This window comes from Acomys minous (genome assembly GCF_964271855.1).
Source record: "Acomys minous genome assembly, chromosome: 13".
Lineage (NCBI taxonomy): Eukaryota > Metazoa > Chordata > Mammalia > Rodentia > Muridae > Acomys > Acomys minous.
Window position 1 is genome coordinate 39,939,522 of NC_140495.1, and position 72,089 is coordinate 40,011,610.

The 72,089-nt window shown below is 39.4% G+C and overlaps 1 long non-coding RNA gene across 1 annotated transcript; it reads right to left on the bottom strand.

Moving 5' to 3' along the window:
• Positions 1-36,702: 36,702 nt before the first annotated feature.
• LOC311581267 lies at positions 36,703-56,705 on the bottom strand. The gene is made up of 3 exons (XR_014773721.1): positions 56,643-56,705; positions 50,497-50,530; positions 36,703-37,011 (listed from the first exon to the last, which is right to left on the bottom strand). It is a non-coding gene; the product is annotated as an uncharacterized lncRNA (long non-coding RNA).
• Between the last annotated feature and the right edge of the window lie 15,384 nt (positions 56,706-72,089).

Genomic DNA, 72,089 nt, shown 5'->3' on the forward strand with positions numbered 1-72,089 from the left:
CTTGCAAAAAGTAAGAAAGAAAGCCAAAACAAAAGAAAGAGGGAGGGAGGGAGAAAGGGAGGAAGGAAAGGAGGAAGTGACGAGAAGAAAGTTAAACACTGAGAGAAAGGGAGAGATAAAAATTGTTACCCATCGTGAGAGAAAAGCTGAAAGTGATGCTGAGACTACTTAGGAGAGAGAGAGAGAGAGAGAGAGAGAGAGAGAGAGAGAGAGAGAGAGAGAGAGAGAGAGAGAGAGAGAGAGAACTAGCAATCACTGCTGGCTACCTGTTTATTACTGACCACCACATACAATCATCATAAAACTCTGTGGTACTTATTATAATAGCTGCTTTTGCCGAATAACATCTTTAAGAACAGAGAATTACAATAGCTCACCAAAGAGCACATAGCCACAAGGGCTGAACCCCAGATTCACACCCTGCACTCTATGACTACAGTTTTGGAGCTCTGTCTGTTTTCCAGTCCTGGGTCTATAGATGATAGCACAAGTTTCAGAGGAAAATGGGTTTGGCAGACTCTGTAACAATAACTACATGACAACACTGTTGATAAGGCAGCAAACGTAGGTAGTGTTAATCATGTGCATATGTGACTCTAAGGACTTTTATGTATGTTACTTCAGTTAATCATTCTAACAAATGTGTATAAAAATGCTAGTAATGCTACCTGAATAAGGAGAACGTTGATAGTATGGGTTCCTGTTCTGTGGGTTTCCTTCTCCATTGTTTCCATGGATAATCTGAACTGAATGGACTAAGAACACTAAAGAGATTCTACATGTCAGGAAAGATCATATTAAGGAGAGATGAAGACATTTCAAAAGAATAGTAAATATCCAGGAATAAAACATCCTTTTGCTCATATCTCCTTTTCCAGAGTATTGTACAAGCAACATAGTTGTGGTACAGGCACAATTTGAATTTGCAAGAGTATATTTCCAAGCAGCCATTGTTATCCCACTTAGAGTAGTTAGGCAGACACAGAGGCACACACAAGCAGTCACACACTGCCCAGGAGTACATAGGAATGTTTCCTTTCAAATTCATAAATAGGCTTTATGACATGTGCTTTAAAAATAGTAGTAGCATATGATTTAATTTAAATAAAATTATTTTGTCTAACCTGTTTTAGTTGGAAAATTTAATTTATGCATAAAGTTAAATCTATGTGATATTTGCATATTAATGAAAGAAAGCACTCTTGCTTCTGCAAAGTCATCTCAGAGTTCTACTTTCCATCATGTCTTTATCACCCTTTAAAGATGTTCAGAGTCCTGGCACAGCAAGAGTTCTGCTTTAAGACCTCAGCACACTGGGCTCATCAGCCTAGACAAATCTCCCTATGTCTCTACTAAACACAGCAGATGATCGCAGTGGCAGACTACATACTAGAAATTGTCCAGCCAGTTTCTATTGGGGGGCTGTTCTGTTCCCCCCAAACAAGCTTATGCCACTTACACACTAATTAGAACATGACTTGCATAAATGCAAGTGCTAAATGTAGCTGTTCTTATGAGAACTAAATTGAATTCTTCAGAAAAATTAATAAAGATGAGTCACTAAAATAGAATTGTCATGAGATTAGATATAGGAGTACATAAAAATTAAGGAGGAATGTCAAAATTCCGAAAAGGTTGTGAACTCCAGTTACTTTCCAGATGCCTCCAAAGCTCTCATTTTAGTACCATAAATACATTTGAATTTATAAAGATATTGCCATTGAGGGTACAAAGGCTTACCGATTTCCTAGACACGTTGCAAGAGCTATAGAGGTGTGAGGAAGTCTGCCTGTTCCTATGACCCAGAGATGTACACCTGCAATCCCAGTACCAAGAAGGCTGAGGCAAGAGGATGATTGCAAGCTCAAAAACAGCCTGACTACAAAGTGTGTTCAAGAACCTAGGCTGTCAGTCATGAAAAGCTGCCTTGAAATGAACAGGCAAACAGCAAACAAGCAAAGGGGGGCAGAAAGAAAAGGAAAAAACTCAAAGGCACGAGGCTAAGGGACTAGCTCAGTCATTACTTGTCATTGCAGGTATAATGACCTGATGTCAAACTAGATGACACACAAAGAAGTTTGATATGGGTAAATGAACATATGATCCTAGTGCTGAGGAGGCAGACACACCCCAGTTAGCAAATTCCAGGGTGGTTTTCTGACCTCTTGCCTCTACATGTACATACACTCATATGCACCCATACATAAAGACACACACACATACAGAAACACAATGTACATATACACCCACAATTGAGTAGCACCTGGAACTTAGAAATAATATATTAATAAGAAGTTATTTAAAATATTTGAAAGGTATTTTTCAGATTTATAAAAGTCAACATTGTCATTACTTATTAGGAAGCATAAAATTATAATATGCCATTCTTTTTGATGGCAGAACTAATCATTCACATAGGGTGGTTAATATATACATAAATTATCATACTGTAGTGGCTCTGGGATTGTTTTCACATCTGAATATTTATGAAATGTTCAAGGATCTTACTAACATTAATATTTATAAAGTGTTTCTTTCCTTTTCATTCAATAATGATTTGTAATAGAGATAATGCCAGTTAGTTCTAGTAAAATTCACCACTAAAAGCATCCTTGAGGTATATACTTACTAAATGAAGAAAAATTACTCTGTTGGAGTGTAAAGTTACAATGTAAAAATATCTAATTGTTAGCTATGAAGTGAAAGCCAGTAAGTTTGAGTTTTCTCCTGTGAAGTTATAAAGTGTATACTAATAAAGTTTTGCAAAGTTTTCTCCCAAGCTAAAGTCAGTAGTGAATGATCCTAAATCAGAACGTGTAAGGTTCAGAATGTGAAATGGAGCAATTGAGACGTGCCCTGGAGCTTTACCCTCTCTTGGCCTGAGCTTCTGTACTGTTTTGGTTGCACCATCTCCCCTTCTACAGCATTTCAGTCCAAACACACAGAAACAATTGGTCAGCTAGCATTTGGTGGGATTCTTAGTGAGCATCCATATGTAACTGTCTCTAATCAAAGAGAGACTGCTTTTTAATGTTTATCATCAAAACTCTGAGACTTAATAGATGCATTTTGGTCTGAGAATGGTAACCATAGGAGGTTATAGTACACCACTAGCTGACTATGCAAAGCAGACTAGTTGTTTAAGAGCTAAAGTGTTTGGAACCAAGAATTGGCCCATTTCCAAGCCTGGTCAAGTACCAATCAGGCAGTGGTACAAGGAGCAGAAGAATTAGAGTTCTCTAGAAAGCAGAAATACTGTCTAATTTCAAAACAGAAGGGTTCTTCGCACAGCTTTATGGGACGCAGTTAAATTCTTGGCTCATTTGAAATAGCCATGTAACTCTTTTCCACTCTGAGACGGCAGCCATTACTCTCCAGTGAGGCTAAACTGTCTCTGGGCTGAGGACAGGAGCTATGAGCTAAGACAGAAAAGAAGTTCTAGTACCAGCAGTGGGGAGATTGAGGAAAAGATGACGGATGAAAGTGGAGAGCCCCTGGGGCTCCTGGAGATCTGCTTTATATCTCGAGGTGTGAGATTAATGCTGTCCTCTTGGGAGAAGCAGACTATGAGGAAAGGTCAGATGGTGTCGGCTGCTGCAGAGCCTGTAATGAGACGGTTTCTCCCCAACTCATCAGAAAAGCCTGGATACAGCACCCCTTGCTCTTGCCAGACAGTATGCAGCCAGAATGTCTTGCTTCCCTCGACAACATGAAATGACAGCTATGAATCGCCTGACAGCTGAGAAAAGCCTGTGCCATGAAATCTAGATTTTTAAAGCAAAGTAGTCAGTCTAGTCAGTCAGGACTAACATTAGAAGCAAAATACACTTCCGAGCACACTGTACCTAGCATCTTTACTTAATGCATATTTATGCTTAAGATAAACTTTTATATATGCATATATTTCTGTATGCACACAGATGGCTATATACACATCTATTATATATTAAATGTAATCTTAAAAACATAATAATTAATATCTATTTTATCAACTTCAAGTGGATGTTATTTTAAAAGAAGCAACCAGAAAATAACAGTTGCTAGGTTTTAAAGATATTATTGTGGAATCTAGTTTGAAACGCTTGTAAAAAAATCTCTCAAAAATGCTTTTCTTTTTTCTTTTTTTTTTTTTTTTTTTTTTTTTTTTTTTGTAGCTAACTGTGGACGTGTTTATTTATATACTTATACATATTGTTTTCTCAGTTCCATGTTTTTTCCTTTTTTTCTTTTTTATTAATTTATTCTTGTTACATCTCAATGGCTATCCCATCCCTTGTATCCTCCCATTCTTCCCTCCCTCCTATTTTCCTCTTATTCCCCTCCCCTATGACCGTTCCTGAGGGGGATTTCCTCCCCCTGTATATGCTCATAGGGTATCAAGTCTCTTCTTGGTAACCTGCTGTCCTTCCTCTGAGTGCCACCAGGTCTCCCCCTCCAGGGGACATGGTCAAAGGTGAGGCACCAGAGTATGTGAGAAAGTAATATCCCACTCTCCACTCTACTGTGGAGAATGTTCTGACCATTGGCTAGATCTGGGTAGGGGTTTAAGGTTTACCGCCTGTATTGTCCTTGGCTGGTGCCTTAGTTTGAGCGGGACCCCTGTGCTCAAATCTGCCTATCATAATGTTCTACTTGTAGGTTTCTAGGACCCTCTGGATCCTTCTACTTTACCATTCTCCCATGCTTCTCTCATCTAGTGTCCCAATAGAATGTTCTCCCCTCTGTCTCAGTTTCCTGGTAAGTGAAGGCTTTCATGGGACATGCCCTTGGGTTAATATGCAGATATAAGTGAGTATATACCATTTGAGTCTTTCTGCTTCTGGGTTAACTCACTCATTATGATCATTTCTAGCTCAATCCATTTATCCACAAATTTCGGGAATTTCTTGTTTTTAATAGCTGAATAGTATTCCATAATCAGAAAAAAAAATAAAGTCAAGGAGAGAAGAAAATGGATGGTGCTTAGTTTTCAAGTAAGAATTCTAGCCTGTGAAAAGAGAATTATCAGCATAAACACTGAAATACATCATACAAACAGGTTTTCAAATCCTGTATATGAACATACATATTGATAAAAACTGCCAGGTAAATCACTACCACAGAACAGCATCAGAAAGTGAAAGTTCAGGGAGGAGGGATGCTTTTAAAAGCAGTGAGGAAGCCTGACCTGGTGGCACACATTTAATCCCAGCACTTAGGAGCCAGAGGAAGGCAGGTCTCTGTGAGCTCAAGGCCACCCTGGTTAACAACTTGAGTGTAGTCAAGGCCACCCAGAAAAACCCTGTCTTGAAAAACCAACCCAAACCAAACAAACAAACGAAGAGAAAAAGTAATGAGAAAGCATAAATACTGAGACACAGACACCAAAATTTGTCAGATTGTCCATAGGAGCTTGGGAACGCGAGACTCTAAATTAAGATGAACTCCAGACCAGAATTGGATACTCACCCAGATTGTCAGTTAAGGTTGAGAAAAAGACGAAGGCAAAATCTCAAAACCCCAGTCCACCATATTCTGATTCAATTACCTCCTGAGAATACAAGGCTCAGTGAAGCTGTGAGTAGGCAAAATAAATAGGCAAGGAGGAAAATTCTAGAAAAGCACCTCTGTTCTCTTTCTACAGCTAGCTCCTGTTAGGGTCCAACAGCAGAAGCAGGAGGAGGAGGAGGGCCACCTCCAGAAAAGAATGAAGTGGTTATAAGAGACTTTGGATGTATTAGACAATTTATAATCACATTTGAAAGCTTTAACCTGAACTATTAGAAAGTTTATTAAGGTAAACGAATTTTGAAACAATGTGAAACTTTATTTCAGACACTCAAGTAAGGAAAATACTTTCAGCTAAATGTTATTAATATAGCTATTACAACATAAGTACCATATGTTTACCCAAGACTTTAGAAAAAAAATCTCAAAATGTGTAGGGGACACAGGTGACTGGGAGAAAGAGGATATAAAAAGTAATGAAAATCTATGATAAAGCAAAATGTTATAGAGCATCAGCAGAGGCATGCTCCTGTTAAGATAAGGAGATGAATAGAGGAAGGATTCTTGCCTCTTGGAAAGGAGCTGTGGTACCAGTGGGGAGGGACCATACTGAAGGAGACTCAGCCTATTGTAAATCTTGCTGATTGAGTTTTTTAAAAATGTGTTTAATTTTGATTCAAAAAATTTTATTTAAGAACTGAAGAGAGCTGGGAAAAATGGTTAAGTGTATAAAGTGCTTGATGTACAAGTATGAAGACATGAGTTGACATCTCCAGTGCCCACATAAAAGCCAGACATAGCCTTGCGCATATGTAAGTCTAGTAATGAGGGCGATGGCAGAGACAGGGGGATCACTAGACTAGCAAGTCTAGTCTAAACGGAGGGTCAGTGAGAGACAATTCCTGAGAAAGTACAGTATAGCGGCAAAACTGAGGGGCAGCCACATGGGGAATTAAAGCGTACACCTAAGTATATACATACACGTAGGAGTAGAGTTCTTCTATAGCAATAGGAACCCAAGTTCTCACCACAGTAGCTTCTTTTTATTTATTTATTTATTTATTTATTTATTTATTTATTTATTTATACAGTGCTCTGCCTGCATGTACACCAGTAGGCCAGAAGAGGGCATCAGATCACCTTATAGATGGTTGTGAGCCACCATGTGGTTGCTGGGAATTGAACTCAGGGCCTCTGGAAGAGCAGACAGTGCTCTTAACCTCTGAGCCATCTCTCCGGGCCCCACAGCAGCTTCTTAATTGGCTCCTTACACCTGTTTTAGACCAGGCTGTGCCTCCTCTGACTCTCGTATTGTAGTTATACTCACTCTCAACTTTTCTCTGTATATTTAATCTAAATACCTATCCATGATGTCTCCATTATTGAAAACTTTGGTTCTCACCTGACATCCTCACTTACAGTGAAGCAGGAAAGGTGCATATGAGTAAGGTAAAAGCTTCAAACTGAGAAAATCTATCATAAGTGGCTTCAAGGACAAGCTAAACATGAATCAAAGTGACACTATCCAGGGACATAAGGATAGCTATTTGGTCATAGTGGCACTGAATTGCAAAGTCATTAAATTTATATTGTGCAATTATGGGAATTTTGTACATTTATAGTACTTCCTTATGATAGAATTGGTAAAAAAAAAAAATCTGTAAAGAGAGCTTCAGTAAGACAAGTTCTCCAGGGAAGAACGGTATGAAGATACAGAAAAATGACCAGCTGTCCAATTAGAGAACTACACATCTAATGAATACGGCTAAAAGAATATCAGCTTTCCCATTCACACATGCACACACACACACAAACACACATGTAGAAAGAAGCAGCTCTCAAACCAATCAGTAAGACATGAACAGCTCAGCCACCAAAACTTAAAATCAAGGTTGATGTAAATAGGGCAATCTCAGAATGCCTTGGCAATGAGTATATTGTCAGGCTAGTGTAGCTCCCAGACGGGGATCCTCCCCAGTTCTATCTCAGGATGGCTCTAAAGGGAGATAGACAAGCATTTTGTGTCAGCATGCAGATGGGAATTATAAAACATTGTAAAGCATGGAGTTTACTCTGCAGCAAATGTGCGAGTGCATGCGCACGCGCACATGCACACACACGCACACACAGAGTAATGGTGTCTACTCCATTACTTGTAGGATTGACTGACCTGCCCCTCTCTAGCCAATTACAGATGCCTTACCTTATGTCCCCAAATAACTCAGTAGTAGGACATGTGATAAACCACTATGATGTGACAAAACTCAAAGGTATATCAAATATACAAGTAACTTGATTCTGTTTTATTTTCACAATATTAAACTTTTTTTTACTTTTTATTGAGATTATAATATAATTACATGACTCCCCCTTCTCTTTCCTCTTTCCAAGCCCTCCAATAAAACCCTCCCTTGTTCTCATTAACATTCATGTTCTCTTTTCTCATTAAGTGTGTGCGTGCATGTGTATGTGTGCGTGTGTGTGTGTGTGTGTGTGTGTGTGAACAAAGACCAGAATATAGATGCTAACATGAACAGAAGAGAAAGGTCACCATGAGGCTTCGACCTCACATAAAGAACTACAGGCAACTAGGGTATGTTGAGAGCAGGATAAACAAGTCTTCCCCAAGGAAGACCACAGCAACTGGTTATCCAATACCAAATGATCATCCCTGAAAATATATACAGATGACATTAAAAATTTAATGTTGCATCAAAATAAACACTAAGAACAGAGCAACATAGTCTGTCATCTACTGAAAAGACAGATCAGTGTCCTTTTAGGTTGGTGCTCAACCAATCATTTTAGTCACATGACTGCATGAACTTTTTGGTACCACCCTAGAACACAGGAGGTTCAAACTCCACAGACCACTAATAGCACAATCAGTGATGTCATAAAAACCATGCATGCAGCATGCAGAGAAAGCTTTTTGCAGGGATGGAGAGCAAGCCTTTTGCAAAGCACCTTGGAAAGAAGCAGACACTCCTTGGTAATGCTGTGTGAAAAGCCAACTAAAAGCCAAGCCGAGGCACAGGCAGGCAGCACCTAAAATGCCTACCCAGACTATGGTTTCAGGAAAAGAGCCTGGACCAGGAGGAGAGAAGATGAATGGACAGTGGAACAACCAAGCCAGGTCAGAAGATGGCCAGCAAGACCTGGAAGGAAATGATAAGAGTAACAGGCCATTCTCACATTCACATTCCACCCCATCCACCACCATTTCGACAACTTCCACTTCAAAAAATAATGAAAGCACATGAAAAAAACATCCTGCCAAGAATTATACTTGTAGAATTATACTCTATAGAATTATAAGCTAATTATGTAATACAACTTAAACCAGTTCACACCCAGGTTCACTACATACAGTTCATGTCACATAGAAAGAATAAAAGATACTCTTTTATTATGCTATAAAATATTAACTTTATTTCATCAAAGATCTGATTCTCAGAAGGGACAAAAAAGATAACGGAGTACAACTGGCTTTTTAACAAGGCTTTTTCTCTAGGCAGAAGAAGAGTCATTTCAAGATATATAAAAATTTCACTAACGTGGGAGTTATGGCTATAGGATATAAGTGGTAGGGTGCTTATCTGGCATCTGCGGGGGTCTAGATTCAAGAGACCCCTAGTATCTTTAAAAAGTTACATTAAAATATTTTTGTGTAGATAAATATGCCCAATATCAGATTGTCAATGTTCTTCTCAATTCAGATCTTTGTACAAAGAAAGCAAGAATCATTGCACACAGCATGACACGAATCCTGGAAAGGAGGCAACAGGTTGGTATATGTAGAAAATGCTGCAGAAGGACTCACCAGCCTATGGGTTATGATTTGGCAATGTGCTGGTGCTTCACTTAAACTAAACTGTCTCTTTCATACAGTAACTCAAGTCCAAACATATACCTGAAATAAATAATCAGAACGTAACCAGATCCTTTGGTGACAATTTTTACTTTTTTAAAGAAATCACTTTTTCTAATAAACATTCAACTAAAAACATTATACAGTTTAAGGAGGTAATTCAAATTTATTTCACTGCTGAAATGTGTGTGTGTGTGTGTGTGAGAGAGAGAGAGAGAGAGAGAAAGAGAGAGAGAGAGAGAGAGAGAGAGAGAGAGAGAGAGAGAGAGAGAGAGAGAGGAGTTATAGTACAAGTAATGCTATGAGACAAGTAATTTATACTCAACTTTTAAATGAGATAGGAGATATAGAGGAATTTCAATTCAGAATATGGCTTCTCTGTAAGAGATCACATCCAATGATCTTCTAGGTCTTTATTATCTGACTAGAATACAGACATGCCTTTAATACCAGGAGACAAAAGCAAGCAGATCACTGAGTTCAAGGCCAGCCTGGTATAGAGCAAGTTTTAGGTAAAGAAAAGCTTAGGTCCAGGCAGGGTGGTACATGCCTTTCATCCCAGCACTAAGAAGACAGAGGCACGCAGATCTCTGAGTTCTAGTCAGTTCTGTTCATTCAGTTCGGTTGATGGTGAGTCGAGGGGCAGTGCAGAGGAGTTGAGTTTGTGGCAGTTCAGAGGCACTTCCTGGGAGAGGTTTACAAAGACAAGTTGAAGGGAGAACAAGCTAGACACAGGTGAAGACAGAACAAGCCAGAGAATGAGAAGGAGCCAGAAAACTAGAACATAGTGCCAAAGTTAGTATGAAACCAGGCACAGCAATTCAGTCAGTTGCTGAGAGAGAAGCCAAATTAAATTAGTCAGCTAGAAGAGGAGTTTGAGCCAGAACAGCTCAGCTGAATCCAGCTAGCAAGAGTTCAGAAAGATCTAGAAAGGATGAGCTTTTTCAGCAGTATGTCTCAGAGGCTGAAAACATTCTAGGCCTGGGTTAGATTTTACAGAGGCTAGAAGCTTCCAGGACAAGACCTAGGTTAGCAGACAGAAGCAATAAGCCTCTGAGATGGCAATTAAACGAGCATATTAAAGTTACTTTAACAGGAGAAATGATACAGAATCAATCCTCTGGATTAACTTACCTGACTGTATATCAATCAGAAGCGTCAGTCATCAGGACCCCCAAGCAAGTCTGATCACATTTGTTCAGTTCACAAAGTTACTCTGACTTAGTGATATTTTTGTTCTGGGCATATCTACAATAAACCCAGTTAGTCATTATGACATTGCTGACTGCCCAGTGCAGGTTTGTTTGCTCCTTGAGTTCCAGGCCACCAAACTGCCCTATGGAAAAAAAGGCCCAAGGAGACTAGAAATACCACACTGCTGGTTCCTGCTGTTTCTTGCACATTAAGCAATGAACTTCCCTTGCTCTCGCTCACTGAATGAATACTCTGCTTTCACTTCTAACATACAGTTAAGGTTTTTGTATGACTGGTTTCTTACTGTTCACCACCCAGGACTACGTTGCTTCATTTCATTGGGCTCTGGTTTATTCTTTTTTTTTTTTAATAAGAGTTACATTATTGCATGTCCATTAAAGGTGTTTTAAGGACCAAGATTACATAAAAGCACTTGCAACCATTTCTGGCATTAAAAAGACTGGTCCAATACTTTTTAGTAATCGTTATCATTTTGTCAGCATCCATGTTGCAATGAAACCCTATTTAGTGCAGGTAAATGTCCTTATTGGTGCTAAGGAACAAGTTATAAAATACTACACACAATAAGGAGAATGTAAGAAATTACTGAATCTGACAAGAAAAAATATTAGATTTCACCACACCAACTGTATAAATTAAGCTTTAAATTTTATTCACATAAAATTTTACCTAAAAACAAGAGTTTAATTAATACCTATCTGAACTGATTATATATATATATATATACATATGTATATACATATATACATATATATATATATATATATATATATATATATATATATATATATATACTACCTTAGGATGGGAATACAAATATGGAGTGTCATGTACACCCATAGATACAGTTGGAAAACATAGGCTATCTCATTCTGATAATTCATTTTTATTAGGACCTTTACTGGATTAATAAATACCCATGTCCCTATTAGAGCATACCTTTGGATATGTCTATAAGGGTTCCAGACAGAATTAGCTTAAAGGGGAGGAACTTCACTGAATGTGGGTGTCAGTAGCCCATGGGTTATATCCTGGGCTGATAAGAGTAAAATGAGAAAGCCAGCTAAATGTCAGCATTCTCCTTTTTTTTCCTGCTTCCTAAAATACAAAAATGTGAGCAAGCATCCTTACAACCACAGCTTCAGGTTGTGTCTGCAACCACACCTGCCCCACCATGACAGAATATGTCCCTAAAACTGTAGCCCAGTATGTAAGCTGTCGTTTTGTTCTGTTGACAATGTCCTTTGCCTTACAGAAGCTTTTCAGTTTCATGATGTCCCATTTACTAACGGTTGGTCCTAGAGCCTGAGCTGTTGGTGTTCTGTTTAGGAAGTTGTTTACTGTGCCAATAAGCTGAAGGCTCTTCCCTACTTTTTCTTCTAACAGATTTAGTGTGTCTGGTTTTATGTTGAGATCTTTAATCCATTGGACTTTAGTTTTGTACAGGGTGATAAGTGTGGATTTATTTGCATTTTTCTACATGTAGACATCCAGTTAGTCCAGCACCATTTATTGAAGATGTTATGTTTATTCCATTGTATGGATTTGGCTTTTTTTAATAAAAAAATCAAGTGTCCATAGGTGTGTGGGTTTATTTCCAGGTCTTCAGTTTGATTCCATTGGTCAACCAGTCCATTTCTATGTCAGTACCATGGTGTTTTTATTACTGTTGCTTTATAGTACAGCTTGAGATCAGGAATAAAGATTTCTTCAGAAGATCTTTTATTGTACAGGATTGTTTTCAACAGACTGGGAAAAGATCTTCACCAACCCTACATCCAACAAACGGCTAGTATCCAAAATATATAAAGAACTCAAGAAATTAAACAACACCAAGCCAAATAATCCAGTTAAAATTAGAGTACAGAACAAAACAGAGAATTCTCAACAGAAATATCAAATGGTTGAGAAGCACTTAAAGAAATGCTCAACATCCTTAGTCATCAGGGAAATGCAAATCAAAATGACTCTGAGGTTCTACCTTACACCCATCAGAATGGCTAAGATTAAAAACTCAAGTGACAGCACATGCTAGTGAGGATGTGGAAAAGGGGGAGCACTCCTCTGGTTGCTGGTGGAAGTGTGAACTTGTGCAACAACTTTGGAAATCAATCTGGCGCTTTCTCAGAAAACTGGAAATAGTACTACCTCAGGATCCAGCGATATCACTCCTGGGCATATGTCCAAAAGCTGCTTTAGCATACAACAAGGATATATGCTCAGCTATGTAAATAGCAGCTTTATTCCTAATAACCTAAATCTGGAAACAACATAGATGTCCTTCAGCTGAAGAATGGATAAAGAAACTGGTACATTTAAACCATGAAATACTATTCAGCAATCAAAAACAAGAAAATCTTGAAATTTGCAGGCAAATGGGTGGAACTAGAAATGATCATCCTGAGTGAGGTAACCCAGACCCAGAAAGACATGCATGGTGTACACTCACTTATGACTGGATATTAACCCAACATAGAAGTCCTCTGAGAAACTCCACCAAACAGAGATTCAGGACAGATATACTGGGACTTGCAGTCTGAACTTGGGAAGAGAGCTGGGAGTTGTATGGAAGAATGTGGGCATGGTGTAGGGGTCGGGGAAGTAGAAGGACCAGGAGGGGTCAGGAGCTCCACAGGGAGACCATCAAAGCCAGGACATAGGGGACCTGCACAAACTGATGCACCAGCCAAGGACAATGCACACAGAGTACCTAGACTCTCTGTTCAGATGTAGTAGATCATGCTCCATATCTATGGTGAGGGGGAAGAGAGGGGACTGCCTCTGATGTGAACTCTGGTGCCTGCAATTTGATCACTGCCGCTTTGGCAGTGCAGCCTTGGAGACACACAGAGGAAGGGAAATGCAGGCTACCCTGATGAGACCTGATAGGCTGAGATCATATGGTGGGGGAGGAGCCATGCCCCCATCAGAGGTCTAGGGGAGGGGAATACAGCAGAAAAGGAGGGAAGTGTGGGAACTAGAAGATAAGAGCTAAGGAGTAATAATCAGGATATAAGATGAACAAGTTATAATACAAAATTCCAAAAGCTAAAGCAAACAAACAAAAAACTGTGGCCCAAAGCAAATTCTTCTTCCATAATTTGGAAATTTGATCAACATAACCAAAGACTCCATCAGTAAAGAGAAGCCACATATAATAATGTGAATTGGGCCAACTCTCTGTTATTGTATCTTACTATATTGTCCAGTATCTTAAGAAGATGTAAATTAGGGTTAAAGCAAAAGCCCAGACAGTTCCAGTACATAATTATGAACTCTGCACGAAGCCTGAAGATGCCCTCTTGTAACCCCAGCTCTGGTGAGGCCAAAGCAGGGGAACTGCAAATAGGAGGCCAGACAAGACTATACAGTGAACCCAGGCCATCCTTAGCTACAAATCAAGACCCTATTATCAAACAATAAAGTGGTATCAATGGTACGAGAATCCATTTCATATGAAATGTTTTGCAAAATAATTGCTTCAAATTTTAAATTCATTATTGTGTCTTGATATTTAAGTGAACAAATCAAATGATTTTTAAATAATATTTATTATACAGGGAATTTTAAAAAGTTGATACTTAGAAATTCATGAAATTGAAGACAGGAGAGATATGTCACTATCCACAAAGTGTTAAGTTCCAAGGAAGCTTGGCTGTAGATAAGAAACTGAACCTTGAGCCTTGAGTCATCCACCAAGCAGCCCTGAGATGAAATCAATGGTGGGACTTCATTTGATCATAAGAAGGCATGTTCAAATTGCATGAGGCAGATTTAAATTTGAAAAATAAGTCAACAAAATGATTCCTAATCAGAGATGCGTCATCTAACAACTTACAGGAGCAGATGCAAAGAAGCACAGCCAAACATTAGGCAGAGCCACGGGAACTCCAAGGAGGAAAGGGAGAAAGGATTGTGGGAGCCAGAAGGGCCATGGGGGTGGACTTGAGAAGAGGGGTCTGAGGAGTGGATCTAGAGAAGAGGGGGGATGGGAGATCGACTGGAAAGAGAGGAGGGAAGAGAAACTGGAATAAGAATGTAATATGTGGGAAATAAACAAACAAACAAACAAATAAATAAATAACCACACTGATCAGGGGAGAAACTAGCTTAAGGAGCCAGCCAGCCTGAATAAGCTAAAATACAGGGGTGTCTTCTTACAAACAAAGGGTGAAAAAAAGAATTCTCAGCAGAGAGGGGGAAAATAAAACCAGAGTTGGCAGAATCTCTGAAAGTTTAGCTTCCAGAAGGAGCATATTACTTGGTTGGGGTTTCTGCTTCACAGAAAATATCTTCAAGGGCTCCCTGAAGTGGGAGAATAACATCTTTCATGAGGACTTTTCCAAAAGTTTGTTTGTATTCTTCAAGTGAGAAAGCTGATAAAAATTAATGTCATGCTTGCAAGCAGTGAGGAGCTCACCAATATTCAATATTCATGTTTCTGCAGAAAAACTCATATTTGCCAGTAAGCAATAAAAAGCCCATTTTAACATATGTGTTGAACACTTTTGACTCTTGGAACACTTTCCATGCCCACCTCTCTCTCTGTTGCTGCTGCTGCTGCTGCTAGACCTAGTAGCTGGATAAATATTAGCAGAATTTCAGAAAGCAAACTTGTTCCTAAGGGGGAAAAATATCAACACAAAAGTAATTCTGATTACTAAAAAAGAAGGCTCCATGCACACAGCAACAAACAATAGTACAAGCATTTTCTTTTCTTTGGATCATTGAAGAAATAAGTATTGGGTCAGAGAAGAAGAGATCAGCTTTTGACTCGAAGGCAATGCTATCACAATTCAGAATGTCAAGAGCAGAGCCATAAGGGACACATAAATGACAACTCCCCTTACAGGTATCCAGGTAGATGATTCCCAGATGGAATCCCCACCTCTGCAGCTCAGGACAAGGAAATGCTCACATTAAGTTCTGTGCAGACACACACAGATTAGTGATCATCTGCCCAAGCAACTCTTCTCCAGGATAAAGTCCATATACTATGGTATGTAAGACTTCCTGGGGAAACATAACACAAACATCTACCCATTGGTACATGGATGATCAACAATGGCCTAATGTTATGATTCTGATACTATCAAAGTCCAACCTTGCAAACCAATGAGTTTATTTTTGTTATGGGAGGAGGTCTGGGTGGCTCAAAGGCAACTCCATCACAGAGAAAACTCACGCCTGCCTAGGTAACATCTCACCATTGCAGGTGAAAGCTGCCATGCTAGAAACCTCTCTGCAGACCCTGCAGGCAGCTCAATAGTTTTGAAGTCCCCGCTCATAGCAGCTGTTTGCTATGTCTATGACTTTGGGCAAAGGCTGTGTAATCTAATAAATTTCAGCTCTCCAAGATTTGTAAGATTGTTTACTTCCTAAATCTCATGAGCCTCCCTCCTCCTTCCTGGAGGGGATGTCTCAATTTGGAAGAAATCTCCACACAGCAGACTGGAAGGCCAGCTTCTGGTCTTGGCTCCCTTTTGCAGAAGTCTCCCAGGATGTATCTCTCTCCTTACACCCACTGACCAGGGTTTTACACAATACCTAGTCCTAAAGCAATCACTTCAAAAAGCAGAGGAATCATTTGGCTTGCCTGGACTAAAGGGTATTCAACTCTGGGGTTGAGAGTAATGGGTAATATGGAAATTCTGGTTATGAATGAAAAGAGAAATCATTGTGGATATGCAGTCAACAGTATGTGCCCTTCTGCTGTGTGCACTTCCAGAGAATACAAGCTAGAATCCAAGACCCTTGCTTTTTGTTCTTCTTCTGAGTCTTTCCCTGATCTGTTTCCAAATTCATCATTCAAAAACTAAAGACAGGACCCTCTCATACTACACTACATTTCTCATCATTTCTCTCAATCCGAAGTATTTTTATATTCTAAAACCTTTTCCAAACGTTTTATAACTCTTCCTCTCTCTAGTTAGCCATGGTTTGGATTTTCCCTCCTTGGCACTTAAAATTTCATTTCAGTCCATCAATGCTGAAGCATGATTTTTGGAAACTGGAAATGATGTCATATTCATCTTTTACATGATTCCAATGGTTAAGGGGCAAAGGACATTAATAAAAATATGAGAAATTCACCTAAAAGACACTTAAAGAAAAGTGAACATATACACCAAGACTAGTCATGTTCAAACACATCATAAGACTTTATTGTTATATGTATTCCATACTTTGACTGCAGGGCAGAGAGAAATAACCCTCAAACCTATAAGGAAACTTCTATCTCTCTGGATAGCTTCCACCAGTACCAGAAGACACTGTACATGCATCTGGGGAAGAAACACATCAGTGCTTGACCTGCCTGTATAAATATCTCTCTGCCAGGGCTAGAGAGATGGCTCAGAGGTTAAGAGCACTGGCTGCTCTTCCAAAGGTCCTAAGTTCAATTCCCAGCAACCACATGGTTGCTCATAACCATCTATGAGATCTGGTGCCCTCTTCTGGTGTACATGGAAGCAAAACACAGTGTATATATGATAAATAAATAAATCTTTTTTTAAAAAAATCTATCTGCCAAGCAAGTTATGCCCACTGGAATAATATTGTCATGACTGTCATGGAGTTTTCTAGTGGAATATGAGACCTTCCCCAACAGGAAAGAATTAACTTTGGTCAAAAGGCCAGAGCTGGATAGATCATAGATCATAATGTAGAATCTGCTATTATTACTTTGCTAGCCCCATGTACTCACACATATAAATAGCTTTCCACAGTAAAAGCATCTTTTATTCACTGGATGTAATTGTTGTCTCAGAGGCTTACTGCCTTCTTCTGCTAACCTAAGCCCCGTCCTGGAAGCTTCTAGCTTCCATACAATGTAATCTAGGCCTATAATGTTTTCAGCCTCTGAGACTTACTGCTGAATAAACTCAACCTTTTCATGTTCTTTCTGAACTCTGGCTGGCTAGTGCAGCTCAGCTATCTGGCGCACACTCCTCTCCAGGCCGACTTCTCTCAGATTCTACCTGAATTGCTCTGCTTGCCCTCACACTAACTTTGGCAATATGTTCTAAACCTTCTGGTTATTTCTCATTCTCTGGCTCATTTTGTCTTCACCTGTGTCTAATTGTTCTCTTTCTGCAACCTCTGTAAGCTGTCCTTGTAAAACTTCCTCCTCCTCTTTCCTCTCTCCCTTTTGCTCCTTTCCCAAGTCCTCTTTTTTTCTCTCTCTTCTGTTGAGATTTGGGGATATCCTATCTCTGACTCATCCCATGAACTCTTTCTCTAATTTATTACTTTGTCTGCCTCTCAGTTAGAAATCGCTTTCCTTTTATAATCTAACTTTACCTTCATTTTTAGGGATTAAAGGTTTGTTCTAAGGCTATGTCTGCATTCCATCTGGATCAAACAGACCTAGAAGTCTTTGGATGTGATCAGAGCAGCCCTTTTGCTGGATTAAAATTCATCTACACTCACTGCACAACGCTCAGGGAGTACCACAGGTGAGGAGGAATCTGGAAGATGGGTGAAGTTCTATAAGCTGTCTAGCTCGCTCCCTCTCTCTCTCTCTCTCTCTCTCTCTCTCTCTCTCTCTCTCTCTCTCTCTCTCTCTCTCTCTCTCTCCCCCCCCCCGTGTGTGTGTGTGTGTGTGTGTAGGTGTGTAGGTATGTATGTGTTAAAAGACAGGAAAATACATTTAAATTTTTAAAAGAACTCAGTATTCAATGATGTCATTGACTCTTCAGGATGCTTTTGTTAAAAAGGAAAAGGATTATTTGTGTATGATTGAGCAAATCCTCCTGACTATGTCCTTTTCCATTTACCATTTTATTTTTATATTTGTGTTTCCTGTTATAATCTCACCACACTTAATAATACAAGCATAAAATTAGAAGTATTTATTCAATTAAACACTGAGACTTCAAATAGATAACATAGAACAAGTATTTGCTTCTTGCAAATTAGAACTCTATTTTAAATGACATCTAAAAGGGACACTTCATAGTCATTCAGTAAGTGATATTTGCAATGTAAGTTGCCCTTTGATGGATGTGTGTGTGTGTGCGTGTGTGTGTGTGTGTGTGTGTGTGTGTATACACTTTATAACTCAATCTCTTTTCATTTATACTATAAAGCTTTCGTGCACATCTATATTGCTATGGCTAGGCTGTCTATTGTCTTAAGTTTCAGGAGAGTTTTCCTTAATCACATGGTGGTTCTTTATTGTTATTCTGGATCTTATGAATAGTGATTTGTATGTCAAAAAAGCAAAATTGTTAAGATTTTATATCCTTCTAGTTAGGGTGCCGGCATGAGCACTGGCCACCAATCAGATGCACTGAGCTGCAGCAATGGTGGGGGATGGGGCTAAACACAATCTAGAGGAAGCATTATAGACACTATGTCCACTGCCCAGGAGAAGCAATATGCATCCTGGTGACATATTTTCGGGAATTCTAGCTTCTCTTTACATGGCTCCTTCTGAACACTGTTTCTCCAATTTTTTCCCAGGGATTCTATAAAGCTCAACTATTCATCGATTCCCTGCATGGAGTTTCTGTAACCTGTGGGTTAGAATCTCAACCAATGTCTTAGGAAAATAACACAAACAGAACTAAGCACTCATATTTGTTTCTCAGGCATTAAACCTATTATTTCATTTTGATTAACAACATCAAATGATCTTTTTTTTTCTTTGTTTGACTTAGGGGTATGAATACTAAAGACACAATGAGATTCTATAATCGTGGCTGACCTTCAGACACACCATGTGGACAACACGGGCCAAAGATGTTTCAGTGTGTGAAAGGCCAGCTGATTTTTCCCTGTCACCCTCTGAACAGGCATGGTATTGCATTTACTGCATAGTAATGAATTTCAGAAATGGACAAGGCCATTACTTTATTTGGAGTAGCCTGCGCATACTTCTTGTGTAAGAGTTTGCAGATCAAGTCCTCAGTGAGAAGCATTTATTCCTGTCCTGTGTCTCAAGCATCTCAATGAGCAAGAGATATTTGATAAGAATTAGTCTATTTTTAACTCAGTCCAGCTTCTACTCTCAGAAAGGAAGCTGGCTAAATGTGTTATAACTAAGAACTTCAGTTTATCACAACTTTATAAAAATACACACTGTGCTTTTTTTTCCCTATCAAAATTACAGAAGTAAACAAAATAATAAAATCAAGTCTTATTATAAAATCATTAGTAGGGCACACATGGAGACAAAGAGGTTTTGTTCCTCTGATTCATCCCTGGGAGGCTGTGTTCATTTTCCTCCACCTCTGACTATGCATAACCCACTGCTCTGAGTCATTCCCATTGTCTCTTCTGGGGCCCAAGGGAGATGCTGGTTTGCAGTGTCAGCTTCATTCAGGCAGGTAAAGTTCACAGGCAAGAGACAACTAGTGGAAAGAGAGAACTGATAGAGCATTTTTGCACTGTTTAACCTCATCTCTTCCAGCCAATGTCTTTAAAGCAAAGCACTTATCTTGACAATGTTAGTCCTGTGAGCAAACACCTCATCAAGATTCAGTTTTCATTGGACTCTGGTATCTGTAATTGATATGGTTATTTCTTCGGACCTAAGGATAAAGATGCTGCCTCCTTGGGCTCCATAAGTACTTCAGCATTCCTTGCTTTTAACCTTGCCTCCCACCTGGCCAACTACTCCTTAATCATCTCTGTTTGAACCACCCAGGGTGTTTTCTGTTTCCTACCAAAACTTTAGCTGCTTCCAGGAGCTACCTTATGCATTTAACATGAACCATAAGCTTGTTTTTGTGCCTTCATCTTGGGAGTCTGTCTCATTAGTACAGTCCCTCTATCCTGTAGAGCAGGACTCCTGGAAGCGAAGCCCAGAAAGACATGACAAAATCAGAATGAGAAGCAAAGCATACCAATGACTACAGTCAGAGATTGGAAGCCCATCTCTCTGTCTCTCTCTCTGTCTCTCTCTGTCTCTCTCTCTGTCTCTCCTCTCTCTCTCTGTCTCTCTCTCTCTGTCTCTCTCTCTCTCTCTCTGTCTCTCTCTCCCTGGCTGTTCACTTGTTGACTGCAGCATTCACCCAATTGATTTAGATTCAAAATAGTCCAGAGTGTGTGTTCGGATTCAGACTGAAGGGACTCAATTATATTAGTCATATATTTTATGACTTTAGGTTTCCATAGCTTGGGCCCCTTTCAGTATCCTTATGCACCACCTGAGATGGGAAAGGAGGGCAGTCTATTCTCTGAAAAGTGCCTCAATCTGCAATGCCAAAATCTGTCTCACACCCTCTCTTTTTTTCTGCGTTGTCAAGGTAACAAATGTGTTCTCTATCTTACTCAATCCCCTGTCACATACAGCTCTGACAGGAGCACGTCTTCCTGGGAAGTGTCCTCATCTATGCAATTAAGGCTTAGAGATTAATGGTTATTCTGTCTCTGATCTCCTGTTCACCCAGATTTTCAGAAACACATATCAAATGTCTCTGATACATCTTGCAGATGACAGGAAAAATAAAGTCACTCTCTTACCCATCATGCACTGGTTTCTTTCATGATCAGAAACATTTCCCTCATTCCCCGACCTTCAGGCTCTCTTCGATTACTGACAATACAATTATTTCTCATATAAATATTTTTAAATGAACCCAATTGTTGGAAGGGCAGTGCAAAAGGAAAATAGAAAATGTTCATACAGCTATTTTTACCACTTGAAATATCCAGAATTGTACTAACAAATAATGTTTCTACTAATTTGGTCAAATTGAGACTTACTATGTTTCTTTGTATAATTATGGTCTCTTGTTTAACTATGAAATATTTGGTACTAGAAATCAGAGTTACTACAGATCAAAGTCTGACCTAGAAAGCATGTCTCAGTCTCTGTCTCTGTCTCTGTCTCTGTCTCTGCCTGTCTGCCTGTCTGCCTGTCTGTCTGCCTGCCTGCGTGCCTGCCTGCCTGCCTGCCTGTCTGTCTGTCTCTCTCTCTCTGTCTCTCTCTGTGTCTCTCTGTCTCTCTGTCTCTCTGTCTCTCTGTCTCTCTGTCTCTGTCTCTCTCTCTGTCTCTCTCTCTGTCTCTCTGTCTCTGTCTCTCTCTCTCTCTCTCTCTCTCTGTCTCTGTCTCTCTCTCTCTCTCTCTCTCTCTCTCTCTCTCTCTCTCTCTCTCACACACACACACACACACACACACACACACACACACACACATACACACACACACCTACCCATCCATGATGTCTGCTGCCTATTCCAGATGCCTGCTCACTGTATCACCTGATTGAGCATTTGACCTGCATTCCTTGGTTGTCTCTAAGAGACTCCCCTCTCAGCAGTAAACCCAAGAGTGAAGATGAACAAAATCAGCCCTTTATTTGTAATTCAGTTGTGTTCCTTCTTAGCTGTGTGCCCATCAGCAAATCTCTTTACCTGTGGGCCAGTTCCCTCATTCGTAAAACAAAGGCGTTTCTGGTGCTTACACACAGGAACACAGCATCACTTGGAACAGTAAGTGCCTGTGTGTGAAGTTTTTTAATTAGCACTTTCCATCAAGAAGCTAGCTAATAACTGCTTTTAGAACAACGTTCTGTATCTCTGGTGGTATTTGGATGCAGGTAGCAGCTAGGATGTTTTCTGCTATAGACCTCAGGGAAAGACTTATGTCAAGGAAGAGCAGGGGATCATGGATGTTCTTGGCAGACACATTTGTCTGTGGAATCCAAAAGAGATTTTTAGGTTCAAAGGTTCCAGGGTATAAAATCTGTGCTCAAAACAAATTATTTAGTTAAAACAGATGAAAAAACATATTCCTATGATTAGAGGAGTATAAGAGAGAATGGAGGGAGAAAAGCCTAAATTTTTCCTGCCCTCTGGGCTAAGTCCAAATAGAGAAAACCACAAGTCTAAAAATCTGAAAACAGTGAGAGCCCTGTGTCTTAGTATGAGTCAAGCTGAGTTCTTTAAGCTCAATATAACAAATAGAGGGGAAGCTAAATAAGATGGGAGACACTATGGAAACCAGGAGGCATGAGCCCAGGTTTGTATGATAGGATGGATGTAGCTCAGTGTTGCAGGACAGTGCAGGCTAAGATCAGCAATTGAAATGCTCAAACTATGGCACCATCCAAGGACAATGCATTCAGTAAACTTCGAACCCCAACCCAGATCTACCCAATGGACAGGGCATTCTTCACAGTTGAGTGGAGAGTGGCGTCTGACTTTCACACAAACTCTGGTGCCTCATATTTGACCATGTCCCCTGGATGGGGAGGCCTGGTGGCACTCAGAGGAAGGATAGCAGGCTACCAAGAAGAGACTTGATACCCTTTGAGCATATACAGGGGGAAGATGTCCCCCTCAATAACAGTCATAGGGGAAGGGAGTAAGGGGAAAATGGGAGGGAGGGAGGAATGGGAGGATACAAGGGATGGGATAACAATTGAGATGTAATATGAATAAATTAATAAACTATATTAAAAAAGAAAAGAGATGGACACAGATCAATGGATGGAGGTGAATATTATCATAGTATACTGTTATGTATGTGTGTAAAATAAAATAATGAACCCCCCCCCAAAAAAGAAAAAGAAATGACACAACAGGTCATGTCCCAGAGAAACAAGCCACAGGAAAAATGTTTAACTGACCCTGTAACAATATTCACAACTTGTGTGAAGTAGTTCCAACCAAGAGTAAAACACTGACGCCTCTAGAGTTTTATTTGGGGGTCATTACAAAGATACATCAGAGAGAAAAACTGAGGTCATGTGATCCAAGATTTCAACTATATACCACATCACCAGAACAAACTATGTAACATGACCAAAAGCTCTCTGGGAAAAACAAAACAAAACCCTATAAGCAGCCAGGATTCTCTAGGAGTTTATGAGTTAATATTAAAGAACCTGACAACTGCCAAACTAGCGAAGAATGTACATCACCTGGATAGTTTAGTGAAAATGCCCCTGAGCACAATAAGTGATCTGTAGTCATGAATGTATGTCAGATGTTTAAAACCATCAGTCATGGCCTTAAAATGAAACTTACAACATAGACGATAATAAAAAGAATGGTAAGAAATTTCTGGTTGTCTATGTATATTTGTCTATGTTAGGGCAAGGCAGACGGCAGAGTGGATTGTTGTGTAAGTTGAGAGCATGACATAGAAAGAGAAAAGGCCTCTGAGGAGCAGCATACCTTACAAGCCACTCTCAGGAAGAGAATTTCCTTCATATTTAAGCTTAGGGATTTTGATAGATGAATCTTCTATTTTGGTAGCTTCCTGGAGAAGTAAAATTCCCTCCAGAACTCTAGAAGGCAATTGGTTAGTCCCTACCCACACCTGTATTTCAATGCAACCCAGTATCTACTGAGACAAACAGAGCCAGAGTAGAGAGTGTAAGGCAAGTGGAACTACACAGGTCCACCTGCTTTAAAAGAAAGCAAGGCAGACACCAGAACACTTTGGTTCAGATCCTCAAAGCTGGACTTATTTTTATTTGAAACCCAGCAGGCAGAGATCGCCTACATTTATTTATGGCAGAGAAAAGAGTTGCTGAAGATGTGATGCCCTACTTGGCTTAAAGTCCAGGAGATCGTCCAGGTGGGAAGTGATCACAAGAAATTCCTGTTGAGAAACCGAATCCTCATTGTGTATCTCTGTTGACCAGCCCAATGCATTGAGTTGCACCAAGATACTGTGAGCTCTGTTACTATAACCTAACAATAATTTGTAAACAGCCTTATTCCCTCCCAAAAAAATTTTTAACACAAATTTCAAATGATATAATTTTCATATGAGTGAAACATCTACACAAGGGAATGATATAATGCAGAGTGCTGGAAATATTTTACAGGTTTCAAGAATCTTGAAGACTATTGTTGTGGTTAATTGAGAAGTATGGCTTAATAAATGTTTATTATTAGGATAATTATTATTATGGCAATATTTTCTAACATGCTACCAATTAACCAAAATACTAACACATGTTATATTTAATTAAAACAAGCTTTTATCTAGGGTAAGGCAGATATTACCTCCTAAACTGTCTTCCAATAACTCCTAATCTCCATCCCACTCCATCTGCTCCTAATAATTTCTATTTGGCCTACCTCCAATCCATAATCCCAAAATACTCCCTAATGTTCTGCATCTCTTTCCATGAGAAACTTCAGAGTTTCTCCTCTGGCCCGCGTGGCTTTTTCTTATCTCATTGCAATTCCTCTCCTTCTTCCTCCTGCATCCCACTTGCTGTCCCAAGATCCTCTTTGTCTTCAAAAGCCCCTGAACCTTAGCCATACCTATCCCATTTGCCTGCCTAGGTGTATCGTCTTTTTATTGGTCAAACAGGACTACATTTCTAGGCAAGGTTGCACAGCAATATTTAGAGTATATTAAAATGCAGCAAGCAGTAATTAGCGTGAAAATACATCTGACCAACCTCCAACAATTACTGAGTACCTTGCTACAGGTGAATTCTTTCTGAGACTCAACTAAAGTCAGCAAGTAAAGTGAAAAGATTTCCATCTGCTTGCCCTCTGTGTCTGTCTCCTTCTCAGAGACATAGGCTATGCACCTTTTCCACAGTGAAGAAACCTGTCTGGGTTCACAAGTTGGCCCAGTGGATAAAGGTATTTGCCATTAAGTCTCATAACCTGACTTTGACACCAGGTTTACAGGGTAGGACACCATGCACAACCACATGTATGCCTTAGCATACACATACACAAACATACCTATTCACACAAATCTGATTTTTAAAAATTAAGAAAAGAAAGCTGTCTGAGGGCAGATTGGAAATCAGCAGCATTTTTTAAAATTCAAACATGAGCCTTGCACTTTTTGATAAGAAACAAAATACATTTTGTTGTTATGTGAATGGTACAAGGAAAGAACTGTAAGTGCTTTTATATCATTTCTGAATAAATGCCATTTTCCATGGCAAGATAATCAGCTACTGATTAGTCCTGAGTCTGGGAGAGTCACATTCAACAGATGTTCATTGACACTGTCGTTCTAAGGAGAAATCCATCAACAAGCATGATGTCTAACAGGAAGTGTCAAGTACCCTTGGGACAAGAGGCTGGCGAGCAGATTTCATCTTGTTAAATGGTAATTACAATAAATTGACCATCATTTCAATGGACAAACCTTCTATTTTTCTCACCCAACCTTTTAGCTGAACTTTCTTTACTAATATTACAGGACTTACCTCCTTTTGATTAATGCTTACTAGTATAGCTAACTCTTTGATGAGAAAAAAAAGCTTTTGATTTTTAAATGAGATAAGGACAATACTAAAAGACAAAATTCTTCTGAAAAATATGAAATGTTTCCATCCTAGGGGAAAACCAGAGACTATGCTTCCACTAAGTGGGCATGACCTCTAATAGCAGTCTACTCTACCCATAGCTCAGTATCTTGCTCTGCCATCATCAGAGAAGCTTCCTCCTGAAGCACATGGGAACTAATACAAAGACCCACAACTGGACAACATGTATGGAATGAAAGACCTTGGAACATTCCTTTGTAAATGGGATGTCTTCACCAAACCCCTTCCCTCAGGGCAAGGGGAACTCTGCACAAGGGGAGGTGGAAAATTATAAGAGCCCGGTGGTGGTGGGGGGGATGGAGAACACCAAGGAAACAGTGCCTTTCGTATGAAACAAGAATGACACATATATGAACTCACAGAGCCTCTGGGAGCATGCACAGCCCCAAGCCAAATGGGATCCCAGCACTGGGAGGGGAAGTGAACACAGGCCCCCATCTTAAATCAAGAAGCTATCTTGAATTGGCAATTCCTCTTAAAGAAAAAATTAGTTTTCTCCAAAAAAGTCTCCTTGGGGATAAAAACAACATTTAAGGGAAGATCTGATGCTCCACAGTAGATAGCTAACACAAAACTGACTCCATGTCATTTTTGGAGGTGTTTTATTTTGGTTTGGTTTGGTTTGGTTTGGTTTGGTTTGGTTTGGTTTGGCTAGGTTTGGGTTGGGTTTGGGTTTGGGTTTGGGTTTGGGTTGGGTTTGTTTGTTTGTTGTTGCTGTTTCATTAATTACTTTAATTATTTTACATCCTGATCACAGCCCTTTCCCTCCTCTCTTCTCGGCCCCACCCTCACAACCCCTTTCCCCTACTCCCCCCTACCCTCTTCTGAGGAGAGTCCCCACCGTGGGTACCAACCCACCCTGACACAGCAAGTCACAGCAAGTCTTAGCACATCCTCTCCCACTAAGGCCAGGGAAGGCAGCCCAGCTATGGGAAAGGGATACAAAGGCAGGCAACAGAGTCAGAGACCTTCCTACTCCAATTGTTAGGAGAGTTACATGACAACCCTGTTGCACACTTCTTACTTATGGGTAGAGGTCTAGGACAAGCCCATGTATGCTCTTTGGCTGGTGGTTCAGTATCTATGAGCCGCCCCTCTTGGGCCCAGGTTAGTTTGCTCTGTAGGTCTTCTCAATCCTTCCTCTCACTCTCTTTCACAAAATTTCGCCAAGATCAAAGTATTTCTCAGCTGTGGGGCTCTGCATCTATTTCCCTCAACTTCTGGGTGAAGCTTCTCAGAAGACAGTTATGCTAGGCTCCTGTCTGCAAGCATCGCAGAGTATAAGTAACAGTTCGAAGGGGTGGCTCTCTCCCATGGAATGGTTCTCATGTTAGGCCAGTCATCGGTTGGCCTTTCCCTCGATCTCTGCTCCATCTTTATCCCTACACTTCTTGTAGGCAAGTCAAATTCTGGGGCAAATGTTTTGTTGGGTAGGTTGGTGTCTCCATCCCTCCACTGGATGTCCCACCGGGCTACATATCCCCACTGCTAGGAGTTTCAGTTAGGGTAGCCCCCATAGACTCACAGGAATCTCTCCCATCCCAACGATGCCTCCTCCTACTGATTGTCATTCTCTCTGTCAGAGCTCCCCTCTTCTCCCATCATCTGACCCTCACTCCCTCCCTCTCCCCACACCTTCTCCTGCCAAATTCCCTCCACTTCAGATATCTGTTCTATTTCCCTTTCTTCGTGAGATTCAAGCCTCCTCTCTTGGGCTCTCCTTGTTACTTAGCTTCTTTGGGTCTGTGGATTGTAGCATGGTTATCCTGTACTGTAAGGCTAATATGAAATTGTAAGTGAGTACATAACCATGCATATCTTTCTGGGTGTGGGTTACCTCACTCAGGATGATATTTTCTAGTTTCATTCATTTGCCTGCAAATTGCATTATGTTTTTCTTTTTAATAGCTGAGTAGTATCCCTTTGTGTTCTTTATACATTCTTTAGTTGAGGGATATCTAGGTTGTTTCCAGTTTCTGGCTATTACAAATAAAGCTGCTATGAGAAAGTGTCCTTATGGTGTGGCAGACCATCTTTACTGTATATGACCAGGAGTGGTATAGGTAGGTTTTGAGGTAGAACTATTCCCATTTTTTTTAGAAATCACCAGATTGTTTTCCAAAGTGTTTTTTTTCTCATAATCCTTTGGGTCTTTCATCTCTATAGTCTTTTGCTTATCTATTATGGTTTTCCAATTTTGTTTTTTCATGGGGTCTGTTTGTTTTGGGGTGTGTGTATGTGTATGCGTGCATATATATTTCTCTTAAATTTTCTTTGTTTTTTTTTTAGTTGTCTTCCTTTTCTCTGTTTTGTTGTACTTTGGTTTGTCTGATTGTTGGCTTGTTTGTTTTCTAAAAGAGAAAAAAGTAGACATGGAAGTGGCTGAGATAGGAATTGGGGAGGATTTGGAAGGAGATGAGGGAGGGGAAAGGGTGATAAGAATAGACTATATGAAAAATATAAAAATTATTTTCAAAAAAATTTTAAAGGAGAAACAGAATTAGACATAATCATTAATTCCTCCACTCTCTTCTTCCTGATGATAAATGTGGCATGACCAGGTGGTTCAAACTCCCACTGCCTTGATTTCCTCACCATAATGGACTGCACCTGTGAAGTATGAGCCTAAATAAACCTTTCCTTAAACTGCAAAAAGCAAAACTAAACTAAACTTCAAAAAAACCTATATTTCCACCTATAAATTGTGAAGTTTTCATTGCAGAAATTTGAGTTACTCATGTGTAATATAAAAACATAAAATTAAAAAGGTATTCTCTATGACAAAGAAAAGTAGCAAAGGCAAGAAAACGGTTAAAAAAAGGGATAGAAGTATGAACAAAAAAAGATTGAATCCATGTGTAATTGGTGTTGTAATTAGTAGGATAGAATAAACATAGGAAGAAAAACAAAAATGCAATTTACTAATGCTGCCCTGAAACTTTCGATGGGTTCGAAAGTCTACAGGTACTTCTGAGTAACTCTGAGTCCTACTCCCTGTGTATCCTTCAGAGTGAAGGTAGAAAAGCAATCAATGACACCTGTAAATAAAGGTAGGTGCACTGGATTCATCAGTCAGAAAATGTTTATAGAACATACAAGTATGGTAAAGGACATAGAATATAAGAAAGAACGGGTACATATTTGGTTATCATCTTACTGATCGCACTTCTGAACAGTTTTAATCACACTGAAAAAGGCAAATGATAAGGGCATGCTGCATGTCAAGCTGAGGGGTCTTCCATCCATCCTTGGATATGAAGCACTCTCCAAAAGGTCTGCCTTCTTCACAATACAAAGGATGGCCAATGACAAGCTGACAGACCATGGTGAGTAGGATTCCGTAGGAAATAGTATCCTGGAAGTGAAAATTCATCCTCAAAACTCCAGCCTCCACACACGAGGGAAAAGACTGTTGTGGAAACTTGAGCCCACAGATAAATCCACATATGTGTGTCTCATGACTCTTGTTTCATTAAAAAAAAATAAGTTGTTAACAATGCAATAGACAAGACAAAGTTATACGAAGAATGTCTGTGTCCCCAAATCTGATCACAATGCTATATAAATTTGCTTTTCCATTTATCTATACAATATTTGTAATGGGCCAGAGCTCCAGTAACAAAATGATAGACATTTTAAAGATAGATCAAATGAAAAGATCATCTTTTTGAAAAGTCCTAGATGACTGAAAGAATATTTGTATAGATAACTTATTAACGCAGTCAGCTTAAGTAGCACACATCAATATTTCCATACTGTTCTTTTCACCCACAAAATTAGCATTCCATAAACATGATATCACCTATAGTCAACAGAGAAGAAAAAGGGAACCTATGTGTACTAAATTGCCTGAAGTTTTGAAGAATGATAAATTATAACCTGAAATGAAAACTACCCCATTCTCTTTAGTGAACAGGTTGAAGATAATGCAGATGATGTCTGAAGTACGCAAAAAGAATGCAAAGTTTTTCTAAACATGATACCACAGGCAGAAACCACAAGTGAGAGCACTGGAGTATTAAAGAATATTAAAATTTTAATATCGATATATCCCAAAATCCCATGGGCAAAACTAAAAGCACATCATCAACCTATGTATAAATACCTGTGGCCTATATACCATCTTTCATATATGAAGAGTATGTGAAATTCAATATTAAAATACGTATCCTGAGTGAATGATGACAAAACATCAATAAATTATCCTTTATATGGAAAGCAGATGGCTGTTTTAAAAATTAGTCAAGCATGTTCGCTTTCTGGATGAGCAAGTTGGACTCATCTTCTCTTCTTTATGATCACCCAATGCTTCCAACAAGGATGGGGTTCTACAGACTCTGCTGTAGAGAAGAAAGGGACTTCAAGGGCCACAGCACTATGACTCCCAGGACTGCTCTTTTAAAACATTTCCATGACTAGCACCGAATAAATATAATGGCTTTTCTACTGTTCTTTGCCTGCAAGAGACAAGTTACACATCCCCAGAACAAAAAGAACCAGTTCCCACACCTGTTTCCCTGTGAGTGATGTTGGCATGTGGTATCTTTCCCACTCTGGACACAGTTGTTCCCAGGATCATGAGAAAAAACATGTATATTTTCAGGTCTGCTTCCCAGATAGGATACAAAAATGCATGGCAGTCTGTGCACATGAAAGCCTGTGCACATGGCAGTCTGTGCATATGGTAGTCTGTGCACATGACAGTCTGTGCACAAGGCACTCTGAGCATATGACCGTCTGTGCACATGGCAGTCTGTGCACATGACAGTTTGTGCCCATGACCGTCTGCACATGGCAGTCTATTTATATTTATTAAGTCGATGTGACATTTTGTTAAAGAATCCACAGATGTCATTACAGAGAAGAGGTACTTATATATGAAGCACCTGATTGGGTTAAAGTCTTAAATGCTGTGTGTTAAAATAACAACATTTCTGTCTGAAGTGGCCCTATCTCCCTCCAGGAACCTGGTTCTGTTACCTGCATGTATCTTCTTCTATATCTATAGTCTTTCCTATTCTCTGTCACTTTCTTAAAATTCGGATTAATTTGTGTTTACTGTCCACCCAACTTGAACTTGCTTTGCTTAAATTCCCTCCAATACATCTAGGGAATTCTGGAACTTTATAACAACAGCTACTGTTTATTAAACTTTTGCTATGTTCTACAACATTTTCCTCGAAAAAACGAATTCATTTAGTCATTACAATAACTCATTAAGATTGATAATGACTTTGTCTTTGTTTTTATGCAAATGAGTGAACTGAAGCTGGGAGCTGAATGAATTACTCTAGATTGAAGGAACAGAAAAAAAGATGAGAGCCAGGACATTTTTGGTTCCAAGGAGCATGCATTGTTTTTGTCTACAATAAGAATTCTTCCCTTTTCTTCCCATGAAGCTTTTATCCAGGCATGGCTTTCTCTCCTTATACTCTGCCCACATGCTTGGAGTAATGTATTTGAAATATCATACAGTAATGGTGTTGGGCAAAAAAATAAAACAATTTGTAGAATGGCCATTATTGGAAAAGGGCCCACCATTATACAACATCACTAATCCATATTCAGTCCCACGGTACAGGATCATGACCAGTGAATCCTGGAGTTTTACCCTGTTAAAAAGATGCTTCTTTAACACCTGTTTTACTGTGAGTAAGACACTGCTGGGTGTGGATGTATTATGTGGCCCATTCATGTCACCCACAATCACGTAGGCATCTACTGTATAGCCTTCCCATTTTGTATGTGTATTTAACCCTTCTAACATATCTCTAACACAGTAACAGTATGAGTATAAATTCTAATTAATTTGTGAAATTCTGGAGGACAGGGAACATCAAATACTTTATCAATCTTTGTTTACACTCAAAGCACTGTTGTTTACAACAACTCTTTGTCCAATGATACATTCAATCTGTAGATATTGATATGTTTACATTCTATATCCAAAATGTCTAATATGATTAAATACCATATCTTAGGCATGAGTGAATTCAGTATAAAGAATAGTTCTCATATGCCCTGCATAGAGTACGAATAAGTTTGCAATAGAATTAATCAGACTTCAAATTTCCATCTTGCTAAACTGGAAATGTCTTTCTTGATTTCCTGATATGTGACCACCCAGAAAAATAAATCTCTTTTTGTCATTTCATCATTAGGCTTTAATACAGACTGCTGAAGAATTCCCATGGCTGTAAGAATCAATTTGTGCACTGTAGGCTTCTGAGAAACTACAAAAACAGTGGTTGTTGCCAGAAAAACACTGCAAAACTCAATGGCGAGAACCTTGGTGTTAATGGTTCCAAGATATCCCACAGCCAGGAAGTCATCAGTGCACATCACAGCAGAAGGAGTGGACACCCATTTAAGGCAGCAATTCCACTGACATCAGGGAACAGCTCCTCCATGTGAAAATCTGCAATGATCACCTCACGCTACATAGTTGTTAGCAGTAACTGATAAGGCTGCCCAAAAGGGACTGTGCTTCACCAGTCAGGACAATTGTACTCTGATAAGTTTTTGTTATAACACAAAGGATGTATTAAGCTCTCTAAAACTATTACAGTGTTTTACAGTAACATGTATTTCAAATACTTTAATGCTCCACCTTAAGTATGGTGTATGTCAATTATTTTAATTAGAAAATAGTAGATCTGCAATATAAACAGGATGCCACTGTTAGAAGCTGATGTATGCATTTTTCCATGTATGAGGCTAACTAGCACCAGTACTTTGTCATCTCCAGGGTACGCTAAGAATTTACTAGAGCTGTGGGACGTATGCTCGTGAAATTGTTCGCAGCGTATCTGATGGTCTTCCTGGGAGTAAACGAGGAAGGAAACACAGCCAACTGTGCTTGCTACCAGCCTCTGAGTCAGCAGGGTAATGGTGGACTTGTCTTTTCATCTAACTGCAGCAGAATTGCTGAGAGCAGAAATGGTCTGAGACTGCCTTCCCCGGGGGCCTCAGGAGGACTTTGGAGGGAAAAGTACTATGCAGGTTGCTCCAGAACAGCAGCACAGGAGGGTTAGTGTCCTGCTCCCTTGTGAGTTGCAGTAAGTGCAAGTGTCTCTCCAGCACATATCTTTAACAGGGACATGGGGAATCCAGACCACTAAGCAGCAGTGGTTATTCAAGAAAGGAAAATTTAGGAACAGAAGCCTTCTTAGCGGGGAGTGGATATAAGAATCTGGTAAATAAAGATCACTGTTGCCATCACTGGTACAGATTATCAAAGTACATACTGTATGCTGATAGATAGCATGAAAAAATTACAAAACACACTGTATTTTTCTTGTAGGCTGGTCCAGTTTGTTAGTGGGTAGAAACCTCGACAGAGAAAGATAACACTATATTGCTGTGTATTACAAATAATTTGGGATTCTCTAAATATGTCTGCTCAGCTAGAGCAATGAGAACATGTCCATAAAAAAAGACACTAACGAAGAGATAAGAACAGGAAATTAAAGAGATTGTCAGGAAGCACCCTTAGTCTGGTAGGAGTGGAGAGGGCTACAAGAAATACCTGGTGGAAGAAATGGCCAGGGCATGCTGTAAACAAGCAATTCTTCGTTAAATAATGGATGCTCTGTGACCCTTCTCTATCCTCCCAAACATGAAACATGGATGTGCTCTGTGCGACTGCCACACCCTGACAATGCTTTGTAAAAACTGAAGGAACCACAGTCCTCATTTTGATGAAGTGAAATAGAGTCAGGACGGACAGAAGGAGACAGAAAACTGAGTGAAATGTGGGAAGCATAGGAAGCTCCTCACCCTGGCATCTGGCAGAAGCGTTTCCTACCTGAGAGAAACCTGATTTACAGTAAATGGACATGACCTAAGCCCTTGTGCAACTCTGGTGGTCCTTGGCTTTACTTAGCAGATTGTGACCCCACCCAAGGTACTTTTAAATCTCCAATATAATCTCATTTATTTAAAAAGGAAAAATTCTTAGCAACCCACTGAAATGTAACTTGAGAACAACCACAGGGGTACATATGTCTACTGAAAAGCCATTTAAGGTTCTCTTCTCTGAAAAGCCCATGTTTATCCTCTGTTATATTCTTTCCATTAATAAACTCCTTTTCTGCACAATGTCCAAGAATGGTGGTGGTGGTGGTTGTTGTTGTTGTTGCTGTTGTTGTTGTTGTTGTTGTTGTTGTTGTTGTTGTTTTCCAGATTGAGAGACTGTTTAAAGAAACTCCACAGGCTGCTTGGGAGACAGTCACAAAGCATACCTCAGCCCCTGATGCTACCTTGATCCTTTTTTTTCTCTAAGATTTTTTTATTTATTATATAATGCCAGAAGAGAACACCACATCTCATGATAGATGGTTGTGAGCCACCAGCATGTTGCTGGGAACTAAACCCAAGACCTTTGGAAGAACAGACAGTGCTCTTAATCTCTGAGGCAGCTCTCCAGCCTGCTACCTTGCTTTTATGGGTGGCACAAGCCTTCGGCCACATTAGGGAGCTACCTCTAGTCACAGACATCTGAGGAAAGTTACGATCATTTGTGTGAGATCTGTTAGCAAGTTTCCCCAATTCCTCGATTCCAACCTTTAAAAACACCTTGGTCAGGGCTGGAGAGATGGTTCAGTTCTTAAGATTATATAATACCCTTCTAAAGATCTGAAGCTTGGGTCCTAACTCCCAAGATGTGTGGATCACAATCTCCTGTGACTCCAGCTTGGCCTCCTCAGACACACAGGACACACATGATTAAAAATAAAATAACTTTACAAAAACAAAAACAAACAAGCAAACAAAACAGAAACCAAACACAACTCTTTAGTCCTTTGCCTCTGTGGACTGAGTGTTTGCCAAGCTTCAGCTTTTGTGATAATTTAATTGTCCTGGATAGCTTTGTCCCGCTCTGTTTCGATTTGGATGCTCTATAAAACTCAAGAACGGGGGAATATTTATGATAAAATTTTGAGTTTCAGCTGTTACTGAAACTAACTGAAGTTCTCTCTTTTTTTTTACTTTCATGTATGCCTTTTTTTTATTTTATCAATTTATTCAGATTACATATGAATTGTTATCCCATCACTTGTATCCTCTCATTCCTCCCTCCCTCCTGCTTTCACCCTATTTGAAGTTCTCTTAAAATCCTGTTATTTCTTTCATTAGTAATTCATTACAAGGTGCTCCCAGGTAAGACTTTTGAGATTACTTGATTTACCATAAAGTTGCTATGGGGCCTTGCAAAAAGCTTGTAACTCCAATTCCAGGGGATCCAACATCCTTACACAGACACACATGCGAGCAAAATACCAATGTAAATATTATTAAATGTAAATCATAAAAACAAAAGCTTGGAAAAATTATTAAAAAAAAAAAAAAAGAAGATCACCGTTTATCTAGTGACTTTAGATTTAGACCCGTTCTTCAATACTAGGCAGGTTGTTCTAATATGTTGTTTTTAAAGACAGCAGTCATCTTGAACACAGGGGAAATACAGGAATCATGGCAGCAATTTTTTTATATATAAAAGGAAGGAAGCCAACAAACAAGGCTATAAAAAGAAGTTTTCTGGTGGGCAGTAAAGGGTAAAGCCTTCAGACCTCGGCTGCTCAGACAACAGGAATCATTCACTTTTGTATTAATAAAACTGTGAGTAAGTCTTGCATTAGAAGCCCTCCCTGGAGAGGACCACATATGCTCCCCAAGACCTTGCCTCGTCAGACATTGCTCTCCTGAACTATACTTTTGAAACATTCCACGGGTTCCGACCTGACTTCTATTCACTTGTCAGCCTTCTGCCAATTACAGTTGAAGTGCTCCCACCATCCATCTTGTTTTCATCATCTCCCGTGGCAGGCTCTCGATGCAGCAAACTTCAGTCTGAGTGGTCAGCTACCTCCCAGGGTGACAGCTCCTTTGTAGATTGGTTCTGGGGTCACAAATTGCACTGTGCTGAAGGTCTCTTCCTTTGCTCCAATTCACTACTTAGTTCAGTTAATTCTGGTGGAAACTTTCACCAAACATCTGGTTTAGTGTGTCTAACCACTTCGTCAAAAACATATAACCTTGAACCATTGTCACACTGGGACCAAAAAAAAAAAAAAAAAAAAAACTGTAAATGGTTCGCCTCACTAATTATGGGAATATTTTTGGACATTTTTATTATTTTCCATCCAAATTTTCATTATATGTATCAAAAACTTGTTCCTAAACAGTGCATGCTTTTGCCTTAAAACCAAGCATAACTGTAATGTTTCTGCATTTCCTTTATCTTAATTTTCTTTGGATCTCAGCTTGAGAAGTGGCTCCAAAAAGATAGTGTCTACCTGGCAACCCACTTTTCTTCTGTTGACTCTTTTTCCACATCCCCAGGTTTTATCACAGCTGTAGGCCTTAATCAATAAAGTAGATTATATCTGGATCTTCTTCTTCCTAGAGGTGAATAATAACAGAGGCTCTGAAACAAAGAAAACCTGAACAGTCCATGCACTCACGCATGCAAGCATGCACGTGCGCACGCACGCACCCACGCACGCACACACACACACACACACACACACACACACACACACACATTGATCTTATTATAGATTAAACATTTTCTACCAGCTATAGGAAAAAGCTCTCACTCAATGCACACTTCAAAAGCTAGTAAATCAAACACAAAATATGATGTCCCTGTAAAGCTTCATTAGTGTACTTAGCCCCCTATGATTACTCATATTAAAAAAAGAACTTTAGGCTCTCTGATAATCTGGCTGAAGCATGGATCATATTGCAAACATCTGTAGCTGGGCTTTTTGTCTACTTTATTGAGTTCATATATGTACTACTCTTCTCCCCAATCTTTTCCAACCCCCCCCCCAATATGTGATGAGAAAGAAGGTTAGAAGTGAAAGGGGGCATAGCTCTCATGAAACTGCTTCCTGATGATTAGGAAGTTCCTTGGGGCAAGTTCAATCTTCGTCATCAGAATATCTCCAACCAGCAACCCACAATCCAGCAATTCATCAATCCAGCAAGAGCAAAAGCAGTAGCAGGACCAGCAGCATCATGGGAGCAGCATCATGGGAGCAGCAGCAGCATGGGAGCAGCAGCCACTGCTTTGGAATGCCTCTGGTCCCTCTCTGAGCTCTGGTGTTTGTGAGTCCCTGGAATTCCAAATGGAAACTCTCCTCAGCTGACAAAATCAGGCCCCTCCTATAGCATAAGATAAATCATAGTGAGCAACTGTGGAAAATCTGAAGCAGCCCCATATCCCACACTTGGATTAAAACAAAAAATTATTCACAGAAGATAACTGGGTTTTTTTTAAGAAACCAAAATTCTCCACAGTTGAGTGGAGAATGGGGTCTAACTTTCACACAAACTCTGGTGCCCCATATTTGACCACGTCCCCTGGATGGTGGCACTCAGAGGAAGGATAGCAGGCTACCAAGAAGAGACTTGATACTTTATGAGCATATACAGGGGGAGGAAATCCCCCTCAGTCACAGTCATAGGGGAAGGGAGTAAGGGGAAAATGGGAAGGAGGGAGAAATGGGAGGACACAAGGAAGGGGATAACCATTGAGATGTAATATGAATAAATTAATAAAAAAAGAAAACAAAATTCTTACTACAAATATGCAAAAGCATACCCTTCTTAAGAGAGACCCAGCCTGTGGAGGCCATATGAATAGATGCAAACCACCATACTATCAATGTATATGATACAGCACATTAGAGTAATAATGCTTTTTCTATCCATATATACTACATGGAAAAACACAATACTCTGTGCTGTGGATAGAATTTTTAACCCCTCTCCAAAATTCACATGTTGAGATTCCTAAGATTTTGATCTTCATCACTTCTACCAAATGAGGACACCCTAGAAAGTGGGTTTGCCTTAGACCATGATGAGATTGATCTTAGTAGCCCTCAAAAAATGATGACAAACACATTTCTTCTGTCTTTATGTCACCGGGTACATAGTATTTTGTTTTAACTACTCAAATAGAGCAAGGGCACTTTACAAAACAAAAATTAATGATTTATAAGCAATTACTTTAAAGTTTCTTTCTAGGTTATGACACATCTAACCCAATGCTTTTAAAAGCCATGCGGCTCATCTGTCACTCAAGATACACAGTTCCTAGCTGGGGACTCAGTTGTTTCATAAGATAGAGAACTAATTATGTTACAGTGAGGCAGCCTTTCATTTCATATCATTGTTGGGAAAGTATGCTCTTGTTCCTTCCAGTTTTGAACTATATTCTCTCAAGAAATTGAATGCATTCTCTGGTATTGTGACATATCCAGGCTGTGAATGCCCCAAGCAGCTGGAACTCAGCCTTCTCTTGTAGTGACTCCTGGCAGTGACCACACCTGGAGCAGGTGCTGGCTCCACGTGCTCGCCACTCTTAGTCTATAAGCTGGATGGGATGTAGCGTAACTCATAGTTGACAAGGCTGGCAAGGAATGATACAAGATATATGTCATTCTATAATGTGGATTTCCCACGATGGCTACACAGTAAGCTCAGCAGGACAGTTTAGAATAACATCACATAAGCAAGTAATTTCACATGGCCAAACCTCACCACCTCAAAAACAAATATCATGACGTCTAGCTGTGAGTCCACAATGGATCAACCATTCATACTGAATAAAAATGACCTGCCTGACAGGTAGGGAGTGAGGGTGGTGTGGAGATGGGAACTGCACAGCAGAGGTCAAAGCACCTACTGCTTTCACAAGGGGCTGCAGGGAAGAGTACACAAAAGCAAGATTAGGAAATGGGCCGTCTGTAAGGCAGTCATATCATGAACATATACATGTCCCTTCAGAGTGAAAAAAGTGATGCATGAAATCTTTTTTTTTTCCCTCCATAACAACTCTCCTACTCTTAGCTGCATCAAATAGCTCCAAAATCAGGAGCTTAATATTCGAAGACCACACTTGCTGTACAATGTAGCGCAGTGTGAGTCAAGTCCCAGCATACCCAGACATCCATATTCTCCATGGGAACAGATGACAGCAAGCATGAGCACTGCCTCACAGGCTAGAGAACTGTGTTGCAAATGAGAAGCTTAGAAGCCCTATGAAATTTTTGTGTGTGTTCCATTTCTGCAGCGACTCCATTGGCATAAAAATATTTCCTGCTGATAGGGATGTTCTGAGATGTGTCTAAGTTAATAGAGTTAAAACAGAAACTGGCACTTACGTCATCATGTAAGCATCAGTTCTCATTTGTCTTCCTAGGTGGTCGGGTACACTTGTCAGCTGAGTGTGACAGCTCACAGGGGCAATAAACTCATAGCTACCATACTCACCTTTCCTTGGCTCCCACTTGGAGAAAGGGGGAGGATGTGTTCTGGGGACAGTCTTCTACCTGAAACTCAAGGGCCCTTTTCATAGATGATAAAGGGGAAGTCTGAGTCCCCTCTGTGTCTCATTAATTGAATAATTTAAGAAGAGGATTAAAAATTTTTTAGAATATAAAATAAAAACCTCCAGTTCAGGCAAGCTATAAACCTTGGCAGCTGTTTGGAGAAAGGAGGGAAAAGCCACACTATTTAAGCTTGCCTGGATGGGGGTCAGATGTGTGGCTGACATTCAGCCATATGCTGGGAAAGGAAGCTTTAGAGAAAAAAGAAGGAAGCACAAAGTATCAGAAAAGGCATGCTCAGGTCTGGCCAACATCCAAAAGAAAGAAACTGATAAAAGAAAACAGGAAAGTTGAACCTTTCTCACTCAGGTCTCAGAAGAGCAAGGTCAGCTGACACAGCTGCACTCTGTGTTGGTTTGTAAGAAGTGCACTGAGGACAAAATTTCTAGGAAGAAAAGTATAGTAGATCATTAGATGAAAGATTATTCCACCCTTCTCTCCAGCACTGAAATGAGCCTCCTTTCCTAAGGATAGTCCCTCGGGTAGGTGATTGCCTTTGCCCAAGTAGAATGTTGGAGACTCTACCCTCTTGACCAGAATGGGTGCTTTGTTCTCGTTGTACTTTGTCTGAGTACCCCACATCCTAGTGAGTGACCAGCAACAAAATGGCCAGTGTCAAACAGTTGATCCTAGAGGCCAGACAACACAGTACATTTCACTGGCTCAAAAAGTTGAGCTGTGGTGCTGCAGAGGTGGCTCAGCATTTAGGAAACACACTATTCTTGCAGAGGACCAAGTTCAGTTCACAGCACCCGTATCATGTGGCTCATAACCTCCTGAAGCCACAGTACCAGGAATCCAGGATCCTCTTTTGGCCTATGCAGGCACCTGCACTCATGTGTCTATACTGAATTTACACACACACACACACACACACACACACCGACACACACACACACACACACGTGTTAACATGCACACAAAATTTCTAAAAATTTAAAAAGTCTTAACATCATGTTAAATATACTATAGACAGAGCAGAGATGTAAAGAATTCTTTGGCTGTGACCTTGAAGACACATCTCATACAAGAAGAAGAAGACAGACTACATGAGTCTGGCCAGTCAGCAGAAGCCTGTTCTACTACTTCATGTGCACCATGGTGTCCTCAGGTAGACTTTATCAATACCTCTGACTCTAAACAAAGTATGATATTGGTCGCCCAGACAATTATTACTGAAGAGTGATGTGAAAAATTAAAAATAGCTCAATACCAGGACACTAAGATCACTAATTTCTATTGTCTGCATTTTAAAAACCCTCTGAAATAGATTTTTAAATGTTTAATGATAAAAATGTATTGATTATCTTGTATCGCAAAATATCTTGTATATTGACCACATTTCTCTAATTTAAAACTAAAATCCAAAATTTATTCCCAACACTTAGCCACTGACTACATTTATATATTTCCTTTGTTTTGGTTTGCTTTCAAACTATAGCAAAGAGGGTCCTCTGTATTACAGTCTGTCCTTGCTTCCTGTGAACAAGTTTATAACTGGGAGAAAAGCAGAAGAATACTGTCTATTCTATTTGGCATATGGGTGCTTCCTAATGACAGTGCTTGAGAACTTTGCACTTATCTGTAAGCTGTTGGCGGGTCTGGAAACTTCCATCTTCCAAACAATCTTACTAGGAAAGCTCTCCCAGGATGAGCAGTCTCAATATTTGAATTCTATATCTATGTACTTAGCACATCCCAATTAAGCACTAACTATGTATTAATTATCTAGATCTTGGGCTCCAAAGGGATGTTAAGTGATGGATTCTTTGGCTTCTTTGCTATTACAGGAGAGAGAAGGTGAAGAACACAGATGATAAATGACTGCAGAATTAACTGTATTTTATATTTTAAGAAGCAAGAATAAAGGAATATCTTCTTAAGGAGATTAACTATGAGCAACACTTTGAAGGGGAAGAGACCGGAAGAGATCAGAAGAAAGCTCTTCCCCAGCACACTCAGTGCATTAACTCTGCTATGGACACAAGACTAGTTGATTTCAACGTCTCAGGTCTATAATGACACACAGGTAAAAATCACAGGTAAAGAATGACAGAGGCTCAAACAAGGGCAACCCTCAGGCAATTTTGAGCAGGAGGGTGAAACAGTCAGATCTGTGCTTTATGATAGCTTCATAATAAGCGCAGGCATTGGCATGAGGGAAGAGCAGAACTCAAGGACATGTGTGGTGATATACAATAGAAGTGGCATTATTAGCCAGATTTCTGCTAGCATTTCCTTTCCTCAGCTTCAAACCAGATCGATGCTTGCTTCCATGAATCGCTGGTGTTAAGTCCTTACCTTACAGAGTAACCAGTGTCTTCTCATTGTAAGTCACCATAAAATCTGAATGGGCAGTGACAGCCAAATAGTGGAGACAGAAAATTAAAATGCAGTTGAAATCTTGGGATTATATTCATATCCTTGCCTAGCCAAGTGTCTGGTCCTAGGACGGCAATCCTTTTTCTTTGGTGAACAATGCTGAAGGGTGTGAGGGTACTGGTTCTGGCCCGGTGCTATTTATGGTCTCACCCAGTGATATCTATGGCAGCACGGTTTATCATTGCTCACATCAACATCTGGCGCTGCCATTGTTAGCATCAGAATGTGGTATACACAGTGAGAAGTGTGAAGATGGTAACTTAACACACTAAGGTACTGCATAGACAGAGCTGGCTCAGAGCTTTACACTTCTTCTAGCTGCTGTTCTCCCAAAGAGAAGCATAAACCTGGCTTCCAACAAAGTTGAGCTCCGCCTGTTGGTGTTGCCTACCTAAAAAGGGTCACACAGTATATTTTCTTCTTTGCCTGTTTTCTTCCATTAAATATCATGTTTGGGATTTATACATGTTAATTCTTAGCTGTTGTTCAGCCACTGTTAGTTTTGTCCACTGTGTGAAGATTCATTAATATATTCAAGCATTCTACTGTTAATGGGTGTTAGGATATGTTCCAATTTAGAGCTATGCTCCTGTACATATTCTAGCAGGTAGCACTAGGTGAAAATTGAAATACATGTGCTTCTGTTTACACACACTTATTCTAGACCTATACCTGTAAATAAAACTGCACCATAAACTATAGACATTTTAAACCTTAATAGATGTTGCCACAATTTTCCAAAGAGATTTTGCTAGACATGAGCAGTATATAATTGCTCCCTGTTCTGCTACATTCTAGAAAAGCCTGGATTTGCTTTCCTATCTGATACTGTCTAAATGATAACACATTGTAAAGTCCTCTGGGAGGATAAATTTTAACTAAAGATGCACTGTGCCTCTCTTCCTGTCGGTGCATTTTCTTATGAGAATAATCAGTGTCTTCACAAACAAGATGCTGTGTGAACCGGACACCATGCATTCTCATCACTGCTGTCAGTGGGCTGATTGCAAGTTGCTGCTTTATGCCTAATTCTCTTACCAAAAACAAAACCAAACAAACAAACAAAAAAACCCAACAACAAAAAGCTAAGTATACATCACTATGCCCAGCCCCCAGTGTCAGGTTAAGGCAAAGGAAACAACCCAGCTCTGCTGTTAGGAGTTGGTAAGTTTTAACTCTAGTTTCAGTGTCTTCCCACACGGCCCTGTGGGACACAGACTCCAAACAATGCATGTCAGCTGTTTCTGTTGTTTTGCCCAACTGGCTTCCTGACTGATGTGTTCTATTTTAACACATTTGTCAAGAAATAGAAGAATAGACAGTAAGATGAAGCCAATGTATGCTGTTTAATCATGCCAGTCTACTGGAACAAGCTGGAAGGATGGCACCCAAAGATGAGTCTTCAGTAGAGATGCTCTGAAAAGTTGTGTCCATAAAGCAATTGTCCAGGAGGCAGAACTGGCTACTGCACCAGTGTTAGATAAACCTTTACCACATCACAACTGCGCTTATCATCGCCCTCAACCCAGTATCTTGTATTTTCTCCCCTCTCCCTCTTTTTTCTCCTTCCTCCCTTTTCTCTGCTTATCTCCCTCCCTACTATTATATTCCCTCCTCTTTAAGGAAGAGTGTACACATTAGCCAGGAAATGCTCTTAGTTTTGGTGTCCCTAGCCAAGCCTCAGAAACTGGTGATAAAGAAAGAAAGTGCCTTTCAAGCAATCCTGTCTGGTTTCCTGTCAGAGGAGACTATTAGAGTTGAAATGAGAGTTCTACACACTGGGATGGTCAGCTTGATTTCTGAAAAGCTACCAGTGTAGGCATCAGTAGGCCTTGCAGGCCTCTACAGCCACTGCAGAATAAAAGCAAGAATGGGAAAAAAAGTAATAAAAGAAGAGAAACAGTAACAACTTCCAGAGCCTTTGCCCAGCTCTTAAATGGAGATGCTTATGATATTTGGATTCAAGGAGGAAATATTGAATGTAAAACTCTCCCAAATCCAGAGAAAGACACAGGCATCTAAATCCAGAAGGGCAAGGCTCAGTTAGAATCAATTCCATACATGAAGTTGGACCGTGATAAACTGTGCAAAAATCAACTCAAAGTGACTAGAGACTTAAAATGTATAGCTTGAAACTGCAGGACTTTTTGGAGAACCTATAAGGAAAAATTTCTTGCCATTGGCCAATGATTTCTTTGGATATCACACCAAAAATCTAGGCACCAGAGCAAAAATAAACAAGACTGTTAAAAGATTCCAATGGACAAAGAAATGTCAGTAAAATGCAAAGGCCACCTGTGGAATGAGAGAAAATATTTGCAAACCATGGGTCTGACAAGCATCCATATCCCAAATAAATGAAAAAAAAAACTCATAGGAAACAAAATAATAATAGGATTTCAAAGTAAAAAGTTTTAGAAGACATACAAGGGTGCTGCAGCTGAGGATGCTTCTTGTTCTTTCAGAGGCCACAAGGTCTATTCTCACAAAAATGTCGGGGAGCTCACAAGCACCTCTAGGGGGTCTGGCACCTTCTTCTAGCCTCTGTGTACAGCCACACATAGGTGGTGAACATTCACACAGGCATACATACATACATATAAGTACATTTTAAAAAATTATTTCTAAAAGAAAATGAGGTTGGGGATGAACCTTCAATGGAAGAGTGCCTGCTTATCACACACGAAGCCCTGGGTACCATAACCCGAGCATAGTGATGGATTCTGTAATCCCACCACCACTCGGGAGGTAGAGGAAGAAGGATCGGAAGTCCAAGGATGTCATTAGCTACCTATAGAGCTCAAGGCCATCCTGATGTATATGAGACCCTATCTCAGAAATAGAGAAGTGACAAGAGAATGAAAAGAGAAAGGGAGAATGATCAAGCAGGTCTGATCTGTCCTAACCAGTCTCCCCAGCCTGCACTTGAACCCCCAAGAAGGCCCCTTCAGAAGAGAAGCAGCACATAGCAAAGCAATTGACTAGACAACTGAAAACCATGGATTGACCTGTTGCTACACGTAATCTCGACAAATATTTAGTTGTGTTGTTGTTGTACTCCATGCTGGTTAAAACACTTGGTACCCTGACATCTGATCTCTGGGAATACATTGTGAACTCAGAGCTGGTCCAGCACTTAAGAATACCAGACAAGAACAGTAGAGCCCCATGCTGACCACAGACCTTTGACTTGCCAAGCCCCATATGGTTTCAGAGTCACAGATCTTTTCTTCCATCAACTAGATGCAGTTTCCAAGTAGTATTTGATGCTTCAACAGCAGCACAGAGAACACTGGGCTCCTGAGCACTGACTGCGTACAGTAGACTTGGGCCTTGCTCTACTTTCTCAAAGCATACTGCATACTGCTTACAAGTCCTTGAATAAAGGGCTTCCAGCACCTAAAATCTGAGAGCCAATGGATCACTCTCCCCACAGAGCTTGCCCTTGTAGCTGACTGAGCTTTGATCTGACAAGTGTCCGAGTGGTGTTGGCAGCAGAAGCAGTTTGGACATGTAAGCAAGGACTGGCTCACGCTGGATGTTTGATGGACAGCCAGATTGTCAGGAGTCCCACTTGGTTCCCCTTATCAGAGTTACCAAGTGTGTGCAGCGATTTTAAGCACAGTCACAGGCATGTTCCTCATTGATTGCCTCCTCAAAAACCTACAACAAAAGCAAGGGAGATTTTATAATTTGTGCCTGAAGTCAGGTTTAGGAGGAAAACAATTGCTTAACTAGAAATAATAAGCGAATCAGTGGGAGAAAGACAAGAAGTCCCCTAGGTAACCTCATTTAAAAAAGAGGACAAAAGCCTGATACAAAGGGCAAAAAGATAAATGCTTCCACACATTATTTTTCAAACAAATGACCTCAATATTTAGTAGCATATTCATTCATGTGAATGGTCATGTATCTGAAAGTACTCTTCCAGCATGATGTCCCCTTCGGCATTCTACAGTGAAAGTGTCATTTTGTCCCCCAGGAGCTTTGGGTGGCATGGCTTTAAGTACAGATATTTCAGAACTAAATGTTAGGCTTAATTATGAGTTTTTACATTGGATTTGGCTTGTATGATTAACGGGATATTCAAAGACAAACAATTCAAGAGTTATGTTCAATGTGGGGATGAAGGACAAACTCTCATCAGTTCAAAAGATAACCTGAAGGAATTGGCAAAGAAATAATTGTGTGGGGTGGGAGGCTGTCTGATCTCACAGTCCTGGGAATCAGATGAACTCATCTTTGGGAGTCAAGTATCTAATTAGCAGATTCTTCTGTCTCAGCCACGTGAAGGCACGAACCTTCTCCTGAAGTGACTACTGTCTTCATTCCCTGTAAATTGCAACAGTTCTTTTACTTTTAAGATGAAAAAAAAAAACAACTCAATTTGCAAAATCTGTCATATTCACACTTAGCTTTACAACTCTTCTTTTTTCAGGCATGCTCAGAAGACAGGCAATGTACATACTGTGCAATCCATTTTTAAGTTTCCTTGCTTTTATCTGAGCTTCGATTAGAGTTGCTGATAAGTTTAAAATGTAGTATGAAATCAAACTGACAAGTTCTGAGTTTCTAAGACTTTTTTCTCTGTGGTGATTTATCATAGTGCATCACAGAATAAAAAAACATAAACTTATCACATAGCTAAAATATTTTCCTTATGTAGGACTTTCTATTTTGTAGTATAACCTATAAGGAAGGCAGAAAAACACAACGTTTGAGTGGCCTAAACAAGTGTCTTTCTATTTCATTCTCCCGTCCATTGGGGGAGACTAATGTGCACAGCTATAGACTCAGACACTCCCAAGCAGTAAACATGAAGTAATCAGCAAACCCATCCTAGGTCCTTATGGCATTTACAGCCCAAACTATTTTTCAAACATTTCTTAGCAGCCCCGTATATGTAAGTATTGTGCTATAAAGAAAGGGAGATTTTAGAAATTCTAACTTGGCCAGTGGTGAGGAAGAGAAAGAAAACACAACAGGATTCATTGCTACAGCAAGTTCTTACTGAGCGTCTACTGTGATGTGGCAGTTTGACTAAATGGAGACAGTCTGTGTACTAAGGGGCTTACTTCCCAGAGCTTGCAAATCAAAGCAACATCAAAAACCGTAGAGACAGAGACTCCAATGGGGTGAAGGCTGCGGTGGCTGCAACGTTGACAATAATAGCCACCATCTCGTTCCCAACACCACATACCAGGCACTGTCCCAAGAATTCTATCTGTAGCTATACATCTGGTAGTTCATCCTTCTGTTACTCTTGCTCATTTTACAGAGGAGAAAAACGAAGCACTTCTTCGGGGTTAAACTTTTCATAAGCACGTACGGAATCAGCTGTGTTGTATTGTTGGAAGCTGAAGTGAGTTTCCAATCCCCATCTAGCATGTGCTGCCATTGCAGGCTCTTCAAGAAAAAAAAATGACCTTAGCACTAAGTGATTTGAAAGGCACCGAACACCAGGGCACTAGTCCCTGTAACCTCTGGAGCTTGAGTCTGGCACATACCCGGCACATCCCACTTCTATCTCTGACATAGTCTGAGGAACGTTGTTCCCTGTGTTGTAAGTAGACTTGATGGAGTATGGAAAAGTGAAGGTGACAGGCAGCGTAGCTTTTACTCACTGACTCAGAGAGCTAGAACTGCTTTTCTGTTTATGTTCCAACACTACCTGAGCTGAAGCATGCATTCAGCTAAAAACATGCTCCAGAGTCATCTCACGGACTATTTAATATCCTCAACTTGGGATTTCCATCATCTGTCAGTACATAGTGGATATCTGAGACCAGAGGGAAGTCCATGGCCACAATGGGTGATGACCTGGGAAGAACAGAGGAGTGGACAGCAGCACGTGATAGATGAGCACACAGGCTGCTGAATGAACAGGGAAGACACAGTGACTAGATGATGAATTGGTGGTTACTGCTAAGTATTAAAGGATGCAAGAAATAGATTCTGGATCAGTGGTTCTCAACCTGTGGGCCATGGCCCTTTGGTGGTGGAGGGTTGAGTGACCATTTTGTAGGGATCACCTAAGACCATCTACATGTCAGATATTTACATTAATATTCATAAAAGTAGCAAAATCACAGTTTTGAGGTAGTAACAAAAATAATTCTACCACCGAAGCTCATCACAACAAGAGGAACTGTATTAAAGGGGCACAGTGTTAGGAAGGCTGAGGACCACTGACTTAGACGTTTGGAAAGGGCTTCTGTGTATGTAGTACACAGAGAAAGAACCTTAAATATCTCTAGAATAACCACCAAAGAAAATCATTATTCATAATTCAAAATGTAAAAAGGAAGAAACACACATGCACACACACACACACACACACACACACACACACACACACACACAAACCAAAACACAAAAACAAAAAACCAAAACTGACAGTAGCCAAGCACAGCAGGGGAAGAGCTTAAAATCACGCCCTGTCTCACCTGGAAATAGCTTACTAGGATCAGGCAAGAGATGAAGATTGAGGGGAGGGCAAGAGGCAGAGTGGAGTGCTCCACTCACTGGCAGGTGCCTACATGCTAAGAGGATATTGCAGGCTTTGATTTGAGAGATTTGCAATGTGACTGATTTTTTTTTTTAAAAAAAAAGAGTAACAGAAAAGCAACTGCTTTCTCAAGCAGATTATTCCACAAAGGAATTGTGTGGGAAATACAGCCTACAGTTAGTGTCAAAGGCTGCCGAGTCCACCCACTCAAACATTCCATTCTTAGATTGGCCTTTAGTGACCAAGCCCACCATAAAATAGGCTCACTTTATCATGTGCCCCCAAACTCTCAATCTCTTCAGTCTGTTTATCATTACAACATTATGCTTCCCTGAGACATATATTAAATATTCTATTAATTATTAAATATAGTGTATGCATATTACATATATACATTAAATAATATATACACTTAACTTTATTTGCTTAGTTTTAGGTGCCAACCACACTAGAATATAAGGTCCAAAAGGACCAAAAAACTCCAACTTATTTCTGATTTATTTCTAATACTTCCAATATTCTTTTACTAGGCATTCAGTGAGCATTTGGGTTTTTGTTTGTAAATTTCTGTGTATGCACAGCGTTTGTATGTATAGTGTACAAGTGGGGTCATGTGTGTATATGCACTTGAGTGTGGGTACACAGCCATGTGCACACATTTGTGTAAAGGCCTGTGTCTTTTTCTAGTCTTTTCCACTGGATTTGTTTGACATAGTATCTCTCACTGCACTTGGAGCACATTGGTTGACAAGACTGGAGGGACAGAAAGCTCCAGAACCCAGCTCTGGATCAGAAGATCCCCTCACACTGAGTTTACATGCACACACCACATAGTATCTTTTACCATGGGTTCTGAGAGTCCACATTCTGCTTTTCACGCTTGTACAGTGAGCACCTCACCCACTGAGCCATCTCCCAACCTAAGCATTTGTTTTTGAAATAACAAACGAGTTTGACAAATAAAAGTTATTTTAATAAAAATCTACAAACCTGTAAGTTCAATTACAGTGTATGTTTAGTTTATAAATCATTAAATATTTTGTTGGAAATTATATTCTTTAGTTATTTAGTTTGGTTATATACTTGATAGATTAATATTTATGAATTATCTCATAAAGAGCCTAAACAAAATCATAGTTTTCTTGGCAACAAATTACTGAATTCACAGAAAATCTTTCATATTAAAATTACTCATATTAATTAAAATATATTTTAAAATAAATTACTGTTTAATCAAGACTTGTAAAAATAATTTTTAGGATGGTACAAGAATTTGAAGAATTTTTCTCTTTAATTTTACACTTATTTGCTATGTATTAGCTTGGTACTTCATTTGTTTTAAATAACAAAGAATTGAGGAAAGAAATAGACTTTATATCTAAAGTGAGGTTATATCTAAAACAAGGTTTAAAGTGAATAAACAAAAAACAAATAAAAACAATAAGAGATTTAATTTAAAATCCCAAAATTTTTATAAATAAAATGTTTTTAAGAAATACTGAGTGGGGTTAATAGTGTAAACCTTTAACACAGGCACTCAGGAGTTTGAGGTAGGAAGATGCCACAAGTTCAAGTCTAGTCTGTCTTACATACAATGTACCAGACCAATCAGGACTACATATAAGATCCTGTCTCTAAAAATCTAAGACACATAAAAATAAACAAATAAAAAATGAAAATTATAAAGTACACAATTCACTATAGTTGAAACCAAAAGGAAAAATGTTTATGTCACAAAATCAAATAGCAAATATAAAGCAGTTATTTATGTACCATGATCATTTTTAGTCTGAAACAAATGTGTATGTGTGAGTGTATACACACGTATATGTGTACAATAAATAAGAAAAGAACAAAATATACCAAGCCATGATTCACATTCAGTTATTGTATTTTAATGGTTATACCTCTGTAGAATTTTTTCACCTATAAAATGTACTGTAAGATATACAATATCTTAATAATTTATAAGCAAGCCAATTAAATTCTAAGCAAAAAAATAAAGCATGTTAAATAGCATAGTCATAAAGTGATAAAAATATATAAACAAAACTAATTGTGGAGTTCAGAACAGCTGCTGGTAATTTTAAGCCTACTTGCTATTAAAAGTGTAAGAACATCAAAGGCTTATATAAAGGAGTGATGGCATTCAAACACAGAAGCTCCCATGTGAGACCAGGCAGAACACAGATGCAATCTGGGTGGTAAATATGCATAAACATAAAGGAAAACAGATAAAAGCTTCTCTTTCTTTACCTATAAGACTTGGATGAGGTATTATTGTTACTATTATTATTATTATTGTTGTTATTGTTATTATTATTATTATTATTTAATTAAATTGAAACTTGTCTCTGAGCTTACCTTATCTAGGTGTACCACATGGAGGCCAAATTGTCTGGCAAGAGAAAAAGTAGTAGATTAAAAGTCCATCCAACACATTTGCTTAGACCCAGGCTTTGGTTCCAGTGCAGGGTAAAAATATTTGCTCTTCAAGAAACCCAGAGAGGAGTACTGGCTGTCCTAATAGCATCCCTCCTGCTGCCAGAATCCAGGTGGCAGAGCCTGGGCCCAGAACTCAAGTGGGTTTCTCTGCTGCCAACATCATTGCCAAGAAAACAAAACATGAAGGCAGGAAGTAGACAGCTTAAGAGCCAGCCGTTTTACATTTAGAAGCAAAAATGATGCTAAGAAATTTCTGACTCCTAAATAACCTGACATTCCAGACCAAATGGCAGGCTATCAAAAAAGCACATGAGAGAGAGAGAGAGAGAGAGAGAGAGAGAGAGAGAGAGAGAGAGAGAGAGAGAGAGAGAGAGAGAGAGACAGACAGACAGACAGACAGACAGACAGACAGACAGACGCAGAGAGACACAGAGGCACAGAGATAGAGAAGCATGCCTTCTGGAGACTAGAAGATGTGCACTTTAAGAACACATGGACTCTGTTGCTAGCTTTTTGACTGTTTCCCCCTGGTGGGACTGCCTTGCTGGCCACAAGAGCAGAGGACACGCTGAGTCCCGATGCGACTTGATAAGCTGGGGTGGATGGGAACGAGGACTCCCCTTTTCTAAAGACTAGGGGAAGGGAAGAGGTAGGGAGGGTGGGATTGGGAAGAGAGGTGGAATGGGACTATAACAAGGTTTAAAGTGAATAAACAAAAAATAAATAAAAACAATATTATAGAGCTTCTTCATCGTGAACTAATGCTAGTTTCTGGATGGCCCATTTGTATTTGCAAGTTTTCTGGCCCTGAGGCCTCTCAGATCAGATCCTCCCATTTTAACACGAAAGCCTAGGTGACTCATTGCCCTCCAGGGGAAGAGCATTTCTTCCCCACCAAGGAAACCAGAGTGCTGTCAGGGTAGTGGTTATATCGTTGGGGATGAAAATCACCCTCAAAGGAGAGTACTGGCTCTCAAACCAAGAACTGAAAGGTTCTGGCAGTCTGGGAAACACCTCTGAAATTTTAGAGGATCCCTTTAAAACTTAGCCTAATCCTCAAGTGGACCAATCCTCTTCCCAGGGACCAACGTTAGGTATCAGTTTTACTTGGCGGTGGTAGAGTTTTTGGACAATTTATTCTGAGTGCCAAGTCATTACATGTAGGAGGAAGGAGACCTGTTTTGAGTAGGAACTATACCCCACCTGGCAACACGCATGCGCAGAAGGAGGCCTTCATCAGTAGAGTCAGCCAGAAAACTGACCTGCCCAGAGTCTGGTGTCGTCCTGTTGGGAACCAAGCAGGAGGAGCCACTGCAGCAGCTCACAGTTTGGGAACCAATGGGACACTGGGAGATGGGTTTAAAGGCCTGCTTGTTTCAGAAATAAAGGAATCTGCTTCTGCTTCTGCTTCATGCATGATTCCTGATAGTCTGTGTCCTTGACTCCACACCAGCTCACCTCTTCCCCACGTCCTTGACCACCAAGGGTCCTGGGCATGGGTCCCAAAAAATTACACTAGCAGATGTCAAAAATCTGGCCATCTATAATCTCTTTCCTTCTTCCTTCTTTTCCTCCTCCTTTTCCTCCTACTCTAATTTTCTCCTCCTCTCATTCCTCTACCTTTACTTTGCAAAAATATGATATGTTATTTATATATTGTACCTCAGTGTTCCATATATTATCATAGATGGACCTGGTACTACTGTCTTAGATTGACCTCATCCTCCTGCTCATCCAAAACTATTTCAGACATAAATGTGTGTAAATATGCCTCTGTATTTTCATCTTATCCATCCCTCCAGATTTTTAAGTACGGGTAGCACGGTTTAGCTTCATTATCTTTCCTTTGGACCATGAGATACCTCTGGGATGTAAAACATGATGATTCTTGACATAAGGGGGCATGCATCAGGAAGCATTTGCAGAGAACATAGTCCATAAAAATACAGTAAAAATTTAATAAATCCATTGTGGCCATTTGAAAATATGGAGAGCTATTTGGCTGACCTAAGCACTGGCTGCAGCTTCTAAGAACAAATACAATTTAGCTCCATCTCTGGTGGCAAGTGGTCACACAGTTGAGTGTAATTTGTCACAATTGGCTGTTGTACCTCCAGAGCAATTTAAGCTTGAGCTGTAATAAATATGTAAAAAGCTTTGTCCCCATTCTGGTGGATAAAAGGAAGGAATATAAGAGGGCAACTTGACTGCTCACCAAACAATACTTTATTCTGTTATTTACATTGAATACTGCCACTGTCAAAGTATCATCTACCATCAATATAAGGTTTTGATTATTGCCTGTAAGAAACAGTATTGTTTGGTTCCAGTAAAAGTACATAACTCTATCATAAATAAGTTAAATAATACATAAATAAATACTACTGCACAGTTCTTCTTCCAGTTATCATATTAGTGACACCTATAACATCCAATTGCATACTAGAAACAACTTCTTAGATTCTATGACATTATAATAGAGATATAGTAACATGTCATTGGTCTGGTAAGTACAGTAAAGGTACATTAGCATTTGCTGATGCTAATAACCAGGTTTGTGTTAAATAATTTCTGTACATTGACTTCACAAACAAGTACTTCAATAACAATAAAAGTAGTAATCTCATTGCGTGGGGAGGGTCTGGTTTATTAGACTGATGTTCAGAGGCACCACTAATTGCCAATCTTGTATAATAATGTTATCTATTCTGATTAAACATAGCAAAGACTAAATCATTAAGTAAACATTTTTAAATTAATTGAAAGGATCCTAAATAGTTGAAAACTTGTTGCATTAGTTAAAATAGTCAAAACTAAATAGTTTACAAGTTTTGCATTGGCCTCCAACTTAAAATTTTAATATTGAAAATTGGGCAAATAGATCCTGGCCTAGCCAGGCTACACTGGCCTACAGGGTCCCCCACGCTCTTGGGAGAGGCAGGAGAGTCCTGTGAGGTCAGGAAAGAAAACTAAACAGTGGCCCCAACTCAGAGGGACTGAACCCCCACAGTTACGCTATCTGAGCAGGTCTGGGCAGGAACCTAACTACTGGCCACAGTTGTGCAGATAGAACCTGGCCTAACCAAGCTATACAAACTGACAGGGTCTCTGATGTTCTTGGGAGAGGCTGGACCACCCTGAAGGGTCAGGACAGAAAACTGACGAGTGGCTCCAAGGCAGCAGGACTGAACTGCCACAGGTGTGCTATATGAATAGGACCAGGCAGAAGTCCACCTCTGCTGAACCAGTGGGGAGCCTAAGGTGTGGAGCAAAGTGTCCTGGATCATAAAACAGGTCACCTGCCTGTTCCATGAAGAATTGCCGGATCCCCACAGGCAAGGGCGTGTGACCTATAATCACTCACCAACTATCTGATCTCAACAACCAGTGAAAGACAAGAGAAGCTACATTCCAATATCACAGACAGAAACATGACTAAACACCAGCATAAGAATGCAAACAACAAAACCAGAACAATATGACATCTCCAGATCCCAGATATAACAAAGAAAATAACCCTGAGAACTCAAACATAATAGAAATACAAGAAAATGACCTCAAATCCTTAGCAATGAAGATGATAATGAAAGAAATTAATAAAATCCATAAACAAATGCAAGAAGATGCAACCAAACATGTTGAAGACATAAAAGAGGCCAGCAGAGAGGCACTGGAAGAAATTCAGGAAAATACAAACAACCAGGTGAAGGAAATCAATAAAACAGTTCAAGTTCTGGAGTCCTATAAAGAAGCACTGGAAGAGAAATCAGCAATATACAAACAATCAGATGGAAGAAATCAATAAAACAGTTCCAGATCTGAAGAGGAGAATGGAAACAATGATAAAGGCACAGACAGAAGAAAACAGGAATGAGAGACCTTAGAGAAGAAAGCAAGCAACACATAGGTGAGCTTCTCTACCCAAATCCAAAAGATGGAGGAATGACTCTCAGGACTAGAAGGTACAATCATAGAACTTGAAGCAATCATCAAAGAAAATGCTAAATCTGAACAATTCCTGACACAAAATAGCCAAGAAATCAAGAACACCATGAAAAGATGAAAGCTGAGGATAATAGGCAATGAGGAAAGAGAAGACCCCTGACTCTACGCCCCAGAAAATATCTCCAAAAAAATCATAGAAGAAAATTTGCACAATTTAAAGCAGATGCAGAGGCCTACAGAACACCAAATAGAATAGACCAGAAAAGAAAATCTTCCCACAACATAATAATCAAAACACAAAATATACAGAACAAAGAAAAATATTAAAAGCAGTAAGAGAAAAGGGCCAAGTAACATTTAATGGCAAAGCTATAAGAATTACACCCGACTTCTTGGGAGAGACCATAAAAGCCAGAAGGGCCTGGATAAAGGTCCTGCAAACTCTAAGAGACCATAGATGTGAAGCCATACTACTCTACCTAGCAAAAATATCAATAACCATTGATGGAGAAAACAAGATATTCCATGACAGTACCTATCCACAAATCTGGCCTTACAGAAGTTACTAGAAGGAAACAGCCAATCCAAAGGGACAAGCTACAACCAAAATTACACAGGAAAAAGATAATCACACCAGCACAAAAATATAACCATACAAATACTCTACCACAACCAACATCAAAATCAAGGGACTTTACACTCACTGATCATTAATATCCCTCAACATCAATGGTCTCAATTCTCCAATAAAAAAGCACAGACTACCTGAATGGATGCATAAACAAGATCCAACACTCTTCTGCATTTAAGAAACACATCTTAGCCAAAAGGATAGACATAATCTCAGAGTGAAAGGCTGGGGTAAAGGTATTCCAAGCAAACAGACACAAGAACTAAACACTATAGCCATTTTAATATCTAATAAAACAAACTTCCAACCAAAATTAATCAAAAAGAAATGAGGAGGGACACTTCATACTCATCAAAGATAAAGTCAACCAAGATGACATCCCAATGTTAAACATCTATGCTCCCACATTTGTAAAAGAACTATTAACAAAGCTTAAAACACACATCAATTAACATACATTAATAGTGGGAGACTTCAACACCCCCACTTTCACCAAAGAATAGATCATTGAATCAGAAACTAAACCGAGAAATAATGACACTAACCAACATCATGAATGAAATATATCTCACAGTTATCTACAGCACTTTTCACCCAAATACAAAGGATTATACCTTCTTCTTAGAAACCTATGCAACCTTCTACAAAATTGATGATATAGTAGATCACAAAGGCTTGCCTCAAGAGATTCAAGAAGATTGAAATAATACCTTGTATGCTATAAGATCACCGCGGTATAAGTCTGGACTTCAACAACAATAGAAATATCAAAAAGCCTATACACACATGGAAACTAAACAACTATCTACTTAATAACACCTCGATCAAGGAAGAAATAAAGAAAGAAATTAAGGACTTCCTGAAATTCAATGAAAATTAAAGAACAACATACCCAAATTTGTGGGACACATTGAAAGAAGGGCTAAGAGGAAAATTCATAGCACTAAGTGCCTTTATAAAGATATTGGAAACATCACACATAAGCAACTTAATGACAAAGCTGAAAGCCCTAGGAAAAAAGAAGCTGAAACACCCAAGAGGAGTAGATGTCTGGAAATAAGCAAACTTGGTGCTAAAAATCAATAAATAAGAAACAAAGAGAACAATTCAAAGAATCAACAAAACCAGGAGCTGGGTCCTTGAGAAAAATCAACAAGATAGACAAACCATTAGCCAAACTAACTAAAAGGCAGAGGGACACTATCCAAATCAACAAAATCAGAAATTAAAAGGGAGACATAACAACAGACACTGAAGAAATACAAAGAATCATAAGATCCTACTTTGAAGGCATATATGTCACAAAATTTGAAAATCTAAGGGAAATGGACAATTTTCTTTATCGATTCCACTTGCCAAAATTGAATCAAGATCAGATAAACAAACTAAATAGTCCTATTTCTCCTATAGAAAGAGAAGCAGTCCTTAATAATCTCCCAACCAGAAAAAGCCCACTGCCAAATGGTCTTAGTACCGAATTCTACCATACCTTCAGAAAGGAGCTAATACAGGTACTCTTCAAGTTACTCCAAAAGACTGAAATGGATGGAATATGACTGAATTCATTCTATGAGGTCACAGTCACATTGATACCTAAACTTCACAAAGATGCAGCAAAGAAAGAGAATTTCAAACCAATTTCTTTTATGAACATTGACCCAAATATTCAATAAAGTACTCACAAACCAAATACAAGAACATATCAAAGATATCATTCACCATGACCAAGTAGGCTTCATTCAAGGCATGCAGGGGCTAAAATCAATAAATTAGAAACAAAGAGAACAATTAAAAGAATCAACAAAACCAGGAGCTGGTTCCTTAAGAAAATCAACAAGATAGACAATGGAATCCACAGTATAAACAAACCGAAAGAAAGAAACATATGATCATCTCCTTAGATGCAGAAAAAGCATTTGACAAAATCCAACACCCATTAACGTTTAAAATTTTGGAGAGATCAGGGATACAAATAAACATAGTAAAGGCTATGTATACAGCCAGCCAATAGCCAACAGGAAATCACATGGAGAGAAACTCAGGGAAATTTCTCTAAAATCAGGGACCAGACAAGGCTGCCCACTTTCCTCACATCTCTTCAATATAGTTATTAAAGCTCTAGCTAGAGCATTAAGACAACAAAATGAAATAAAGGGGATCCAAATGGGAAAAGAGGAAGTCAAATTATCCCTATTCACAGATGATATGATAATGTACAAAAATTACCCCCCAAAATTCCACCAGAGAACTCCCACAGCTGATAAACACTTTCAGCAAAGTGCCTGAATACAAAACTAACTAAAAAAAGTCAGTAGCCTTCCTATATACAAATGACAATCATGCAGAGGAAGAAATTAGGGAAACTATACCCTTCACGATAGCCACAAGCAATATAAAATATCTACGAGTAGCTCTAACCAAGCAAGTGAAAGACTTGTTTGAAAAAAACTTTAAATCTCTGAAGAAAGAGATAAAAGATGACACTGAAAGGTGGTGGGATCTCCCTTGCTTGTGTATCAGGAGAATTAACATAATAAAAATGGCCATATTACTAAAAGCAATTTACAGATTCAATGCAATCCCTATCAAAATACCTACAAAATATTTTAAAGACATTGAAAGATCAATTCTCAATTTCATATGGAGAAACAAAAAGCCCAGAATAGCAAAAACAATCCTATACAATAAAAGATCCTCTGGAGGAATCTCCATTCCCTATCTCAAGCTGTACCATAGAGCAACAGTAATTAAAACAGCATGGTACTGGCACAGCAATAGGCTGGTTGATCAATGGAATCAAAGTGAAGACCCAGAAATGAATCCACACACATATAGTCACTTGATTTTTGACAAAGAAGCCAAATCTATTCAATGGGAAAAGGATAGCATCTTCAACAAATTGTGCTAGTCTAACTGGATATCTATATGTAGAAAAATGCAATTGGACCCATATTTGTCACCATGCACAAAACTCAAGTCCAAGCAGATTAAAGGCCTCAACATAAAACCAAAGACACTAAATTGGATAGAAGAAAAAGTGGGGAAGAGCCTTGAACTCATTGGCACTGGAGACAACTTCCTGAACAGAACAGCAACATGTTAGGCTTAAGGTCAACAGTTAACAAATGTGACAGTTTGAGGCTGAGAAGCTTCTGTAAGGCAAAAGACACTGTCAACAGAACAAAGCAACAGCCTTTAGACTGGAAAAATATCTTCACCAACCCTACATCTGATAAAGGTCTAATATGAAGAAGTGAAGAAATTAAACACCACCAAACCAAATAACCCAATTAAGAAATGGGTCTCAGAATTAAACAGAGAATTCTCAACAGAGGAATATCGAGTGGCTGAGAAACACTTAAAGAAATGCTCAATGTCTTCAGTCATCAGAGAAACGCAAATCAAAACAACTCTGAGATTCCCTCTTACTCCCATCAGAATGGCTAAGAAAAAAAACTCTAGTGACAGCACATGTTAGTAAGGATGTTGAGAAAGGGAATACTCCTTCATTGCTGATGGGAATGCAAACTAGTACAGCCACTTTGGAAATCTATTTGGCACTATCTCAGAAAACTGGGAATAAGGCTACCTCAAGACCCAGCTATTTCACTCCTTGCAATATACCCAAAAGATGTTCCACCACAGAACAAGGCCATATGCTCAACCATGTTCATAGCAGCCTTGTTCATAATAGCCATAAACTGTCAATGACCTAGATGACCTTCAGTAGAAGAATGTATAAACAAAGTGTGGTACATTTATACTATGGAGTATTACTCAGCTACTGAAAACAAGGAAATCCCAAAATTTGCAGGCAAATGGATAGAACTAGAAATGATCATCCTGAGTGAGTTAACCCAGACTCAGAAACATACACATGGTATATACGCACTTATAATTGGGCACTAGACTGATAGGGATGTGCCCTGAAAGTCTTCACTTAGCAGGAGATTGGGATAGATGCTGGGACTTCCTATTTGGGCTCCAGGTGAGAGAAGTATGAGAGAATAGGGAAATTGAAGGATTCAGGGGGTTCTAGAAACCTAAAAAAAGACCATTAAGGCTGGTGGATCTGGACCCAGGGGGATCTGCTCAAACTACGGTATCAACCAAGGACAATGCATGCTGTAAACATTGAACCCTTACTCATACCTAGCCAATGGACAGGACATTCTCCACAATTGTGTGGGGAGTGGGGACTGACTCTGACATGAACTCTGACTCCCTATTTTTGACCACTTCTTCTTGATGGGGAAGCCTGGTGGCACCCAGAGAAAGGATAAGAAGGTTTCAAAGATGAGACTTGATAGTCTATGACTATATGGTGGGGAGGAAGGTCCCCTTTGGTCACAGACCCACAGGAGAGGAATAGGGTGAAAGTGGGAGGGAGGGAAGAACGTGAAGATAAAAGTGAAGGGCAAACAATTCAGATGTAACCTGAATAGATAAATTAACTAATTAATTAAAATTTAATATTATATCTCCAAATGTATACATAATTTCCATTCTATTTTTTTTGTTTCTATTTTAGTACAAGGTTCTCATATAAGTTGTGAAGATCTGAGTGCTTTATGATGTGAATATAGCCCTTAAGGATATCTTCTACAGCACTGTACACACAGTGGTGCATAATCAATATAATTGTGCCTCCACATTCTGAAGACACACCTCTACCTGAGGCAAATTAAGACACAGAACATGTAAACAAGCTGAATGTAATTAATCTTTAAAAAATGGTGCATAACCTTTCCCCCAATAACGACTCTAGCTTTAAACTTCCCATTCACTGTTGTGTGTCAGCAGATGGGAAGCCAGAGCAGAGCGTGGCACAGCAGACAGACATGATCCCATTCTGTTCATGAGAGTGCAATTTGCACCTCTGCTGGACGGCTCACCATTTCATCTAAGAATATTTGCATATATTCTAAGTGTGCCTCAAAATACATCAATCATATTCCTCGTAAGGGCAACAGGAGAATTAAAATTATAAATTCCATTATTGTCACTAATTCCTAGTACATAACGGAATTATTATATAATATATAATTACTTTGACCATATTCCTGGGGTGGGTAGTTTTTAACATAGTCACTATGAGTTCTATAAATTAAGGTATCACCTTTTGATTATTTTCCTCCAATGTTAGAATATTTATTAAATGGACTTGGAATCATAGCCTGGTTGTTGTTGTTGTTGTTTTGGTTTGGTTTTGGTTTTGGTTGGTTAAGTTAAGGTTGACAAAATATTAGCTCATGTGTTTCCTCATACTATTCTGACAGGATTCAGCAACAATACAACATTAGCATTAATGGGATCATAAATTTACCAGGACCTCTCACAGATGATGGGAGGAGAAAAAGATATTGGACACTTCCAAAACAGCAAGTGACATCATCCAGCAGGTCACTCATAACTCTCCATCCTTCCAGGGTTCACATTGTACAGGTGGCATTGTCATTCTTTCTCAAAAGGTAACAGTACCATCTCATTGGGAAGAGTACCATAAGGACAGAAGTCTGCTATTTGTTCAGAGCCTTCTGTTTGGTCTTACACTTGTATGCCTTGGTGTTTCATATATACTATTGCACTTAAATAGACAATATTTCATTGTAAAGATGATGAAATTGAGCAAACCAAGAATTCTAAAGCAAGTCTTTCTAAGAACAAAGTCTGTACTCTGCCAGTCTTGTGACACTGTTGGCCATTAAACAAAATAAAATGAAACCAAACAATACCAAACCAAAACAAAAAACTCAAGACTTAGAAAGGTTTCTTCTTCTTCTCCTTCTTCTTCTCCTTCTTCTTCTTCTTCTTCTCCTCCTCCTCCTCTTCTTCTCCTTCTTCTTCTTCTCCTTCTTCTTCTTCTTCTTCTTCTTCTTCTTCTTCTTCTTCTTCTTCTTCTTCTTCTTCTTCTTCTTCTTCTAGTTTAATAGAATTTGTTTTGTGTGACCCTTCCCCTACTCCTGGGATCATCAGCCAATATCAGTCCATGAGGACAAAGGGAACAAAGGGGATAAACAGGAGAGAAGTTTGGACAGCCTGAAAGTATGACAGAATAACATTCCAGGATCTGCTTCAACAAGACTGTCTGGCTTTATTTGGAGTGGACTGGGACAATATATCATTCTTGGAGAGGTAGGTGACAGTTTCCCAGAGTAGCTGTATACTATTGGCTGAGGTTTGAGGTGCCAGGAACGCTTTTCAGTCCAGGAATGCCAGTTACTTGTAGGGCAGGTTCTTATCAGGAGAAAGGGAGTTGAACCTGCATTTTGGCCAGGGGTACTCTTGGGGACAGAAGGCATGCTTAGAGGGACTCGCCAGATGAATTTGGGCAGAGACAAATACTTGGGAGAGCTTCTCAGACATGGTGAACTTTGACCCCAAACTATAGGGTCTTCCAATGGTCGCTGTAGCTGTGCTGTATACTCTGCCACCTTACAGACTTAATGTGATGTAAGTGTGCCAGCCTTTCCCACATCTGGCTTACACTTAGAAGCCTATGGCAATCTTGCTCTGCTAGAGAAACATCAGAACACTGTCTGAAGCTGATAGATGCCAGACACTCTCCAACAAAAAGAGATAATCATCTGTCTAGCCCAGGGCTATGTAAATTCTTATCAGGTGAATGTGCCAAGGGTGATATATATTACAAACTGACAAATCATTTCTCCCAGAACTATACCTTGCAATAATTCTTCCTTTCACTCCTTGTAACGATACCTTGGAGGGGCAGAAATAGCAGGATTTACATAATGTGGAGATGTGGGTAATAGAGGGAAATGTGTGATGCACTTCAGCCAAGTGCATGGTTTTCATCTTGTCAGAAAAGAATCCAACAAACTGTAATTCTGTGAGTTATCAGAATGATAAATACTTGGGTTTTATTTGTAGAGAGTCCATGCCTGGATAAACAGACGGAATACTTGCTGTATAGACTTTCCTTCTGAATCCCCTTGGTTCCTGTGACTTTCAGGTAATGAAAATCATTTGTATTCCCCTGGGACAAAAGAGCAAGGAAGAGTTTGTCGACTACTTGTACCAAATGAAACTCCAGTGAAGAATGACCCAGTTAGTATATGTACTCTCAATCAGCCAGTGCACAGGACTTTCCAAGACTGATTACAGGTTCAAAATAAGACTGAAAAAGAAGTCAGTCAGTGCTGAACTCTGATAGTCAGTGGCATAAGAAAAAACCACAGCCTGTCTACAGACTTTTAAACAGATATAAATATTAGGCAGAAATGAATGAGTGCACATACTTCATGCTAATATATATTACTTGGTGTACAGGGCAGACAAAGCTTTATGCTATGTAAAACATGTCAGATATGCTATCTCATTGACTGCTCTCAGCAGTTTGTGTAGAACGCTCCCCAAGGATGCCACCGCTATACTTCCTCCATCAGGGGGAAACTAAAACTCAGACAATCATGTTTTCCAGAATCAATAGTAGGGAAACTGGTATTCCTCTGGCACAGGAGGAGTTCAAAAGCAGTTTATCATTCTGTTTGAACATATACAACATTTTGACTCTGTAACATAAGTGTATTCTAAGAGACTTAGATGTTTATGCAAATCTTTGCTACTCTAACACATTTCAGAGATAAGCATTGTCCTGTCACAAGCAACTGATCAACCTGGCCAGGTTTGAGGCAGAGAAAATGCCATCAGAATAGAAGAGAAAGGCAAAATAATCTGACAATAGAAGTCCCTTGCCATGACTCTTTGCTCTCCCTTTCCCCATCCCCAGGGAACATCAGTAAGAAGACCCTGGTAATATTATGAAATCCTGGTGCGTAGGATTTAGTATGACCAAGTGCAAGCAGAATCTTTATGGCAAGGCTCAAACACAACTTAAAGAGAAGTCTCCCAGAAGATTCAAAAGTAAAGATAATGTTGCAATAGGCTGACACAAGGACACATCTGAGACATGTAAGTAGCAGCATTTATGATGAGGATCCCCATAGAATTATGGATATTAGAAAGTAGAATGGCGACATTATAGCAAAACAAGTTCAGAGAAATACTATTCATGCTTGGGCTACCATGGGCTGCAGTCATTGAACACAATTGTTCTAGAAGACAATATATAAGTATAAAACCTTAAAGAACAATGGGTACAATTATATGTTCATGATTATAATAGTGTGAGTTATGCATATAAGTGTTTTGAAGCAGATGCGTATAAGCGGATCACTCTTTATTGTCTCTTAATGTTGCTTATACAAAATGTATAACTAAACTGAAGTTGCAAATACTCATAGAACCATAAAAGTAATAAAATCTTTACCTAATGAGCAAAATCCAAGATCATAGGTGTGTTACAGTGGTCGCTTTAACATATGCACACAGCGCTAGAAGTCACTGAACAGAGACTCGACCTGCCACTATGAGGAGCAGCTTCAGCCTATGCTTTCCCCACAGCAGGTGAATCTGAAAGTAAGCACAGTCTTGATTGTATCCAGACACACTTTAAGTTCTTCATGCTTGATTGGAGACAATCCATACATCTGATGAGGACAAAGTAGCTAAGGCTCTGCAGTGGGAACCGGAAGTTATAAGGAACATTGGCAGAGACTATTCTGTCAGTATCTGGCCACATTGGTCTTTGTCATATTAATTCCTATTTTTCTTTATTTTTGTTGTTAAACAAAAGACTAAACCACTGATCTATACATCTAAACAATATTAGCTTTTATTCTGAAACTGGATCTCAATTATGTTCCCTAGGATGTCCTCTCTCTCTCTCTCTCTCTCTCTCTCTCTCTCTCTCTCTCTCTCTCTCTCTCTCTCTCTCTCTCTGTCAAGCCCTGGGAGTTCCGGACCTTATTTTCCCCCCTAGTCTCCCAGTTAGCTGGACTTATGGACCTACACAACTCCAGATTGTCTTAGATATATTTGAAAAGATAAAAACCTCTAACACTGGATTTTCCAAAGCTAATGAATCATAATTAGAACTGATACTTTAACCTTAGATTTTTTTTGTTTGTGGTCCAGCAAAAAAAATCCACTCTAGACTTGTGACATCTAAAATGGAGCTGAAAACATTGGGTCACGTACACAGTGCATCAAGGACTTGGAGTGAAACCGATAGACTAAGAAAGATGGATGTTACATAGTCTGAAATGTCTTTGACACACAGCAAGATGACAGTTTTCCATATGCATGAAAACCAGCAAGGGCAGAAAATACAATGAGTGCAGCAGTTGTGTTGAGATAGAAGGAAAGGCCACATCAAAGGGACATGCCAAAGTCACGGAGAGCATCCCAAGGCTAAATACCAGCATGCTGCAGTTCTCATGGGAACTGGCACGCACTGGTGATGCAGGTAGCATGGTCCAAATGGACTCAACTAGCCGTGTGATGAGTCCACTCACTTCACACAGAGAAAATGTTTGCTAATTGTCTTTTGGATGGATTAATGAAGGCTGTTTCTTATTAACTGGCAGTTGAAGAAATAACTAACCTTCTTTGCAGGCAAAAATCATGTGTAATATGGGTCACATAACAGAAAATATAAACCTCAAATCTGGTCAATTGCTGTTCTCAGTATCAAAGGATCCATCTCAGAATGCTGTTGCCAGGGAGTTATGAATCACCCTGTCAGCCCTTGTTTCCTATGAAGGATGCGATGGGCTCTTTATAGAGGTTTTAAAGTTAAATAGCAGTGTGACCTCTAGCTCATACTAAAAATGCTTCTCTCTTGTTAAACACAGGTTTTTTTTTCTCACCTGAATCCTGAAGCTTTCCGTTAGATTTTGATTTATCCCTTTTTCTAGATTCTTTTGACAACTTAAACTTGGGTATTGAAAACTAGTAATAGCATGCTTTTCTGAGACAAGTAAATTACTTGCAATAATCCAAGCTAGGTTAAAAGTATAATATTGTGATTTATCTCACTGAAATTACAAATTGTTTGTTCTCTAGAGAAGCATCCTATGGCTATTTTTATGCACAAGGAATTCTCTTATTAATTAGAGGGCAATCAGGTAAATATCACTGAAAGAAAAACTTCAGACAATCCTTTCCGCAAAGTTTGATTCTTACTATCCCTCTTATAATCTCACCACTCAAACATGGCAAAGAAAAGAAGGAAAGACCCTGACTTTGTCCACTTGCAGGCAGCATAAGAAAGATCGGGATTCAGTGGCTTTCATATACAGCATTCAAAAAAAAGATCAGAAAGCCACCAAGAAGGATGTATACTGGGCTATTTAGCCTCTTGCCCCATTAGCTGTACCAAGCCTCAGGGGAGAAACAGGAGTGCAAAATAATATTCCCAGATGTGAGAAATTAAAGATAAATAGGATATAGAGAGAATCAAGTTAAAGTTACAGTCTAGTTCACAGCAGGCATCATCCTATGTCTCTGAGAAATATCCATCCCCCTAGCTTTGGGAGGAACTATTTTCCTACAATCAACAGCATCTGTGTCTGAGCACAAAAAAATGTGGTACCCTTCCTCATTGGCTCAGGCCACTTGAGTGTGGTTGCTCTGAGTGTAACACAGTGGGACATGACCTGAGCTATTCAATGACAATGGGAATAAAGAAAAGAAGAAGGAAACCAGGAGGCATTGTTAAAATAAAGAGATGATGTTCCATGAGTGGAGCAAGGGAAAAGAACAAGACTGTGAAAGCACAGCTGTGATCAGGCAGAGTTTAAGAGTCTTCATTGTGCTTGAGAGTAATAAGACCCCCGAAGAAGGATCAAGTTTTCAAGTATCCATGAAAATCTTCAGGCTGCCAAATCTTGTGAGAAGAAGGTGGTGGTTATTAACTAGTTTCATTGGAATTATTTATGAGAAGGAAAAAGTGCCATCCCTGAAGCCTGCTCATTGACAAGCTGGAACATCCCTCCTGTGCTATTAGGTACTACTGTGAAGAGCAAAACTTGTCAGGCTCTCATGTAGGCACCAAGGGAAATGGCTACTACTGTGCAAACCATCTGCCCATAGCACTCTGAATCCTGTAATATTCACTATGAACATTACTGTCATCATTACTGTACTCAGGACTTGGCAATAAAATAGTTTCCTGACATCTTCTAAAGAGGTCAGAAAAGGAAGTTCTACTCTTCCAACAATTCGGCCTTTATATGGCCTTTGCAAAACAGGTTAAAAGTTGAAGCTTGCATGCCATGTGTCTGGTAAACACAGTCAGTGCTTTCTGTTTTAGCCAAGGAACCCAATCAAATGAAACATCCAGGTCAGTTTCACAAACAAATAAGACTTGAAACAGAGGCCTTAGATTAAAACCATGCCATTGTCTACTAGATGGTTGCTGTGTGTCTAGAGGTCACCAAAGTTTTGCATCTACTTTGTGCCCAGAGCTCTATGCTGCCACCAAGCCCCAACCTAGCTCTGTTTGAACACCATTGTTTATTGACATAAAGGATAGAGAGTTAGGTACCGTCATTGGATAAATGTAAGAAACTGATTTTTTTTTTAAAAAATAATTGTTCTTTTCCTTTTCATTCCTAGGTGCGGAGCACTTTAGAGAGTTTTATTTCCAAAGCATCCCGAACTGTAGTCACGGATTCCTCAAGCTTCAAGTAGAGACACACCAGCGGCAGGACAATTTAAAGGCAAACAGTTTACTGGAATCCAACCTGAAACTCATACTACCAACTTCGTGGTCCCTAAGTTACTGTGACAGTGTGGGGGTTACTCAATGTGGGACACATTAGGAAAGCTTAGTGAGTAGCTAGGAGAGACTACTGGGAGGCCGGCATGGTAGCCCATGCCTGTAATCCCAGCACTTGAGAGGCACAGGCAGGCTGATCTCTGAGTTCGAGTCCAGCCTGGTCTAGAAGCGAGTCCAGGACAACCAAGGCTACACAGAGAAATCCTATCTTTAAAAAAAAAATCTTCTCAATTTTTTGAGAGAAAACGTGTTTAATTGGGTGGCCTTGTCTTTAAAATGTAATTACCTTACCATCTTCATGTAAACAATCTTCCCAGAGACAAATCCCATTCACAAACTGCCCCTGGAGAACAACCCCAAAGCACAGGAAAGCATGCAGAAGGCAGAGATGCAAAGCTTTTCATTTCATTTCACACCCAAGAAAGGATTGCCTTGCCTGAAGCCCAGTTCTGTGGGGCCCTTTCATATTTTCAAAGTGCAGATGACATTTGTCAAGATGGGTTACTGCCTCAATTGCTAGAGGAAAAGAAATCTCTCCCATTCAAGTGCTCACTGCTGAATGCTTAATGGCTGACGTCTCTAAGAAGTTACCTGATTGTGCCTATAAATGCTGCCAGAGACAGGCGAGAGCTAATGCTCTGCTCACAGGGCCAGTGAGAAAGAATCAGGGAAGGCTTAGAAGAGAAAAACCATGTTCACTTTAGAAAATGCAGAAAGAAAAACCTCAAAAGCAAAATATTCACCCCAAACTGCATTTTACACCACTCTGCTATGCAGAGGTTTGCTGGCGCTGTGGATACAGACCCTTTAATCATAGTTCTTAAATGAAATTTCTGTCCTTACCTGCTCTTCAGCTTTCTGCTGCCAAGATTCTTAGCAGTCTACAAAGTACCAAGCCCCAACAATGGACATTGTGCTCACTCAACATGTCCTTGTTATTATTGACTTTGTTTCTCATTCTTCACCATTGAGACCGCGATGCATGAGTTTATATACATCATGGTTATACCCCTGTTTCTTTAGAATATTATCAAAAACCATGAATTAAAATTAATAGATAAGCAGTATATAGTTAAGTTACATGACTCCTACTGATGACTTGCTTTTCGGTAAAGTTTTACCTGTGTTACATCTATGATTTGTCACTTCTTGTCTCTTTCAGCAAATTTTAAGCCTGTTAATACTCAGCTTCACATAAGAGAATACACTGTCTCAGTAAAGAGGCTCCATATCCTTACCACTGAGTCCCGGGCGCATTAGCAGTCACTTCACTCAAAGGCAGTTTCTCATAATTTGTTAATATTTTTGGATGAAAAATATAATTACATAATTTCCCCCTCACTTTCCTCCCTCCAGTCTCTCTCATGCATCCCACCTTGCTCTCTCAAATTCAAGCTCTTTATACTTTGATTGTTTTACACACACACACATACAAAAGCACACACACAGTGTTCAGCTTATACAATGTTATCCATGTGTTTATGATTTCAGGACTGACCACTTCGTATTGGGCTAACATTAGGCAAATAATTGCAAAGACAATTTCTGCCTGTCTCTGCGATGTTTCAATATAGAACCTACTGTGCAAAAGATACCCAGTAACCATTTGTCAAAGCTGTGAATGAGGATCCTCTTCTACAGATGAATGTGGATACGTCCAGTGAAAGCAGGTTCACAAAGAGGAAATTAACCCGTGCTTCTAGCTCATCTGATTTCCTGCCACCCACTAGGAGATATTACAATTCCAATTTAACAGATGAGAAAAGTCTATCAAGGTTCCAGGATTGGCTGAAATGTATAAGCAAGTAGTAATGGCCATGAATTGTGAATCTTCAGATGTTTCCATGGAAAGTGACAGACCAAAGAGAAAAAGATACACTGTAAGTGTTCAGAGCTCCATCAGCGTTCAGGACCCAGCACCAATAGGGTGAAAGGGTCAACAGACCCCTAGTCATCCTAAAACAGCTGTGATGTCTAGAAAGCTCTTGTGTGAACCACGTAACATGATACTCTCTGCCACCAAAACACAGCTAAGAAAATAAGCTTAGACTTAAATTTGAAAGGAACAGAAAGGGCATTACACTTGGATATGATCCTTATTTCTACCAGGTAACAGCAGCACTTATGTCTAATAAAAGGTAATTATATACTCAGAGCCAGTGGTGTGTCAGGTAATGAAAACCTGACAATCATTGCATAAAAAGTAAAAGGCATGTAACTAACCCTGTTTTATGAACCAACCCCCAAAGAGTAGGGTACACTGGTCTCATGGGCTGGGTGGAGTGAGATTGGAAGGTAGTCTGCAGTGTTCTTCACACAGCATGTCTCTTTTAGAAAGTCTAAGACTTTTCCTATGAACATACTTAATTCAAATTTCTCTTGTGATGCTTATAGGTCCATGGGCCACACCTGAGATGCATCTATTTCCCTCCACACATATTAGCAAGAGGAAGGGTTTTCCCGACTCCAAATATTATAGTATTTCCATTATCCCAAGGAAATCCCAGTAAAGGCTTTGAAGTCAAATGTTCTCAATCCTAACTCAGACTCAATTTGGTGTTTAAGTCTTGTATGTAAATTAATAAAAGAAGTGCCATGGATTAGCAGTGAACATGATCTCAACATGATGTTGAGATATCTTTCAAACATAATTAAGTAGTCACCTATTCCCATTTCTGAGAAGTAAAAGGAGTGGGTGACTACTTAGTTATGTTTAGACATTTTATATATATAGACACATACATATATATATAAAGATAGATAAGTGGATAAATGATAGATAGATAGATAGATAGATAGATAGATAGATAGATAGATGTGAGTTTAGATCTCATTTGGTTGAAACTTTTCATTGTGCAGATGACCCAGTTGTTACCCAAAGAGAGTAAGTACTTAGGATGCTTCAGTGGCCCCACTCCATACCCAGTGGTCCAATGGCCACACTTGAAGAAGATTGAAATTCTCCTATCCTTCACCTATCCTCTGAGTTGACCACTTGTGCTATGATCAGTCCTAAGTCATGATGAGCACAACAGCAGATGTCTTTTCATGACAGCCATGGTCATTCATATTTTAATTATTTGTTTTACATTCAAACTCTCTAAATGAATGGATCATAGTCATGTATCCTTGGAAACCACTTAGAAAGTACTTATTCTGTTGGCTTGGATTCTGCTCTACACTTTCTTCTACCTTTTCCACTATGCTTGTTTCTACCATTCTTTCCTTACTCTTAGACTGCAATAATTGCTCCTTTTAGTATGTGTTGTTTAAAGGTCAGTTATTATATTCTAGAAGATTATTCTCCACAGTACTAAAGGAATCAGAGATATTTCACATAGGTCAAATGTGTGTAGAGATTTACTTATGCTTCTTTTTCTTCTTCCTAAAGCTTTATTGGACTCATTTTTAAGGAATGGTACTCAATGGTTGACCTCCCCCTACCCTTATCTCTTCCATCCCTCTGTCCCCCTTTACTCCCCTTCTCTTTTTTCTGGCTCTAGTAATCCCCTCTCTACTCTTATAGCAATGTTATATATTCCATTAAAGCCTTTTATATTCATTATCTCCCAGATGTGTCTACCACTGATTTTCTAACAGAATTAAAAACCAGACTGTTTGCTTCAAGAAAAAAAAACCTACTTTGAAAAAGAATAATAACAGAGTAGATTATAGACATCACCTGAAATTTTTATAATAATGATCTTTTTGCTCCTTTAGTCAAATTCAAAAGAATTGTGCCTTTTAGACCACATGGACTAGACAAAGGGACTTCACTCAACCACCAGAACGAAGCCAGCAGTAAAGACTCCCCTGCAGTGGCCTCTTTTTCAATTAATGCAAAAGCTGATATTAAACTCAGAGGGGGACAGACGGAGGAGTGGCTGGATCATAGCCTCTGTCACTTCTGACACCTCCTTTTCTATAATGTGGAGTCATGCTACAATTGAAAACTAACTGCTCAAAAATGTCTAGACAAGCAAAGCCTTTATGACCCAGAGGTTTAACACATCCCTGGCATTTATATTGAAATCAACACTGCGACCCCAGGAGGAAGAAACATACTTCAGTCATAATAACAGACTATGATAATGACGGATTCATCAAGCATTTGTGGGAGCTTATCAGAGCAGTCTCTTTGGAAATGTTTTCTAGTCCTCACATTAATTGAAAAAAAAAAAACAAAACAAAACCGAAAAGCAGAAGGAAGCTCACTCATCTCATAGATTTAAAGGAAGACCAAGACAGCTGACCTATCTGAGGTCACAGAACAGAGATGTGAGTGTCGGCGCCTCTTCTTAAGCATGATTTCAGTGGTTACTCTTACAGAAATGCAATAAACATATATATCAAGGTAGGGAATGTAATTATAATATGGATAATGCATATTTAAGAATTACATCATAAGAAATAATTTCCACAGACAGGTAGCAGTTGCCAAGCTTTTCCACCCTCTAGACAACTACATAGCAACATCTCTTAGGCACTTGATGCAAACTGAAATTAAATTCAATAAGCCCAAACTTTTCCATAGTATATTTTATATAACAAATATGTCATACTGGCAAGGCTCCCTAACAACTAGAGATATAGATTTTTACTCATCAAAATGATTTTCTGCTCTCTTGTAAGTCCTCATTTTTTCAAAGCACAACACATTTGAATTAAATATCCAATGATGAAACTCTAATTTCAAATGTTGTTTTGACTTTTCTCAGTAAAATATTGACATGCCTTAGAGATAGCAACTCTCCATGATGAAAGTCTGGCTCTTACTTTGCTTTTATTTCCCCAAACCAAGTCATGAACATTCTTCTTGATTTAGAAATAATGGACTTTTTATTGGTTCTTCAAATTCAAAATGATTAGAACAGTGAGAAAAAGAACTACCTTAAGTGGCAGCTGAAAACAGCTTGGTTGATTATTTACAGCTCAGTAGGGGAGTGGAGTTCTAAAGTGGGCACGCTCCTCTGTATGCAGTAATGTCTTCCCTCTGGTGCTAGACCCCAAAGCTTTTCATTGCAATGGGTTAGTCAGTGCCAAATGAGGATAGTCCAATCAGCTCTGAATGTGTAGAGCTGTGAGAAACAACAGAATATGATGCTTCCGTTCCAAAGCCCTGGTTCTTATATCCTAGGAAGAAAGTGAGAAGAAATCAAAGCTACCATCAGACTTTGAAGTCATGAAAAACCGACTGAACTTCCGGTTTTGCCACTGTGCAGCTGTTGGACCTTGAGACAGTGAACTAACTTCATCCTCCTCTGTTCATCTACAAAGTAGGAATAACACATT